The sequence below is a fragment of the Medicago sativa genome, chromosome 5 (genome assembly GCF_051527215.1).
Source record: "Medicago sativa cultivar Bolivia chromosome 5, Bolivia_mono, whole genome shotgun sequence".
Lineage (NCBI taxonomy): Eukaryota > Viridiplantae > Streptophyta > Magnoliopsida > Fabales > Fabaceae > Medicago > Medicago sativa.
In genome coordinates, this window is record NC_140753.1 from 46,946,094 (window position 1) to 47,018,182 (window position 72,089).

Here is a 72,089-nt window from a genome sequence, read left to right on the forward strand (position 1 = left end):
TATAATTGATTGGTGTTGTTTGTACACTTGGATTGATGTCGTTAATCTATGATTGGTGTGATGATTTATCCATGAGGATTTGATATGATATGCATTACCGTGGTATGAATGAATTATGATAGTATTCACATGTTGTTGGTATTTTAGGAGTGATGAGTATGTATATGTGCTATACTTGAAATCCTTGAATGCCGTTTTATGATTATATTTTATTATGTGGAATATTATATAATCCCCGGTGGTCGTTTGGTTGACCGCCTACCCATTTGTATGAATGGTGTAGGCGGCGTGTAGGATTGAGTTCTTATTGCTTGTTAGTACTCGAGGACTAGCTTGGAGCTACCTTTTATCTTTTGTTTGGAGTCTAGTTAGGCTCGATTAAAAGTGTCGGGACATTTGCATTTTCTCGTCATTTATCCGTTGTTGGATTTATTTGATGAGACTATTGTTTTGTATATGAGACTTGAGACATGGTGTTGAGATTTTATTATTCATGTACTTGAGGATTATTACATGTTGCTGAGATATTTATGCATGATGATTTTCGCGAGTTTTATATGAACCGTAATTATGCATGTTTTGAGAAAATGATGACGTGACGTCTTAATCTCTTTTAAATATATGATTTATTCACATTATTTATTGCATTGGAGTTTAAGGGTGTTACATAGCCTAGTTAGCTTATGTGTTAATGTCCTTCACGGAACTGTAGATGTTACTCCCTACCTTCGTGGAGACTCCTGTCTACTAGGATGTTGACTTCGGTTGACCTTTCGCAGATCTTCATCCATAGTCTTCTAAGCTTTCCAATCTTTTTATATGATCCTCTTCATATGTTCCTTCTTCATGATAAGAGTTCTTGCACACTTGAACATATGTTAGTAATCCGATTGTTCTTCAATACTTTGTTATCATCAAAACCCAAGAGAACTTGTATGAATCATTCTTGTTCTAATGATTCGTAATTGCATTAGGTTTAATAATTCTTGAGTTAATCTTCACTCAACTAAAATGATGATTATGTATGATGTTACCCTTAGTTGTTCGATAGTACTTGGCTGCATGTTTGGTCAAAAACACGATTTGTCGGTTTTAAAAATGTTTGTAATTCACCCAAAGTGGTCAAACTTTTCAGTAGATTAAAATTGTTTGTGGAGGCATCCTCTCGGTTCATTGGGTAAAGGTAAATACGAGATGGCTCGACTATAGATCATCCTTCTTGTGCATAGTTATTCACAACTCTATAAAAACATTATTTCAACAAATAAACATATCGCATTGAAAGCTCATAACTTTGTTAGATATACAATTCAACATAGCATGTTTATTCACAAACAAGCACATAAACATCACATTTAAGTAAGTATGATGTTGTTAAAGACATTCCTTCTTGTAAATCGGCCTTTTACGAAAGCTTATGCTCTACAACATGAACAATCTTAATTCCTTTCGAGCTAAGTATCTTAACAGATACAATAACTCGTGTAAACATTGACTCATAAGGTTTTCTATCCATCCCTTAGGCGAAATTCAACAACACTTAGGAATCGTAGATCAAACATTTTTCTAAAATGACTTTCGTCTTAATATTTCAAAAATTTATTTAATTAATCCAACGAACTTAATCGACAAAAGTAACTCTTTTTCATCAAATAATTTCCATTCTAAAAGTATGTCTTCTCAAAACGTTGTCCTAACAATTAGTCAAATAAATTTTTCCAAAACATTTCACTCTCAAGAAATTTTCAAAGTAGCAGAGTTCTTAATATACTTTCAAAGCCAACTACATAACCACAAAATTATTTTTTCACTAAATACACTTTCATAAACATTTCTTGTTTGCAATATTTCTCGAAATACTTTCAAACTTAACTAGTTCAAAGATTTTCGTAGATAACTTTGATGACACTACATAAAACATCATTTTTTCAATGATTGATTATCTTTGAAACACATGAAATAGTAACAAAATAAATTCAATTAAACTAATATGCAATATCAAAAGAATTTTTTTCGAGCAAAAGCAAACTTAGTGCATTTCATTCATAAATAAAGGGTACATAGTAGATGGTACATCATTGAACATATAGGGGCTAGGGTGAGATAAGGATGCTCTAGCAATAGTATGAGCAACCTTATTAGCTTGCCTCTTAACAAACGACACTACATAGTCGGGATTACTAGACAACAGCCTACGGCATTGGGATACAAGATTACCAAACTCACTAATGGGAATAAGCAGGAGATGTAATGGCATCAACCGAGTCTTACAATCTGCTTTCAAACAAAACAAGATGCATTCCGTTTGAGATTGCCGTCTTTATAGATTCTAACAAAGCGATAGATTCAGCTTTCTAGAACGATGGCAAATGAGAGTAAGAATCCTGATTTACCAAGCAAAAGTTGTCCCCGTGAGTTTCTAAAACACATACCATATCCCATAATGGTGTTATTATCAAACATTGCCGCATCTACGTTGCATTTTGTTGTACCTATTGGCGGTTTCACCCAAGAGGAAGTATGTGTCGATTTTGGTCTTGATGTTTTGTTCTTTGCATACAACTCCATTCTTGGAGGGTGTCTTTTGCATGAGAGATGATGAAATTAGGAGATGTATCGCAGCTTCCCATAACTTAGCATTGCGGCTCTTCCAGAGGCTCCATAGGAGCATTGCGGCGAGGTGCCGATGATGAAGCGACAGCTTGCCAAAAAGATTAAATAGTGTAGTGGTGAAGTTATCCGCCGTGAGAAGCAAATTACGGATCAAATTTCCTAAACCAATTTTCTCCCAACAGTCGGCGGCTTTTGAACAAACAAAAAATGTGTGCATATGAGTTTCCGCCAAGAGGTCGCAAGAGACACATGAATCTTCACATGGAATGCCGCGTGTGGTAAGATTTGCTCGAGTAGGCAAACATTGGTGAGCAAGGCGCCAAAGAAATGAGCGGACCCGAGGGGGAATCTTTAAGTTCCAAAGTGATGTCCAATTGTAATTGTCATGTGAAGGTGTGGCTGCAAGCAGAAGGTCCATACAAATACGGTAGGCCGTCTCGACGCAGTAAGAACCATCTATTGAAGCCTTCCGGATGCGAGTATCCTCCATCGTACGAGAATAAAGAGGTGTCGCAAGGATAGCCGAAGCATCGTAGTGGTTAAATATGGATTGCACAGCTCATTTGATTCCAAGAATTCATACCTGGATTTAGGAGATGAGAAACCGTGAGATTCTCATAGTGCGGTGGCGGGATAATGGAAGGCTTCGAGTGAAGGGAGGCCGCGAATCCACGGCATAGTCCGGACATTTATTTTAGTACCGTCTCCAATCTTCCATCTATGCCCCAAGGTAAGTAATGATTGAGTACTCCAAAGACTCCTCCAAGTATAGCTTGGATTATGGCCAAGAGAGGCATCCAAGAAATCCCTTCGCGGGAAATATTTGGCTTTGAGGATACGAGTAAGTAAGGAGGTAGAGTCGGTCATGAGTTTCCAACTTTGCTTACCAAGCATTGAAAGATTGAAAGCTTCCATGTTGCGAAAGCCAAGGCCACCAAGACTTTTGTGAAGAGTGAGTTTGTCCCACCGCATCCAATTTATACCACGTCGACCATTTTTTTTGAGATCCCCAATAAAATGAATTCATCATCCTTTCTAATTCTTCACAAAGGGAGGTGGGGATGAGAAACACACCCATACAATATGAAGGGATTGCTTGTGCTACCGATTTAATTAAAACTTCTTTACCTGCACGGGAGAGTGATCTAGCATTCCAAGATTGACATTTTTTCCAAATGCGGTCCTTTAAATAAGAGAAAATTGCTTTCTTGCTACGTCCCACCATAGAGGGGAGGCCCAAATATTTACCACTACCAATATGACCGGATACACCAAGGAAATTGGAAATAACGGCGCTAGTATCATGAGAAGTATTTGCACTAAAAGCAATAGCAGTATTTCCCATAATTTATCGCTTGACTCGAAGCATTTTCATATCGAATAAGAATATCTTTGAGGCTTTGGGCTTCATCGGTTGTTGTCTTGCAAAAAAGGAAGCTATCATCTCGCGAAAAGTAAGTGGCCGATGACAGCGGCGCCGTGCGGCAAATGTGGCTACCATGAATTTTACCACGCAGTTCATGATTTTTTATGGATGCAGATAGACCTTCGGCACAAAGAATGTATAGGTAAGGTGAGAGAGGACAGCCTTGTCGAAGCCCTCTTTCAGAACAATCGGACCAATACGATCACCATTAAAAATAATATGATACTCCACCGTGGTAATGCACATCATCATCCAAGAGATCCACCGAGTGCGTAAACCCATCTTATGAAGAATTGCTTGAAGATAAGACCAGCTAACACTATCAAAAGCTTTAGAGATATCAAGTTTCGCAGCTACCTCACCAATTTTACCTTTTGTTTTGCAACGCATATAATGTAAAACTTCGAAGGCCGTCAAAGCGTTGTCTATGATGGAACGAGAGTGGACAAAAGCAGCCGTTCTTGCGAGATCCATTTGTTAATTAATGGGCGAAGCCGGTTAGCAAGAGACCTTCGAAAGGATCTTGTATAGGACGTTGCAAAGAGAGATGGGACGGAGGTCCTTCATAGATTCAGGATTATCGCCTTTTGGAGCAAGAACAATATTTGTGTCATTCAGATTTGGTGGGAAGATACCCGAAGCAAGCCAAGAATTAGCAGATGAGAATAGCTCGCTTCCAATTTCGCTCCCGTAATTTTTGATAGAATGCCGGATTTAGACCATCTCGGGCCTCGGCGATTTGTCCGGGTGCATGCTAAAGATCGCCTCTTTGAATTCGGGTTCGGTGAAGGGATGAGTGAGCATACCGTTGTCTTCATCCGATACTCGCGGTTGTACGCAAGCGATGATCGGATGGTGATCACCTGTGAGCCGAAAAGATTGTTGTAAAATAATTACGAACAAGTGAGCAAAGATCATCATGTGCAGCAATCCAGGTTGCTCGATGAGTCGCGCAACTTTTTTATAGTATTTCTCCTTTTTCTCGGGCCGTTGCCGAAGCATGGAAGAATTTACTATTTGTGTCGCCATCTCTAACCGAGAAAACTTTAAGACGCCGCCTCCAATAACTATCTTCTTGCATCAATAAGTTTGCGAGATTTTTGTGCATAGCTTCAATTCGTGGTTCACTCGCATCATCGATGAGGTACGGAGATCTTCAATTTGCGCTCTCGTTTGTTGATAAGCCGCCCGTAGTTAGGAGATATATTTTTGCTCCATGAAGAAATGTCTTCGATGCAAGAATTAAGTTTGGAGATGATGCTTCGAAGATGGGTAGTGGCTCCAATTGTCTTGTACGAGTTTGGATGAGGGTAGGTTCAAGGAGCCAAGCATTATTGAAACGGAAGTCGCAGTGAGGTTGACGCCAAGGAATAGGGTCAAGTTGAAGAAGAAGTGGCGTGTGATCGAAGTGGCAGCCACAAGAGTCCGAAGCGTGGCATTCGGGAATAAGGATTGCCAAGAAGATGTAATTAGAGCACGGCCAAGACGGGCTTCTTTGGAGGAGGCAAGTACTCAATACTTTTGAACCAAGTGAATTGATATCCAATAAGAGGCATATCGAACAAGTTGCGGTCCGTAACAGCGTTTTGAAAGCCTCTAATAAGCCATGAAGGACGTTCAGACCCTCGCTTGTCGGTTGTGGAAAGGTGATCGTTGAAATCACCAATTATGCACCAAGGATCGTTAGAGAGATTGCCGAGATATCGAAGTAAGTCCCAAGACTCTCTTCTTCTCCCCGAGTCCGAGTATCCATAGAACGTTGTGAGTCTCCAGCTACCGATTGTAGGGTCCCGTATTAACAAGTTAATGTAATTTTGAGAGTAATTTATCGTAGAACAATTTATAGAATTGCGCCATAAGACAAGCCTAGGCCGCCGCTTCGACCAATTCGATCAACCGAAAAATGATTGTCAAAACCAATGGTGTAGCATAAATCGATATTTTATTTCCATGAACTAGTGTTTCAATAAGAATTACAATGTCCGGTTTATAGACACGGACCATGTCTTTGATGGATGGAACTCGCCTTAACATTTCCCAAGCCGCGGCGATTCCAAGATATAACATTCATTTCGCTGGCAGGCTCGGAAGCCGTGCTCGCCAATAAAAAGGACTTGACACCTTTGAGACATCCATGGGAGTCGTTGAGTCATTGTCGTTGTTTTCTCGGAATGGTGCGATTTGCGGTTGGAGGTAAAGAAGCAACTAGATGTTTTGCATTGTTTGTGATAGTAGGAATTGATGAGTGCCGGTTTTCGGAATTAATTTGTTGTTCATTATCATTGATGCCCCTTGACCTTTTTGGTTTATTTGAAATAATTGCAGTGAGAATTTTCTTCCCGTAACAACTCGTAATGAATTGTCTCCTTAGCTTTTGTGAATCGCTCGATCATTATTGATCGGGCGGCGCATCAATCGCGGATTCCGTAACAGGTTTGCTAAGTTGGCGAGATTTGCACCGATGATTCCGCATTAACCGTTAAACCTTTGCCGCCGGAAATCAGAATCGTCACCGGTGGTTCTTGCTTTGCCGGCGAGTTGTTCTACGAATTTTTCGACTCTCGCCCGTTCGAACTCCATAGTCTTGTTCCATCATCGGATTCCATGGAATAAAGCTTTTCACAATAATCCTCAATATGACCAAGTAAACCACAAAAGTAGCGTAAATTACCTAGCCGCTCGTACTTGAATCGAATGTAGCCGCATTCACCTCCCGACTTCTTTATCTTTTTTTGACGCTTCGGTGGCTTAGTAACATCCATCGGGACTCGATCTTCATATATGAGCGGAGATAATTCGAGTTGTTCTTGGCGTCATATTCGAGGAATTCGCCAATGAAGTTTGCAATTTCCTTCCCTACTTTTCGACATAAGACCTGTTGAAATGTCGTGCACTTGAACCCAAAACGGCACAAATTGGAGGTTTACTGGCTTGGCACACCATTTTCCGGAAGGACATCAAGGATCAAAAGATGGTTATCGAAATACCATGGACCTTTCTTGAGGATTCTCTGTAGGTCTAGGTGGTGAAAGAATTGAAACGTATATAGACTCGGTTCTACCTCTTGAATTTGGACACCTTTGACAGGGTTCCAAAAGGTTTCAATCTTTTCCATCATCATGTAGGATCGTATTGGCCGGTTAGTGAGGAAGCGGCCAACAAGACGGAGGTGAGGGTCCGTGGTTTGTGCAGGTATGTCATCTCGGTAGGAATTCAAGTTCATCCTCCTCTTCACTCAACGAGAGATGATGAAGGGATGCCATGAGAAACAGATTACAGCGGGGAGGGGATTGAAATGTTACTTCTCACAATGGAGAGAATGAAAGTTACTTCTCACAAAGGTGGAGAGAATATAATATCAAAAGAATTAAAAAGTGTTTGTTATGATTTATTAGAGGTTGAGTCCACCAATGTTCTTTTAAATGTTTGTATTATTTGTTTGGGTTAACCTACATTTTTGTATGGATTTACTAAGTTAGGTTTTATCTCCCCTGGTTTTTTTAGGGGAAATAACTTATAACTTTTTATTGATAATCAAAGTTGAAATTCAAAGTGGTGCAACATTAAAGATATAGGGACTAACTAAGAAAGTAGCCTCTCGAGCTAGAGTGCGAGCGACCTCATTCGCTTGTCTCCGACTAAACTCCACCTTAGTTTTCAAAATAAAGATCACAACTTCCCCGACACTCCTCCACTATTGCTCCAAACTCAGTTATATCATTACTACCTCTATCAAGTAATCTATAACCTTTTTTACATCCAACTCAAAATCAACATTTGAATATTGTAGTTCATGCACCCATCGATAACACGTGAGAGTCCCATAGCTTCTCCAACTTCTATTGAACAAACCAGATTCGACCACATTGTTTTTGCTCTTATAAAGTTTCCAACCTCATCCCTAATGCAAAAATCAAAACCAACATAGTTTAAAACATCTTAAAACGACGCGTCAACGTTGCATTTTAGCCTCCCACGAACCAAGCTTTCTACCACCGAGCCTCGCACAAGCCGCACACCGCTCTTCTCAACCTCTATCGTTGTATATTTGCGCTCGGCCCAATTGATACAACAACCAATCCATCCCGTCGCTTTTTTGTCCGCTTCTCTCCAATTAAATAACACCGCCTCACACGCTCCAAAATGGCCGGGCTATTTCCGTAACATTCTGCCATAACCGAAGATTGCAGCTTTTCCACAAACTCCAAAGTACCGTTGCAAACAATTAAGCTTGAGCATGTGACGGCTCTTGTAACAATGCAATAATGATTTCGGTCGTTGTGTTATTATTTAGCATTATCGAATTCACCTTGCTTAGAAGAAAACCGTCCTCGCCAAACTTTCCTTGCTCGCGGTCTCCCCTAGGTTTTGTTCTTTTGTAATTTTTTTTTCTTTTTTTAATATATTATTATGAGTATGAATGTAGTTGATTCTTGTTACATATGTGTGTCAATCTACCGATATGTCTATTAAACCGTTCGATGTATGTTAGTACTCTTAATTTACTTAAAAAAGTAATATTATATGGATTTTTATTATATAATCGTATAAAATTGTACGAAGTTTTTTTTGGGGAAAATTTTGCAAAGTTAAACTTCAAAATTTGAACATCAAATTAGGGGGAAAAAAACATTTGTAAGTGAAAGAGAGAGAGAAAAATGGTTTTAAGTGTCTTATTAAGTATTGATGCATTTTTCCTTATCATTAATGCAAATAGAATATATTGAATTGTGAGTGATGAAAGTAGTACTATTAATTAGAATTATAATTGAAAAAATAATTAATATTGTATTTAAAAGTTAAATGAGTCAATTTTTTTGGACAATATTATTTTTGGGTCATGCTAACTTGTGCCCTTAGGCACAAATTAATGAGCTTAAAATGAAAAATTAAAATAAATTTTATATTGGAAGTATAATTTTTGCAACTTTTAAGATAAAATGTACAAGCTCCAAGAAAAATCTTCTACATTTACCTTCTCAACTTATGCCGTAACGACGCAAATTAGCATTTTCCATATATTTTTTTTTTTGGAAAATGCTAAATAGTGCCCTTGGGGCATTGGTTAAGATGATAAAAATAGAAACATTGCATTGGAAAATGGTGAAAAGTGAAAATTTTAACTTTTTAAAAGTCAAAACATTGTTGAATTCAAAGTAAATATACTACTTTTGGTTTCCTTAACCATTTCCCCGATAACACCGGTTAACAAGACTTTTTATTTTTTATTTTTATAAGGAATGAAGAGACATGTTATGAAGGAGAGTGATCGTATAACCCACTGATAAAAGCAGGCCATTGGCAGGTGAAATTGGGATCCGGATTCCATAACTTTTTTGCGGGAAAAGTTATGTAACTTTGGTCAATATTGTCCCTTGGTTTAATCTCATGGTTCATAATTCAACACATGTCCCAACCATTTTTTGGTTAAAAAACAAAAATAAAAAGATACTGAGATCCCATTTCAACAAACCTGGTACTTGTATCAGACAGGGATTCACGACCCATTTCTCCCTCCACAAATCTCTGCCTACAGACCACCGTTGACCGCCGTTCCGCCCCTCTCGCCGCGCCATCGTCCTTGTTCACAACTTATTGCTAAAATTCACAGTTTATTACTAAAAATCAATGCTTTCTGATATTTGAAATTACTCCTTTTCATCCTAAATGTCTCAAAAAAATTTCTGTGAAGATGATTCTGGTCCAACACTTAATGAATTCTAAAGATACCAGAGAAGATGCTTCCTTTTTTTATTTCAGCAAGCATGGCTGTTTGTATTTCTTGTGTGTTCCACTTTCATGTAAATCATGTTGTTACTGTGTAATGTAATAGAATCAAAAACGAAAATGACAAGGAAATGTGCAGATCTAAACACCGGCGGAGAGAGGCGCAGATCTAAACACAGGTGGCGAGTGGTGCTACGGCGACGGCAGATTGGAGGACGATGGGTCAAGGTTTGGGACATGGGTGTCGGGTTTGGTCCATATCTCCCAAATCTGATTTGTTTTTGCCTTGTTTGGTTAGAAGAAATAAAGGCAGTGACACTTGGCAAGATCTGGAGCATGGAAATAATCCAATGGTCAGTATTGATGGAAAGTCATGTGACTTTTCCCTCCCAAAAGTTACTGAATCCGGATCCGTGAAATTGGTCCATCCCTCTATAATTCCATTTTTCTACCACCATTCCCAAAGCTTGTATAAAGTCAAGTATCATTTTGCACTTTCTCAAGAGTTGTTAATACTCCCTTCTGGTCCTTATTATAAGAACAATTGATTTTTTTGGCTCATGTATCAATTAATGTATTTTGTTATAAATATGTATCAGATACATCACTTACACAATGAACCTAAAAAGTTAACTTTTACCTGGAGGGATTACTAAATACCAATAGTAACACCTAAAACTAGCCTTCATTTTCGTTTCCATTGCTTCCAAATTCCAAATACGTTTCATTTTTAACTTGCTTAAAGAAATTGCTAAATCACAAAGTTATAAAATACCAATAACAACAAAAAGAAGAATATCCGCCCGAAAATAAGTGAGTAATTTCATATTTTCATCATTCTAAGAAACCCCACTTAATAATATATTTAAGCAAATATTGTAAAATATCCCATCCAATCAACCAACAAATAATAATGGATAAAGCTGAACCAAGGAAAAAAGGATAATGATGAAGCTAAATTCAAATCAAAATTATTGATCCCTACGCTGGTGCGACCAAACAAAATCGTCGCAGAGATTATCGCCCCTATTAAAAATTTCACAGATGTAAAAGAATATTTTTATGATTACAAGCAAAGTACAAGATCTACATCTAATTAATATTCAGAACTATGTATTAAAAAATATATCCAATTTTTACAATAGTCCAATTAATTAGCTTTCCAAAGTAGTAATTTAATCAAATACATAGAGAGAACCTGAAACCGTGACATGACATCCTCTCATGCTGGCAATCCTAGGAGATTCCGTTGCGTCACTATGAAACCAAATAAGGAAGGGATTTGGATTAGATGCTTTGCACGGCATGCAATCACAAATATATCAACCGTTCGATTAAAATTTGACGATCCATATTTCAAAGCCTATTTTGATTTTTTTAGAAATTTGACTTAAAATTTAGATAGTTTGATCTTGACCGTACAATTGAAATGTCACTCACAGCGATATGAAAAATAAAGATGGTTTATTTGTTTTATTTAAGAAAAAATGAATATAAAAAATAAAGTTTAAACATGCCAAAATTGAGAATTAATACGAATCAATATTGGTATAAAACTTGAGGAGGGGAAGACCGAACAATTTAGACGTCGAACTCGCACCGATATGAAAAATAAAGATTGTTTAGTTGTATTATTTAAGAAAAAATAAATATGAAAAATAAAGTTTAAGGGTCCCGCTAATCGGTGTCCCGGGGCACCGAGCATATCATAAAAAGGGAATTATTACCATAAACGGAAATTACTTTTGAATTTATCATAAATTAATTACACAATTTCAATGCATTAACTATTATATAATTTCCTTTTTCATATCCTTAACTAAAGCCCCGGGCACCAGTTAGCATTTCCCAAAGTTGAATAATAAAGATTGTTTAGTTGTATTATTTAAGAAATAATAAATATGAAAGATAAAGTTTAAACATGCCAAAATTGAGAATTAATACAAATTAATATGGAAATCAAACTTGAGGAGAGGAAGATCAAACAATTTAGATGCCGAACTCTCACCGATATGAATAATAAAGATTGTTTAGTTGTATTATTTAAGAAAAAATAAATATGAAAAATAAAGTTTAAACATGCAAAAATTAAGGATTAATACGAATTAATATGGATATCAAACTTTAGGAGAGAAATAAACATACTGATTCAAGAAAATATAATATACATGATTAATTTTTTTTTATTTAGAAAAAGTTTAAATGAGTTAGACTCGAAGGATTTACTACCGGTATAAGAGCATGTCAATTAACTTCTACGTATCACACACCACATTGAAAGTTGAACCCATGACCTTGTATGTTAATTAACTTCTTATAAATTGATTCAAGCCAAATATTCATTAGCAAAAAAATTAAAACAATTTTAGTAGACAATATTTATTTATTTTTTTCATCAAATTAATATATATTTTCTTAAACCTTCAATTTAACTTCTTAATATATATTTAAACCACGTAAAATTTTACCCAAAAAAAAAAACTAATCTATAACACACTCTTAAATGGATTAGTATGAATAAAATTTGTCATAATCAGACTACTTTTTATAACATTTATAATTTTAGAAATTTATTTGAGAGTGTTTTACATAGTTTAGGACGAATTTAATAGTTTACCCAATTTTCTTTTTTGGATAAAATAGTCTAATAGTTACTGTACAATTTTACTTTTAATGTCAATAAATTGAAAAGTCTTGTTCAAATATCAACTCTTACATATAATGATGCTCTTATATAGTTTATCAATTTTTTTTGCCAAGTAACCTATCAATTAGAAATTTTCTTTTCTAAGAAGAATGAGTAGGATGTTTGAAGTTCAAACTTCAATCCTTGCAAATTCAACCCTTGGTCAACAAAAGATATATCTGGTTAAGAATTTGGACAAAATACATCAACTTTTGTGAACTCATATGTCTCTTGTAAATAGAGCCTGGAAAGAGTATTATACTTCCTCCTATCCTTATTATAAGAAGAAAAATAAAAAAACATCAAAACCAATGCAATCATTATACCTTTTTGAATATTTTTATGAATATACCCTCATAAAAAATTACCACGTATTAAATACAGTAATTAGACAAACATTAAATCAAATATATAAAAGTCTTTTAAACAATAACTACACCTTAAAAGTTGTGACATTATTTTTATAAATAAGTCCAAAACCTTTTTTTAATTTTTTTATATACAAAATCAAAGAGATTCCATTGTCTTTACCAACTAAATTAATCTCATGGACAATTTATCAAATTTTTAGGGTCTTGTTATTCAAGTTCCTTGTGCAAAGACCTATTGTATAATCAATGCGTTAAAAGATTAAAAAATGTCTTTTTTGACTTTCACTTTCTTCATTTAGCTTCCTTAACCAGGTGTCTCAAGACTCGTCCAACATTTTCCAATTTTTTAATGTTGGAGAGATGAAGATAGGTTGTGGTAAGACAAATAAATCAGTCAATTTACAGAGAGGAAGAGGATATATGTATGTAGCCATCATATACACTTAAAATAACTTTAAAACTTAATTAATGAATGAACACTGACCTAGGCAAAGCAGAGCTGGCACATTAAACACTCTTTTCTTTTTCCTTTTCCATTTTTTCTCCAAAAAAACATAAAAAGAAAAGCCTTCAATTAAATTAATTAATTATTAAACATTTTTGCGTTAAAACTGAAAATACATCATTTCTTGTCTCTCTGTATACTCTCTCTTTCTATCCTCTTCTCTTCTTTGCTTTCTATGATTCCCACTCGTTTTTCTCCAAACACTTCAAAAAAGTAACATTAGAGAGAGAGAAAAATAAAACAACCTCGCCGCCGGCACGAATCTCGCCGGAAAATGCACTGAGCATTGATTTCTCGCCGGAAAATATATTCGAAAATGAGTGATACAGTGGTGAACGATGAAGTTGTTGAGGTTGTTAGTTCAACGAAGAACAACATTCCTGAGCCGGAGAAGGAAAACAAACCTTCTCCACCGGCGGTGATTGCTGGAAGAAGCCGTTCACAAGGAGGTGGTAGAAGAGTGACACCGACGAGCTTCACGGTGGTTTCCGATGGTAGATCCGTTGTGGAAAGAGTACTTCCAAACGGAGATTTCTACGCCGGAAGTTTCTCCGGCAACGTACCGAATGGATCCGGGAAGTATCTATGGACCGACGGTTGCATGTACGAAGGTGAATGGAAACGTGGAAAAGCTTCGGGGAAAGGGAAATTTTCATGGCCTTCAGGCGCGACTTACGAGGGAGAGTTCAAGTCGGGTCGAATGGAAGGATTCGGAACATTCGTTGGATCCGACGGTGATACATATCGCGGGTCGTGGAGCTCCGATAGAAAACACGGGTTCGGTCAGAAACGTTACGCGAACGGTGATTTATACGAAGGGTGGTGGAAGCGTAACGTTCAAGATGGTCAAGGACGTTACGTTTGGAAGAATGGGAATGAGTATGTTGGTGAATGGCGTAACGGCGTTATATCTGGTAAGGGTTCGTTAGTTTGGGTTAACGGAAACCGTTTGGAGGGTTTGTGGGAGAATGGTGTTCCGAAAGGACAAGGTGTTATGAAGATTCAACATGGTTTTGGTGGGTTTGTTTGGAATGACAATTTTGCCCCTGTGTTGATGAGGAAACGTTCTTCTGTTGATACTACTGTTAGTGGTAGAGGGAGTTTGAATGAGAAGAATTTTCCTAGGATTTGTATTTGGGAATCTGAAGGTGAAGCTGGTGATATTACTTGTGATATTGTTGATAATGTCGAAGCTTCGATGTTTTATCGCGATGGAACGTGTTCCGATCCTGATGAGTTTCGAAAACATCCTTGTTGTTTCTCTTCTGAGGTTAAGAGACCTGGTCAAACTATTTCTAAAGGGCATAAGAATTATGATTTGATGCTTAATTTGCAATTGGGGATTAGGTAAATTAGAGACCCTTGTTTTGTTATTGTTATTGTTATTTTTGTGTTTGAGTTTGTTGTTTAATTAATTTAACTTATCATGTTATGTGTAGATACACGGTTGGGAAGGAAGCGTCGAAGTTACGAGAGCTTAAACCTAGTGATTTTGATCCTAAGGAGAAGTTCTGGACAAGGTTTCCGAGTGAAGGATCCAAGATTACCCCGCCTCATCAAACCGCGGAGTTTCGATGGAAAGATTACTGTCCGGTTGTTTTTAGGTATAACTCTTTTTGTTGTTGAATTTGTATACATGTTTGTTTGTTTTAATGTTGATGTTTTGGTGAGGTGACCTGTGTTGAAATTAATTCGGGTGTTTTGGATGATTTTTGGATTGGAGTTGTTTAGCGTGTTGAAATTGTGTCATGCTTTGATGTTGACTTTATTTTGCTTTGATTCTTCAGACATTTGAGGAAGCTGTTTCAGGTTGATCCTGCTGATTATATGTTGGCTATATGTGGGGATGATGCTCTTAGAGAACTTTCCTCTCCCGGGAAAAGCGGAAGTGTTTTCTACTTGACCCAAGATGACAGATTCATGATTAAGACAGTGAAGAAATCTGAAGTCAAGGTTAGATACATGTGTTGTATAGACTTTTGTTGAATTTTGTGTCTTGTTGAATTTTACACGGGTTTGGGTTTGACGATATAATGCTAAGAACAAAACATACCATGTGGAAAAATGATTATTTATCGTTGTTTTTTTCTTCTTCCAGTCAACTGTTAGTCAAATCGTTAGTAGACCAGACAACTTAGGTTTTGTAAGGAGGTCTGGTCTATCTTTGTCGCTATTCGAATATCCCGGTTAAACGTAGATTCTTACCTTTTATAACGCAAGTTACGCAATTACAAGTCTTTGGCTCGATTGTACTCGCATTGATGATGTGTAATTTCTGACTTCCAACTTTTAGGTGCTTCTTCGGATGCTTCGAAGCTATTACAAACACGTGTCCAAATATGAGAATTCACTGGTGACAAAATTCTTTGGGGTACATTGTGTGAAACCTATTGGAGGCCAAAAGGTATGGATCGATAGATATATTATTGTAGCTGTATGGAACGTTTGTCCCATGTTTCCCTGTGCCTGACTTTTCATTGTTATTGGAAAATCAGATCCGGTTTATTGTGATGGGCAATCTTTTCTGCTCTGAATATCCAATTCATAGACGATTTGATTTGAAAGGATCTTCACATGGTCGTGCAACAGATAAACCTGAGGATGAGATTGATGAAACAACCACCCTCAAAGACCTTGATCTGAACTATGTGTTTCGTGTACAACGAAATTGGTACCAGGATCTTATTAAGTAAGTTTTTGTGTTTGTTATATTTTTTTTCTTTCTTTCTAGGCTGCATCTTACCAGTGAATCGTTATAGAATACGTATCTGACAAGTTATGGTATTGTGTTCCAGACAAATTGAGCGGGATTGTGAGTTCTTGGAAAACGAGAAAATTATGGACTACAGTCTTTTGGTTGGCCTTCATTTTCGTGATGACAACACTTATGACAAAATGGGGTTGTCACCTTTTCTTCTACGCACTGGTATTGATCTAACACTCACTATAGAGCATATGGTTATGGTTTATGTTATGTAAATATTCAAAGCGATATTCTTTCCCCTTTTAGGCAATCAGGATTCTTATCATACTGAGAAGTTCATGCGTGGTTATCGCTTTCTCGAAGCAGAGTTGCAAGATAGGGATCGAGTTAAATCTGGAAGGTTTGTCATGATCTGTTCTAGTTCCTTAAAATTAGTGTAGATGGATATTTTTTAGATTTAATTTATCAAATGGCTGGGTTTTTAAATGACTTGCAACCAAAGCTAAATTGGAAAAAGCTTCAGGGGTGTTTCCTGAATCAGTTGAAATCTTTTATTAATCTCAGTAAAAATGAGAATTGTTTGTAATCTTGAGATATATTAGGGCTTGTGCTGTTGGTTGTTGTGTTATAATACAAATATTATATATTATATTGTTATCTCTTGAAAATATCAGAAAGGAATAAGTTGTAGGCCTGTAACACATGCCGGCTTAAATTCAAATTCTTTATTGGCATTAAAATTGGTTGATAATAATAATTCATGATAATAATTGTAAGTAGTTTGCATTATGTTGGCAAATTAAGTGGGTATAGTTTTGCAGGAAATAGTTGTTTGTGGGACATATGCAAGCTGTGGTCTTAATTCATTAGATTTAATTTGATTTCTAATATATTTTTGGCCTGACAATAAATTCATTGATTGCAATCATGTTTTATTCTTACCTTCTTTGCATTCATGTTCTTTCTGGATTTTTCCCATATACCATAGGCAGACACAACAATTTCAACTTTCTGATACCGTGGTTTGAAGATTCTGAATTTTTACTATTTTGTTACACTCCTACACTATTCAAGATTGTTGATATTTTCTATATGAATTCATATTTGCAAATTTCAGGACATGTATTAATTAGGATTCTTCTTTCTTCAGGAAATCATTAATCAGGCTAGGAGCGAATATGCCAGCAAGAGCAGAACGATTGGCAAGGAGGAGTGATTTTGATCAATACACCAATGGTGGAATCAGCCATTTGAATCCTTATAGCAGCGGGGAGGCTTATGATTGCGTTCTATATTTTGGGGTTATCGATATTTTACAGGACTATGATATCAGCAAAAAGCTTGAGCATGCTTACAAGTCTTTGCAAGTTGACTCTACTTCAATTTCTGCTGTTGATCCAAAGCTATACTCAAAAAGGTTTCGAGATTTTGTTGGAAGAATATTCATTGAAGATTGGTAAGCAGTGACCAGTTAGTACAAAATGAGGATAAAATATCTTCTCCTGAAGGTTAAAAAATGCCATGAATCATGATGATCACAAAAATCCAGGAAAAATATTTGGAAGTTTGAAACCCACTTGCAAAAGAGGGACCTTAGAGTTTACTGTTCATCAGATCACTGTAAGTGGGGCCTCAAAGAATCTCACTTGAGTTGGTGTTGTTTTTTTGGCTGAGTTTTGAAGATACAGCCATGATGATGATTTGCTGGATCAGGGAAAACATGTATATGAAAAAAATGGGATGATGTTCAGACTATTTTGTATTTTTTTGAAATGGGGTGGGACTTATTTAATTTATTGTGGTTACCAATAGGATATGAATATGATGGAAAAAATATAGGAAGAGGGGTGAAGGGAAAATTGTTTCCCTGAGGTTAGATTAAAAATGCTTGGATAGTAGAAAAATAAGAACAATGTACAGTTGTTATACAAAGGGTGGATGGAAAGTTCTTTTTTCAACTAATTATTATATTATTCTTGAGGTATTGTGAATTTGAGATACATTTTTCAAACCATGTAATGAAATTTTTGTCTTGAATGCAAGTAAAGTCTATTATGTATTGAATAAACATAAACAAGTGGGGCTTCTGTACAGTGTTGAAGGAAATTAAAAATGAGGGTCGTTGTGTTAGCTTTTTGCAGTGAAAGTGAGGGTGTTGGACTTGAAAAAGAGTTTATTAGACGACATAAAAAGCAGAGAAAGTAGATGAAATAAAGATGTGTTGGCGTTTCTATATTTGCCTCTGAATATTGTTCACCTTCTTGCTTTCTGTCTCTAGTTTTGTGCCTATAAAATTTTAATACAGTTAAAATTGACTATATATTTTAAATTTTTGGGTTTGCAAGTACATAAAAAACACACCCTAGATTGGTAATCACGTCACGTGGTACCTGATCCGATTGCTCCATTGAATCTTTCTCGGTAGCAATATTATGTCATGTGATTAAAAAGCCTTCTCTATTCTTCATGTATTTTATGTTTAATGATGATATTTTAATAGTAATTCTTAGCAGTAATAGCAGCACTTTGTCACCTATGCCTGTGTATTTTGACCTTGTCTTTTTGAGGATATTGGTGTAATAATGTTTGTAATGTTTGTTTGAGTGGGTAGAGTGGGGACCCATCACGTTTTTCTTTCTCTTTGTAATAGGCTAATTAGCGATGGGTGGATTTCAAGCGTGGCTTCCACGTCCTTTCATCCCACTCACAAATTCACACTAACCTTCTTTCCTCTTGCCGTAAATTCGAAAATATAATCATCTTGTCTTTTACATCATTTTTATATTGAAGCTCTAAATCTTAGTCACGATCAAATATGCCAGATTTGAATCATTGATTGTAGGCTAGAGATTCCCTCAAAAAAAAGATTGTAGGCTAGAGATGTCATGTGTTGCCATGTCACAAATATTTTTACTTGGATATCAATCAATGTGTACAAATTAGATGGACTCTTTTCTCATCCTATAGCCCTATTTTATTTTGAACACACTCATATTTAGATTATTTTTTTGAAGAAACACTCATATTTAGATTATATAATCTGATTACGTTTTTTAACCATATTTTCGATTCCTTCAAAAAACCATATTTTTAATCAGCTTTTTAAGACAACAGTGACATATATTATAAAAATGACAGTTGAAAATAAAAATATAACATAAATGTAAAGTGACATGATACAATTTCTCAATATCTAACATTTTTATTAATTGATCAATAGTTTCGTAATACATTTACATTGAGATAATATACTTATTACAAATAAATTATTAGACGACTAATGCGAAATCTCGTGCTACAAGATGGAGTGGGATGAGTAAAATTTTTGTCGATGATTATTTATACTATCCCTAAAATATGATAGAAACCTTTTTGTATGAAAGGTCAACGGTGTAAAATTGGTATCTTGAACACTACTATGAAGAAATATATAAAAGAGAATGAGAGAATGTGAGATGGAATGAGAACTTGTGAATAATATGTAGCTATTTATAGGGGAAATTTGTGAAGAATGAGTGTATAGAGTGTAATGGTAAAAAAAACACATGTTTAATCAATCAACTAGTGGTTAAAATACATGGTCAAGTGTTAGGTATCCGGTGGTATTGATAGGGTAACTGCCGATGCGATCGGTTATTTTAATATATAGCTATTTAGGAGCAGTTAGCATTTTGTATAATATGCGGTATTTGTGTTGATTAGGAGCGATTAGGCGCTTTATGCGTAATTTGTATTAATTAGGAGCGGTTACAAGTGCTTATGCCCTTAGTTTGTATAAATAAGGCCATTTGGCCACAACAAGAGGAGAATTCAAAATAGTTCAATTAGGAACCTTATTGGTTTTGGGGCAAGTAGAGAAATGTCTCTTCTTTGAGGAGCTTTTGCTCTGGGATTACAGGAGGGATAATCTTCTCGTAATATTTTCTTTTGAATCAATAATACTATTCCTTTTGTTTCTCTTTAATTCGGGTTCCTATCATCAAGATAGTCTCGACCAATCAAGGGACCGACAAAACACAAGCTCAAAGAGTCACCTTGCGTCCAAGCCATTATCCATATTCGAATTGGTTCAAATTGTATAATTCGTCACCATCCTAAAATTGTTCGGATTATATAATTTGAATTGGTCCAAGATTGTTTTAAAACTCGTACATTATAAGGTTTGACTCGTTTCGCATTGTATAATTCGAATCACCCAAGTACATGATTTTCCCGTGGTACACGATGCATAGAAACTTGTATAAATTGGTGTGTTTGATTCATTTATTGTAAAACACAACAACGAACAATGAACACATATCCCGTAGATATGAACACCAAGCTAGCCGTAGTTTACAAGAAGTTGGTCTCGGGCCGATGTCACAATGTTTGGATTGAAGGACCGGCTGGGTCAAATCAATCGTCGACTCAACCACAAAGACAAAAGAATGGTGAATATTGTTGAGTATCGTCGTCCATAGGCGGACTCGTATGGAAGTTTATGGTTCACCCATATGAAGCTTAGGAATGACGTTGACGTGAGAACCATGTTCTCAATATTTGTACCGTATAATGAAGGTGAGAAAAATATAAGAAAGGGGGTTTCACGACTTAAATCAACTTAGTAACTCCATTCTCCACGCACTTTGGTAAGGTAGACACTAATAGGGCTGCCCGTTTGTAGAACTATCGAGAGGGAGAGTGTGCTATGTACTTATAAGACTCATAGATGAGAGAACCTTTAGAAACACCGGGACCCGTACCTTTGGAAATTTAGGAATTCTAATTGAAGTTTATGTTTCAATTACCCCCTTCGAGGGAGTAAGACCCTACATGTAAGGATCACCGTGTGACTAGGAGGTGCAGCTCAACAGGCGGCGGAATAAATCGAAATTGACCGAGATAGTAAGACCCCGCACATAAAAATCACCATGCAACCAACATGTGCGACTTGAAAACCGATTAGGTTATCACGTCCCGACGAACTCATCACTTAGTCTACTTATAATACGAAATGCGACTTCGATTGTTAATTATTCGAACAAATAAATAGAGGGGATTTAAAGAATCCCAATTGTCGCTACCATCCGCAATTAAAACAGTAACTTTGATGTGTTGCAAACATATTAAATTGCAAAACTCTAAACCCTTATCTCTTTATTTATTTTATTGTTCCCAAATAAGTAACGCAATTGTTTAGATGAACCGACAATCCATGTGGATACAATACTCTACTTATCACTTTATTACTTGGTAAACAATTTGGTACACTTGACTAATCCGACCATCGTGTAATCGATTAAACCAAGAAAACCAACATTCTCGGGCAAAATTTGCATGTGGTAATCGATTACCACATACCGGTAATCGATTACCACTTAAAAATTTAGATTCTCGGAACTCGCGAAAGATGAGTAATTTTACCGGTGTATAGAAAGTCAAAAATCAGCTTTTAAAACGCGATTTTTACCAAATAATCACTTCTAAAGCCCTTAATTCAACCCGAACACATTTTAATCTTTCAAAAACAATACCCTAGGTCATCCACTTCATTATAAACACTTAACACACACACACCAAAACATCATTTATGTGTCCAAATTCATGATTTATACTCACTTTTCCAAAACCTCAATAACGCCACATAATCAAAATTAAACCATGAACTTATCACATTGAAATTCATGAGAACAAAAACATTCAATACCCAAAATCATAACAAGAAGGTAGAGCAAAATCAACATCATTTTATCATCAAAATTCATGAACTTTTTTAGCTTAAAATTCAAAAACACGAACTCAACATAATTAAACATGAATTTTCACACAACAACAACATGGTTTCATAAATAATCTCATATCCAAAATAACAACAACAACTAGAGCATGAAATTAATATTAATTCATCACAAGAATCATGAAAGTAGAGAAAAATTATACAACCCACAACTACCCAATTGCTCATAAATCATATATGGTGAAAATAATCTAACCTTCGTACCTCTTAATTTCCAAAGCTAGCCTCCTACAAGCTTGGACCTCCCACTTCCCTTTGATTCTTGAGATTTCCTCCTTTCTCTCTCTAGATCCCCTTTTTCTTCTCTCTTACCTCTTGCTTGCCTCTTTCTTAAAAGTTTGCAAATGATTTTCTAACCCTAATTCATAAAGACTAACACTAAGTTATATCCACTTGTTTTGGGTTTGGTTCATGATGAAAGGTCATCTTACGTTATTCTTAACATGTTTTTCAAATCATTTTCGTAGGTTTTACCAAAGCAATACGGAGGAGTATTAGAGCAATTGCCTATGATTTCAGGACATTTGTAATGTTTTCTATATTTGAGTCCGTAATTATAGTTTTCCCGAAACATAGACATTTTAGGGTGTTTTTGAAGTAATTCACGAAGAAATTATGCAAATCGGCAAAACAAGAACATCCGATATAAAGACTATGTTTCAATTACCTTTAAGGGAGTAAAACCCCCACACTAATAATCCTTACGAAGGTGGCGAATCCTATATGATTAATAACCCTATACCGTAGCGCGTGTATAACCTTAGCGTGGACCAGCAAGTGCAACTCAACATTGGAGGGATAAACCTAAATCAACCGAGATAGTATAGACCTTTTTGCATGTAAGGATCATCGTGCGATCAACATTTTGAATCTTGATAACTAACTAGGTTAGAACGTCCTAACAAGCCTCATTACTTGCATAGTCTACTTAAGATAAATAAACACGACATGAATGTTATTTAAATCCAACAAATAAATATGAGGGATTCGAAGAATCCTAACCGCTGCATACTTTTATGCAACCAAAACAAGTAACTTGCTTTGTTGCAAACAGATAAAAATTGCAATCTCTATCCTTAAACTCTTTTATTTTACTATTTAATAATAAGTAACACAAATTGTTTGGACGAAACGACAATCCTTGTGGATACGATATTATACTTATCACTTTATTACTTGGTAAACAATTTGGTACCCTTGCCTAATCCGACAATCAGCTCACTTAACTCTTAATGAGCTTAGTCTCTATTCTTCTTCATAAAGAAAACACTACACAATTACTTCACTTAAACATCCCTTTTACTCGTATACTTCTATTATCTTAATTCCTCAAAGTTTCTACTAACTTTCACAAAAACATCCTCCACTTCTAAATCACCAAAATATCCTCCACACCTAAATTACGTAAATACCCTTCACTCTTAAATTACCAAAATACGCTTTACTCCTCAATCCGTAATAAAAATCAACTAACCCATCAATTCAAACACATGAAATAAACAATTAAATTCTAAATAATTAAAATAATGAAAAATAAAAAATCGGAATGTTAGAGAGGACACATAGTTGCTGTGAGTTTTCCGAGAAATGAGGGATGCAATATGGCTTTGATGTTTTGAAATTCAGATAATGAATCACCAACAATTATCACATCATCTACATTAACAAGCAAGTACTATGAAGGAAGTAGCAAGTCTTTTTGATAAACAATGAATGATCAGATGTAGATTGAGTATAGTGGTGATTAAGAAGAAGAGAAGTGAACTTCTCATACCACTTTCTACTAGCCTCGCTTAAGTCCATACAATGATTCGACTAGCTTACACACTCGATTTGGTTTGGAAGGAGTGATACCTTCGGGAACAAGCATGTATACATCTTCTTGTAAATCTCCATGTAAAAAAGCATTATTAACAACATCTAATTGATGAATGTGCCAGTGATTGATGGATGCCAAAGCAATGATAGTTTTGACGGTTGTTAGTTTGGCAACCGGAGAGTAAGTGTCAAAGTAATCCAAACCCTCAATCCGATTGTAACCCTTAGCAACTAATCTTGATTTGTATCTCTCTATTGAACCATCTGCATGATATTTGATTTTATAAATCCATCTACAACTAATAGTCTTAACATTGGGAGGTAAATCAACAAGTTTCCATGTTCCGGTTGTTTTTAAGAGCAAGAAGTTCGGCTTGCATTGCCTCGCTTCCAACAACCGAATTTGCTAGCCTCGGCATATGTAGTGGGCTCAGTGTAGGAGTCAATGGACAAAGAATAAGCACAATGAGAAGGTGAAAAATTGGTAAATGACATGCAATGAGAAATAGGATAAGGGACATCGTAAGAAAAGGAAGCAGATGCATCAATCATATTGCAAATGTAATCCCGTAAATGTATAGGTGGAATGGGATTTCTAGATGATCTTATTAAGGTAGGTGGTGGTGGAATAGGTGATATGGAGTGTTCGGTATCGGGATGAGGAGGTTCAATCTCAATGAATGGAGGTGGAAGTTGTAACACCCCATTTTCCCAACATAAAAATTTCATAAATAAATCGTAGTTTCTCAACGTAAACGGAATGTCACATCTCTTTTCATAAAATCTTAAACGGAGTAAATAAATATTAATCCTTTAAAATCCAACAACGTAATATTTAAAACTTCGCAGCGGAATAATTCAACATCAAAAATAATCTTTGGCACAAGGGTCTCAACATAAAATCTCATAAATACTTAGTTCAATAATAATTCATAAAAATCTTCTTAAAGTAATACGTAAGGAACGTAAAAGCAACAACAAATTCCCATCCCGTTATGTATCGTAGCACTTAGGACACACTGGTGAGAGAGTCCACTCACGACCGCGACTAATCTTGGTTACCCGCAAGTTACCCATACGAAGAACAACATTTTCAAGCGAGAAGGGGTAAGATTCACAAACAACAATATTAAACATATAATTCATTAATTACATTTAACAACGTAAACATCATCAAATATCATAACATTAATTATGTAACATCATATCATCATCATAAACAACTCCATAATCAACTTCATAAACCAATTAACGACTCATGGATAACAACTCTTAACAACTTAATGACTTTGACTCGACTATGCAATTTCAACTTCTTAAATCATCTCGACAATTCAAATGCATGTGGTACCAATTCAAAGGGCATCAAGCCCTCAACATATTTGAGTGTAAAATGGCTCCAGGGCATCAAGACCCCAACTTAATTGAGAAAAAGCTGCAGGGCATCAAGCCCTCAACGTGTTTGAGCAAAGGCTCCAGGGCATCAAGCCCTCAACTTTGGATGAGTATGTATGGACTCAACATCTTACAACTTGAAACATCATGAACATCACTTATGACTCCAATAATTTGGACAACATCTTACAACTTTACAACTTAGACCAACATTTACAACTTTACGACATTAATAATCAACAACGGCAGAAATAGCAACATAAGACAACTTGCACATAACAACATCAATAGCAATAACTTGCATGGTATAAACAACCATATCTTCCATAACAACATTTTCCTCATAATATATGTATTTCGGTTTATCCAAAGAACAAATATTCATATTAATTCGACTCACCGTAAGGCAATGCAATTATATACAACTTTCATTACTACCCCAAAGACCAGCTCACGAACTCATTAGATCCTTATAAAAAGTTATTTCTTCCCTAAAAACATCTCTAGGTAGTTAGGATGAAGTTCCTACACTTAGGAAGAAGTTTGGAAACAATTTGGTTAAAGAAAAATGCATTTTTAAAAGTTCCTCGGTCGTGCAAAATCGTAGCCCGATTTTTTCCCATCGTAGTACGATTTTTTTCGTGCCGAAACGCCCCAAAACCTGGTCAAAATCGTAGTCCGATTTCTAAAATCGTAGCCCGATTTCTCGCTCGACGTACAACATCGATTTTTCTAACTTTCACGTTTTCGCGCGTAAAATCCAAATCGTTAACCCGTTTTCGATGCCGTTTTCGCCTACACGCTCCCCGACACTAAGCTCTATCATAACCTACAGAAAAATTCAAGTTTCAACCACCTAAAAAAATCGATTTCCAGAACCTCACATAATCCCTTATTTGCAAAAACGTTTAGACACCAACTTTTAAAACGAAAATCCCAATTTTCATCTACCCAACCCCAAAACTCGGTTCTAATCATTGTACTATGAAAGATTCTAAGGTCCGAACATTGTTTTCTACATCAATTCAACAGGTTTCCATCATCTAATCAACAATTTCTCTCTAAATCGTAATTCTCAAAATCCCACAAACTCTACCTACAACATGTTAAATCTAATTATCGTGGATTATAGACTTAAAATTACCGAATGTTAGTCTCACCCTTACCTTAGAAAGTAGAAATCGCAGCCTCTAGGTCTTCTCCTCTTCTCTTGACTTTTCTCCCTTTTTCACCAAAAACTGATCATACGTTTGTAAAACTTTTCTAAACCTAACTTCTCTTATTTATAACCCCTCATCTAATTTATCTTATTTCTACCACTAGACTCTCCAAATTCACAAAACAACCCCTCAACTTAATATTTATTTTATTTTCAAATCTTATTTTATTAAATAATAAAATAAGTCATAACATCTCACATAAATCATATAAATCACATAAAGCTCATATAAATCACGCCAATCATATAAATATATTCTAAAACACATTAAAATAATTAAATAATCGAAACGGGCGTTACATGTATGTATGTGAACTATTAGCAGAGGGATTACTTGATGGACAAGTATCGATGGAAAATAATCCCGCTTAGTGGTGATGGATGATGAAGAAGTGGGATAAAGTAATATATGTTCATGGAACGACATGTCTAAAGATATGAATTTCTCTAGTGTGAATATCTAACAAAACAAAACCTTTAAAACCAATGGAATAGCCTAGAAACATAGACTTTACGGCTCTAGCAGCTAGTTTAGTTCTATGAGAATGAAGGGAAGTAGAGTAACACAAAGAGCCAAAAACTTTGAATGAATCAATGTCGGTACTTTATTATGAAGAAGTTGATAAGGTGATTTGTTATGAAGTGTAGGAGAAGTGACTCTATTTATAATGAAAGTGGCATGTAAGAGAGCATAAGATCAATAAGAAGTAGGAAGCTAAGATTGATAAAGAAGTGCTCTACCTACATTGAGAATATGCTTACGTTCTCTTTCAACCTTACCATTTTGTTGAGGAGTTTCAACACAAGATTTATGATGCTAGATACCATTAAAAGCATAAAAGGAATTGAGAAAAACTCGGGGCCATTATCACTTATGACAGCCTTAGGAGTGATATGATACCGATTCTCAATAAGAGTAATGAAATTTTTAACATGTTGTGAGACTTCGGATTTACTTTCAAGCAAAACAATCCAGACAAATCTACTATAATTATCAAGGATAGTAAGAAAGTATTTGTGATTGTGAACATATGTAATGGACAAAGGGCCCCAAATGTCAAAGTGTAATAGTTCAAACTTGCTAGAAGCTAAATCGATAGACTATTTGTGAAGGGTAATTGTTTTTGTTTTGCAAAGTGACATATATCACATGCAACTTTATGATCAAAGGTTAATGAAGGATAAAGTTTGGACATATGAGACAATCTCTTATGAGAAACATGACCTAACCTAAAATGCCATAGTGCGAAGATGGAATAATGAGATTTTTATTGGTGGAAACATGATTGACGAGAGAAAGTATTGTGTAAAGGAAAAGTTGAAAAATCTAATACTAATCTATAGAGACTTTCAACCTGATCACCCAAACCAATCATCTTTTGGGAGTGAAGATCCCGTAACAAATACTTGTTATCATGAAAAGTGGCAAATAAGGATGGGAATAGGCTAGGCCGAGCTAGGCTTTGTAAGGCCCGAGCTCGGCTCGCCAATTTTTTTCAAGGCCTTTGAGCCTCGCGGCCCGTCATAGGCTTACTTTTTGGCCTCGAGTCCGGCCTTCGAAAGCCCGATACGGCCTCGCTAGCTCGTTTAAAAGCCTATTTCATATGAACACATTTAAATCGGCAATGTGATCTAAGTGTAAATAGACTAGCAAAGTAATATATCAATTAGATTAAACTCTCTTTTGATAATCAACATGAGTTTTTAGGGAATTTGACTATATATTGGATCATATTTCAATTTTAGTTTATAATAATACATTTAAATATGCAAAAAATTAATTTATACTAATAAGCTTAAATTACCGAAAAAGTTAACACATTTTTATTTTAATTCAAAGTACAAAATATAATATAATAATAAATAATATTATTCATATTTACTTAAATAGGCCGGCCTAATAGGCCTAAGAGGCTTTTTGAATGACCTCGTGGCCTGGCCTATTAAGCTAAATAGGCTTTTCAAAAAGCATAGGCATTCTCTATTTAAGAAAAAGTCCGGCCTCGGCTCGGCTCGTCGTAGGCTAGGTCGTAGGCCCCGTAGGCCGGCTCGACCTATTCCCATCCCTAGTGGCAAAGCTTTGTAATGAGATGCATAGCTTAGAAATGGAAATCAAGTTGAGGTTAAATGAAGGTGAATATAGAACATTGTCAAGATAAAAATGAGGTGTGAAGTGTATGGTGCCAACATATTCAACTAAAACAGATGAGCCATTAGGTAAATTGACAGGTTTAGGTGTAATTTTATGAAATGAAGTGAACCAATGTGGGGAGGACACAATGTGCTCATTAGCACCAGAATCCAACAACCAAATATCAGATTTTGAAGATATAGGATAAGAAAAAATGGAAGAAGATATACTCGAATGAATGGTGGAGATGGAACTTGAAACAGGTGAAGTATGAACATGATTAGCACTAGCATGAGGTGAAACTACGGATGGTGCAGAAGCAAATTCACTTGTTGAAACAAGCTAAGCAGTTGATCATACTTCTCCTAAGAAATGCTAGAATTAGGAGATGAAGAAGCATCATTCCAACTTCTGATTGAGCCTCAATTTCATCGCACTACTTGAGGCATTTACGTAAGATCTATACTTCGAAAGTTTGGTTTTGGATGTCCATGCTTCGATAACAATACTCAATAGTATGATTGTTCTTCCCATAAAAAGAACAATGTCTAGGTGGCTTGAATACATTAAAGTAACCTCTACCCCTCCCTTGAGGCTTGTGTGAATCAACAACATTAATAATTGATAAAGGTTCATCAATTGAGGAAGATAATGAATGATTGTTACTTTCCTCTTGAACAACCAAAGAGTAAAAATTATTGATAGAAGGAAGTGGATCAAGCATAAGCACTTGAGTCTTAATAACGTTGAATTGATTATTTAAACCAGTTAGAAACTCGGATAACTTGATCTTCAAGCCCGAAATTACGAGCTTCTCTCATTGGACGGTGTGAATTCAACTCTTCCCAAAGAGTTTCCAATTCGGTGAAGTAATCCAAAACTCGATTTTGAACCTTGCTTCAAATTGTTGATCTTGGAACGAAGCGTAGCAATGCAAATACGATCTACTTTGGAAAAGCGTTCTTTGAGATCTAACCATGCATCAATGGCGTTTTCATGAAAAACCGAGTTTGTGCGATTTAAGAAGTAACCGAATTGATAATCCATGATTGAATTAGGTGATTGCAACGTTCCTAGGCATTGCGATTCAAATCATCTTCATCTGGAATTTCCATGGATCCATCAATGAACTTTAATTTGGTCTTCGCGCCAAAAGCTCGAAGCGTGGAACGACTCAATGCTTAGAACCATCCAAAGGAGGAGCAACAAGGACTGAATTCTGTCCTTCACTAGGATGAACGTAAAACCGATTCGGTATCGTGTTGATTTTGACGAGGCATGATGAAATGCGAAGCAAACAACGAAAAAGAAGGGAAGAAAAATTGCAAAAGTATGATGCAACAACAAAAAGAAATTCACGAACAAGGAAGAAAACAGCGATGAATCAAAATGAAAACGCGAAGTTTTCTCGCAAAAACGAATAAGTTCCACGAAGATGAGGAAATGGATCGTAACTAACTTTTGTAACAAACTTCCACCATGGAAATGAGAGAAAAGGCTCTAGATACGATGTTATGGAAAACAAAGAGTGAAAAGGATCTCATTTCTCATAGATGTGAATTTATGTACATGAGGTATTTATAAGCAAAATGAAGATTACACTTAGCCTAATCACATGCTAATGAACAAGATTAAACTAACTAAATCTAGTTAACTTGTATCTCAAGTAAACTAGGAGCCATGACTTTATTATGCTCTTCTTTCTCTAATACATCAATCGGCAGTGTTACTTTGTTTTGTTTCCTTTGTTATCATATTCAAAACATAAGATATAAAGTGACAAGTGGAAGACATGAACCCAATAGGAGAAACAAGGAACCCGTTAATTTATTTTAACGCCGCTGTATTTGCAGAGTTTGAACTTGAACTTGAGACATCTGATTGATCTTAAAAAGACACGTTTAATGTTATTAAGTGTTACTTGTTCCCTTCCTCTAATCTACTTTTGTTTCTCCCATTCTATTATATATGTTGAAAAAAGGTTGTGAGATGCGCAGATCATGGGATTTAAATTAAAAATACGGAGTGAAAAAATTCATTTGATACCCTTTTGAATCTTGATTTTGTTTCTTAACTTTTATATTAGCGGTGCAGCTTCGCTTGCCTTCTACTTATGCGTAATTTAATATATGTATATAAAAACTGTTTTTTTTTTTTTAATTTTTTTTTCATTGTTTGTACTTTTGAGCATAAAAGGCAAATATGCCAACCATATTTGATGGTGGAACAAGAAACATTAGTTTGTCAAATATATATTTGACATGATTCACGGCTCTACGAATTTGTCAATATCTCTCTCTGTCAAAAGACACAGTTTTCATTCTTTTTCTAAGTGTTGGCCCATTGCTGTAAGAGATTTGCACACCTAATTAAGTCGAAGTATAATGTGACAATAATATGTAAGACGGGGCGAATGTTACCTTAACTAATAAAACATCTCAATCTCAAAACCCTGTGAGGTTCCTATTGAAGGGGACAACCTACCCCAACTAAATTTTTATTTTTTATTCGTACCTTAACTATTTGTTTTATTATAATAATAAGTATCTACTTCTTTCCTTCAAAAAAAAAAGTATCTACTTCTTAACATTTTCCATTAAAAGTCCACGATTATTTTGTTTTTGAAAGAATTAAAAGTCCACAATTATGTTGCCCAAAATTTTGCAGTATAACACCATATTTTACCTCACCCGGAAAAGGAAGCCAATTACCAAACAATTAATAAAGTTACAATTATGTTGTCTAAGATTTCGGAATATGCCACCATCTTTTATCTTCACCTAAAAATGAGAGACTATACGATTACTATAAAAAAAAAAAGACTACTATATATTATCTTCAATTGAAACCATGTATTTTTGACAAAAAAAAACATATATTATACGCCCATTATCCAGCATATCTCATGCTATTCCAAACTCTCGTGTACCCATTCCTTCAAGGTTTCACAAGAAAAATCATAATATTATCTCCATGTAGTAGTGTAGTTCTAGTCAAAGTATGCTAGGTCTGTAAGTAGAAAAAATACGTAGAGGGAGGGATATCCTTAAGAGGTTTTTTTGTTTGTTTTATTTTAGATACACCAAAATAATAGCATGAGATTGAACCAGTGATGATGATTTGAATAATTTGTGTTTGATCAAGATTGAAAACTTCAACTACACGGAAGGTTGCTTAAAAATATCCAAATCGATGCCGCGATCAAACATTGTTGACATGCCGACTTTCATGAATAAACTTATTATTGATGATGACATGATTGAATTGGATAAGACACAGTGATCTACTATGGATGTTGACTAACGAACATAGAGGTGATAAGATCATGGAGTATGTTCTTTCCATTAACTGTAGTTTATTGTTCTTATATGGTTTCGGTGGTACGGAGAAAACATTTATCAAGGAAACACAGTCTACCGCTTTTAGATCTAAAAGGTTATCTGTTTTGAATGCTTTTTTCAACGGAATTTCAACTTTATTATTACCGGGTGGAAGAATTCCACACTTAGTGCTTATACGTTGTCAAGCGAATTTTTGGGATGAGGCACAAATGATACACCGATATTGTTTTGAAGTAGTTGACTGATCAAATGTTTGACATCATGGAAAAACTATATCCCCGCAATAAGTATAATCCGGTTCGTGAAATATCCTTGCACTATTATAGACACATATTACATTAATCATTAAATATCAAGACATCGTATTGCTGTTTATTTCAATTAATTTATTCATTCTATGAGAAAATTGTATTGTGTTGAGGCTTACTATGAATATGAGATTGGGGGCATCTTGCATACTAGAAAAGTAAGAGGAAATTGCAAATTTTGAAAAAAAAACCGTACTAGAAGAATCACTTTCCAACCAAATTATATGCCAATTATGCTGTGCAGCAAATTTCATTGCTAAAATCAAATCAGTAAGTTCCTCCTTAAAAATAGAAACACCCCCAAGTTACTAGCAAAACAGCCCAAAAAGGTTATAGTCACGAAAAAATTCCTCCACAAGATGCATTCAAATTAATAACAGAACCATCTGTATTACCTTTTAACCAATTAATGGTAGGAGGCTTCCAAATAATAGGAATAATATCCTTAAAGCGTCGATAAGAAGGAGAGATCATAAAATTTTCCAGCACATCATCATAATGCGGTAAACAATTACTTGTAGAAACAGCTCTAGACAAAGCAACCATGGAAGAAATTTTAGCCTTTGTAGAATGAAGGGAAAATGTATCGAAACTATACCTCAAAGCATTCCTTGCTAGCCAAATAGTGTGCATCGTATGGACAATTGCAGGCACAAATACATCATGCATCTGAGAACTGCAAATCAATGGAATACACTCCAAAAGGGATGCCACCGAATCCTAAGAAATGATGCAGTTTTATCCTTGAAACTAGAAGGTTTTAAAAGATTAGGGTCGAGCTCTCTCTTTTAAATAAAACCATAGGATAGTAAATATAGTTTTATGAAAGACGATGTTATATTCTCACATATAAATAGAATAGATATTTACCTATGTGTTATAAGGAAATTCATGGGTCTCAGAAAACCTATTGTCTCACACTCACCGACTTAAGTGTCGGAGCACGTGCAGACACACCACCCCCATTCGTCGGAAGAAGGTCAAGGGCACAATAGAGAAGACTACAACTACTCACAAAGTTTCCTGCTCAAAGGCCATTCAACGCCGTCAAGCCAATATCCGAGAACCGACATGACCAAAATATGATTATTAATTCTTCTCAACCAAAAAAGTCAATTTATTGTAATTTTAGTTTATAAATAAATGTGTTATCACCTCTTGGTTCATTATTTCAACAGGTTTTTTTTCATAGTTCATTATTATTATTATTTCGTTTTTGAGACTTTGTTCCTTCTCTCTCATTTAAAGTTAAAATAAAAAATAAAAAACAATCTTTAAGTGAGCTAATAGATAAACACGACACATTAATCTATCGTAGAGACATTTAACAATAATTTCAATTTAATAAATGGATTTTGAAACACTTAAGTGATTAAAAAACTATTTAGTTGATGTTACCAAATCCTTAGATTTTACTTATAAAGTGGTTCATCAAATTTTCATATATTAAATATAAAGGCAGAAAAATATGGCTCAAATTCATAAATTTGTTTATACTTTGATAATGTTTCTTTCTCTTTATATCATGGTAACCAATGGCAGTAAGTAATTCTTGAAATAATTTTATCATTTTCTTCCTTATGTTAGACACAACGTTACATATTCTTTTAATATCATTATGTTATTATTATTATTTGACTTTGCAGTGGTAAATACCAACGCATATATTCATAGATGCATACATCAAGATAATTGTCCAAGATATATGTGTGAAATTTCTGTGCTTCCGGAGTGCATTAATGGTTTTTGTACATGCGTGTAACTGCAAATTTTTTACTTTAATAATTTCCCTCGCACTTTAATTTATGTTTCTTTTAGCTCTAAATTTCTATCACAAAATCAAAAATGTATTATATATTCTAATAACTTAGTTATAAGATTATAATATATTTTATGTAATAATGTTGGTACCATAATAATTTTCCTTCCACTTTTATTATGTTTCTCTTACAAGTTTGTTGTTTAGTTGCGCTGCACTTTTAGTATTGTACATATAAGATAACAGTTCATCCTACGTTATTTTTACCATATATTTTTAGTCATTTTAGTAGTGATTTGAGTCAATATAGAAGAGTTTTAGAGAATTTGTTCATGGTTTAAGGGTCATTTTGTAATGTTTTCATAGAGTCATGTAATTCTAGCTCTTTCCTAAAGCAAGCAATTCTTAGGTGTTTTGTAAGTATTCTATTGAAAAATTCTATAATTCGGCAAAGTAAAACAGTCATGAAGAATTGGGAAGACATGAAATGAAGATTCAATACAAATTTGGTAACAAACTACCTCTATCATTCGTAGCAAAAATTTTCATAACCAAGGAAAAATTCATCCATATTCCACAATCAATATAATATCAGGTCTTTGTTTCTCCTTGTATTCCAAAATATGCACCTTGTTTAAAATACTTGGATGTTCCAACTATTGATGAAGTCACATATTTACTCCCACTTGCAGATAGTATATTATTAGGTGTGTTCTTACTCTTCTCTTGATATTTTTTCTTCCTATTGTCGTAAGTTGAAATATAGAATCTACAATGTTTTTCTTCTCCTCCCTATATAGGTTCTCATCAATGTGCTGCTCATTTGAAATTCTTGCAGACAATTCTTCATCCATTTTATTTTGTGCGTCTTCATTTTCTTCTAAATTAGCCCATGACTCATAAAAATTTCATATCTTTTTGTATCCTCATCATCATCTAGTTTAGCAAAATAACAATTGAATTTTCAATAGTAAAGACAATGCATAATATATTTGAATCCCAATCTTGTATATATTATGCACCGTTCTTACCAATCGAGTTATGCTCACGGAGATATTTATTTAAAATAACTAATGTCAACAATTGGTAGAGTCTTGAATTTAGTTAATTACCCTTGATTTTTTTTATGGGATTGACTCTATTATATATGTATTATGTAATATTTTTATCAATCCGAACTAATCTCGCAAACATAATGACCGATTTAAATTACTCGGTAATCATTTCCTCAAAAAATAAAAAATAAACATACTCAACAATCATTCTCTCTTGCTACCTTCCAAATGATTCACAATAATATGCTTCGGAGAAAAACCGATATTTGAACATTATTTGACAAGTTTATTTGTGGTATTGATTGTATGCAAAATTGAAAGGATAATGGTGATCGGTCAAGTTGACGAGTCTATGGTAATGATGGGCCACAAGATCGGTTTAAGGTGACTACCGCTAAAGTCACTACAAGAAAATCAGTGATTTGCTACAAAATTAATAGTAGCTAAATCGTAGTTAATTTCTAGTAAAACTCATTTAGCTACTGTTTTGTTGGGAATTAGTTGCCATATCGGCCGTAGCATGGATTGGGCGGCAAATTGTCTAGGAAAATATTTCCTAGCTAATTGGTAACTAATAAAAATAAAATCCTAGCGACTTTCAAACTAATTTGTAGCAATATAGTGTTCAAAAGTTTATGATTCGCAACTATTTCGCTAGGATATTGCTTAGATAGTTTCCTAATAAATTCCTAGCTACATGATCCTAGAAATTTCGTAGTAAACTTCAAGCATTTTAGTTTTTTTATTTTTAATAAATTACAGCGTGTCTTTCCAATAAATTTTTTTTTTTATATTTGTAATCAAAATTTATTACGCTAGATTAAACAAAAGTAATCACATCAAATATATTTTAGAGGTTTCTTTATTGTGGATGATTATAAAAACTAATCACATCAAATATAATCTCAAAACTATATATCTTTAGCATTCATTAAAAGAGCCATCAAGCAGTTTCATAGTATCATTACAAAACCAAAACAACATAAACAACAATCTCATATTCAGATGAACTAGGGACACATTTTTACAACTTTTAAGTACTGATCCATAGGTCTAGTATAATATTTCAAATACATATATATCTTATTGTTTTTGGGATAGACTTCAACCTTCATTTTTTTCCAAGAGACCTGAAAATGGAGCATAATTAAAGTGAGAACACAATATAAAACACAATGTGGCATGACTATATAAACATATATTTTGTGCAATGGGACCCTATAAAACAAACCACACACGTGGCATACACATAGAAAAAAACCGCATAATACAATAAGATAGATGGTTAATCAACATACCCTTCCTACTCGTAGAACCTTGGTATCAATCTCAATCTCCTCCTACCATTACATAAGCCATAGGGAATTAAACAAAAAAAGAACCATGTTTGTGATATCTTCATCGTACAAATTTAATACAAAAAACCAGAAAAGAATATCCTATTCCTTTAGTTATCAATTTGATATCACAGATAACAATAATATAGCATGTAAAAAATTGAGAGGAGTAGTATTACTCATACTTTCGATAGTTAATCGCTTATAATTATTCACTTTCGTTATTTTAGTGAATGATACATTACTCGTAAGCTTAGTGGGGCATTAAGATAGTGTAGTCTCGTGTAGATACTATGTATAAGAAGTTTCAATGAATGATACATGGACTCGGTAAAACATCCATTCTCTCAATTATGTTCGCCTTCACACTTCCTCATTCTCATATTCAATTAGCAAGTGGTGATAAACATCATAGAAACATCATAAACCAAAGTCATCACAAATATGCTAAGCTAATACAAAATCACCCCGACAATTATTTACAGTAACATCGGTAAATATTACATTCAAGATAGATGCTTAAACCTGCAGAATCACAATAAGGTCACTTGGAAAACAGATTGGAAAATAGTATGTTACCTAGCATCCATGTGATCTTCGCCGAGTTCACCTTGCATTGGTGCTTTGTGCATGGATTGAATCGGTGATATGATTGGCTCCAATAATGGCATCAACTCGTGATTGTACAAAAGAACTCGGTGCTTTATCTACGGCTTTTCTTGATAGCTTCTTCGATGTAGCTAAGATGTTGGAAGGACCAAGAACTGCAGATGAAGCCGACACGAACCCACCAAGGTCTAAGCCGCGACCCACAAAAGTCTCGTCTCGTCTTATGGTGACTAAATGTGTCCGCCCACAAGTTAGAATCAACTCACGGATGAGTGGAAAAATCATCTCCATACTTTTCCAAAGATGGCAGTTGTCATATGTCTCCCCGAAAAATATATTTCGGATATAGTGATTAATGTAACCTATGTTCATATTACACAATAACTTTTTAAAATTTATAGTAACTTACAATAAACTTCTTTGAGCGTTGAGAGACATATTCTCCATCTTTTTTTCTTATGAACACGATCATACACATCTCTCTACTACACTTCATGATTTAACTCCTTCTCCTATAACACATTTATTAGAATATAATAAATATCGATGCGTGTGTATATAAAAATGTTACTAACTTACCTTTCTTATTTTGTGTTCACCAAAGTTTATAGAGCCTCCCGTGTGCAACACTCGCATCGTGTAAGGCAGCTCTATTACAACGATTTGCATCGGACTTCTTCTTCCACTCTGGTTTCAACCAAATGTCGACCAAGCCATCCCATACTTCGCCTTCATTCCTTTGGGTGCATGACCCTTGGTGTCAACCAAATTCACCGAGTTAACTTCTCGTAAGGCCATTTTTCTTGCATTTTTTAAATGATCGGGGTAGCGGTCCATGCATGTTCTTTCCCACACGGTTCTTGACATATTACAATCATAATCCGATGTAAACTTATATTTACCCCGTACCATTATAATACAACTATAAATAAACTTTCCTAAAAATAAATTATACAAGGCTAGAAAACATAAATACCGTTAGATCCAATATGAGGTGGTGTTTTAAGTAATTAGTAGGTAGTTAATTAGGTTTAAGTAGATTATTAGTAAGTGGCCCGTTAGGATTAAATAATAAGAGGCCCATTAGAGTTAAATACTAGATACTAGAATGTTCTCTTTATTTGTATATAAAAGGGGAATTCTTAGGAGTTCTAGGATCCGACGATTGAGTTTTTATGTTCAAGGCCGAGTAGGATTCCTCTCTCGAGTTGTGTCGGAGCTTTGCTGCGGGGAGAAGTTAGAGAATCTCTCTTCTACTATTTTACTATTTTCGTTCGTATCAATAAAACCACCCTAGTTTCTTTATTCACTATTTGTTTCTTCTTTTGCCTTATCGTTAGTTCATTGGTAGGATCCTTGAGGTTCCTATCAAATTGGTCCGACCTACCGGATCTTTACATCCACTGTCTTTCCTTTTTTGTCACCCAAAGAATCAAAACCAAATCGAAACCTAAGCCTACACACAAACCCTTTCCATTTGACTAGTAAGCCATATCCAGAAAATTTGACATAACCGAATACCTATTTTTTTCTCAAACAAAGAATCGAACCCCCGCCTTCCTCAAACCACAAAACTAAAAACCTATCTTTTCTCTCCCTAAATTTTATTCAAAACCAAATCGGCCATATCTAGGAATTTTAAATAACTAAATCCTTATATTTCGAAACAACAGAATCCCTATTTTTCTCATCAATATTAACAACCCCAAATATATCCGAACCGCTCCTATTATCCCTCCCCTATATTTTTTTTAAGATTTCTTTCCAAAATAACAACCCTTCTTATCTTTCCTCAAAAATCACAACTCATCGCAATACTTTTTTTTAAGGAAAACAAAACAATTGTATGCCCCAAACAAAACAACATTATGTACACCCTAAACAAAACAGTACCAATTTCGAAACGATTGTTCGAGATGGAATTATCGTACAATTTTGTGAATGAAGGGCTGCCGAGAATTTGTGGGTAAAAACCCCTTTGGGTGGATCATCGATGCAATTGTTTTTCCTTAGGGAAAAAATTCATTCAACCGATAAGATGCAATGGGCATTCATGAGGATGGAAGGTGAAGTAATGCTATGGTTTCAATCTTGGTGTCTAGAGAACCTAGACGCAAATTGGGAAACATTTACTATAGCTTTGATGGAGAGATTTAGGTCTCGAAGAAGACATTGATGCCGGGAAATCCAGAACAGAATTTAGAGTTTTGACGACAACACCGGATAAGGAGAACGAAGAATCAAAGAGTCACTCACCATCGTAGAACCCAAATAATCATGAGTTTAAGGATCAAAGAGAGGAAGTGAAGATCTCGACGTTGGTGGTTTAGGAAACTTGTTTGATCAAGAACATACACCAGCTCTTAAGTATGGAAATCCATAATTGGGAGTCACAGGAGAGCGAGAAAACACAAAATTTGTTCGCCCATTTGCCCGTTCTACAACCACCGCACACCACTCCACCTTCTTTGGTACCACCACCGAAACCGCCGGACGATTATTTGCGAGTTGTGTCCCCACCATCACTACCACCACTAGATGCAAGTTTGAGGGTGGAGCCTCCTCCACAGCCCACGAACAACGATCAAAAGTGAACCTACGGCGAAGGGATCGTCTTCCGCAAAGTCGAAATACGTGCACACCACACAACGCGTTGATATCATGATGTTAGTTGGGAATATTACCCGAAGAAGGAAAGAAAACAAAGGACAATTGAGATAAGAAAGCTAACTCAAAGGGAGACATTGCGGAAAGTGGACGTACATAATTTTGTAGACGGCGCCATCGGTTTAATAAAACTCCAACGACTTGCTTGGGATGGGTCAAAGTTTGCAAAATTGTGGTCTATGCACATATGGGCTGAGTTTCCTTTTCCAAAACCGCCGGACAACAATCTATTGTTTGAAACTAGTTCATCAAAGTCCCAATGGGATCCGGGCGGAAAAAGCTACATGGGAGGAAGAAGTCGATTTAAGGTGTCAAGTTCCTAAGCTCGACTTGAGGACAAGTCCGTTTTTCAAGACGGTGGCGTTGTTAGGATCCAATATGAGGTGGTGTTTTAAGTAATTAGTAGGTAGTTAATTAGGTTTAAGTAGATTATTAGTAAGTGGCCCGTTAGGATTAAATAATAAGAGGCCTATTAGAGTTAAATACTAGATACTAGAATGTTCTCTTTATTTGTATATAAAAGGGGAATTCTTAGGAGTTCTAGGATTCGACAGATTGAGTTTTTATGTTCGGGGCCGCAGTAGGATTCCTCTCGAGTTGTGTCGGAGCTTTGCTCGGGAGAAGTTAGAGAATCTCTCTTCTACTATTTTACTATTTTCGTTCGTATCAATAAAACCACCCTAGTTTCTTTATTCACTATTTGTTTCTTCTTTTGCCTTATCGTTAGTTCATTGGTAGGATCCTTGAGGTTCCTATCAAATACTTACAAGAAATTCCTTAAATAACTCATCTTTCATTTCACTTGGATAATCTTTCCACTTCTCACTGGAGTAGGCATTCTCGTGATCACCCTAGATATAATATCACGGTCACATTGGGGAACAAACCTCCTCCCCGCAAGTGGGAAACAAGTTTGTAAAATATCAAGTGTTAATATCAGCTTTTATCTTTCACTTTCCATAAAGCACTTAAAACTAAAACTCGTTAATGTCATGTGGTACATTAACTTGAAATAATGTACCAAAGTATAAATTCACAATGTAATGATAAACCGAAAGTATAAATTCACAATAAATTGTAGAACTCATGAGCATCTTACGGGTTAGAGACCGCCTCAACGTATATAACTTTTCTCCTATCATGAGATCCTTCGATTGAAGGTACCGAAGTTGAGTTGTTAGTTGGTGGATCGGTAGACCGTGGGAAAGAACCCAAAGTAGCGTTGTTCATCTTCTCACCGTTAGAAACGCCTAAACTTCCCGCCGTACCTTTTGTTGCATTTTTTGTATCAGTTCCTTGCATTTCGAAATGAAAACAATTATATCGCATGGAAATGCCGTGTAGAAATCATATCATTCGCTTGTTTATCAACAATAAAAATTGGGAAACAAGATGAAAGAAATTACTTCAATACCTTTTCTTGAATCATTTGTATCGGTTTCTTGTTGATTTTGTTTCTCCCAAATAAGATGCATCCCTTCATTTTCACTATCATTATATGCATAACATTCATCGAATTATAGAAATCACTATAGAAATCGAATTATTTTAAGCATAATTAGGAAATCCAAAATTAAGAATAGTACTTATGGAAAAAGCATATACAATCAAGAATGATTGTATGAACAGTACCCATGTTCATACAAATGTTTCCCTACCTAAAATGAATTCTCCCTATCACGGTTCTTACACTTAGAACATGGACAAAAATACGACCCAATGAGTCAACAACTCCCGAGTGTCTTTTAGCAACCTTAATGAAATCATCAACTCCATTCTTAAATTCTTCGGTTACTTGGCCATTACGGTCCTTTCTTCGCATCATCCAACTTCGATCGGGTTTCATAATTACAAAGAGAATCAGATCTAATGTGATTATGGGATAACAATCAAGATCATTTGGCTAAACATTCCAGATAAAACGTGCATAACCAATTAAGCATCCTTAAGAGAATATTTACGGAATAAACGTCATACCAGTTCTTGCCGAAGCTTTTTATTTTGCTCAATAACGAATTCCTCTCCTCGGTTACCTTTGAAATTAGTGTTCTTGCTCGAAATAATAAAAAATTCAAATTGAGCACCAATTTTATGGAAAATCGTAACAAATCCAGGTTTTCTAGAACCTATACTTTTGTCGGCAATTTTGTATTATGTCAATCGGTACCTTTTTGTAAAGACACCGAAGTGCGGGGACAAGCAAAATTTGTGGTTCTCTCGCCTTATCCCTGCATTGACAGGTTTTCTACTCTAATATCATAACTTAAGTAGAACAATCATCACCCATGAATCAAGTATACAAAGTGATTATTTGGATCGTATTAGAGGTTGTAGTTTACCTAGCTAGTTAGGAATGTAAACAAATTATATATGTACAGAGATATAGCCAGGATTCTCTCACTCAAAGAGATACAAGGGGTTCTGCTGCGAACTCAAATAAGGAATCGGACTATCAAAATCGAAATTGACGCAGATGGCAAAGCATTCATTGTGCATCATAAGTTCATAACCAATGTTGAACATGTATTTTATATTGACAGCCACATAGCAATGTTTACATTAAAAACACCAATCTTAAAATCTGGACTTCCAAATAAGAAAGTTTCTTTGTTAGCCGTTATGAAATAAACCAAACAGTATTATTTAATAGTAGTAACCAAGCAAGTTCTTTTGACCATTTGGCATAGTGTCTTGCTTACACGTTATATTGTTGAAGATAATATATAAATATGATAGAGTTATGAGCGTAGAAAATGACATTGACTACTAGTTAAATAGTTGAAAATATGCATAACTACTTAGAGTAAGTTTATATGGTTATATTGAATTTAATACTTTTCTCGCTAAGAAATGGAACTAATAACACACATTATAAGCTATAGCAGCGTTGTATAAACTATTATAAGCTATAATCTAATGCTTATGTAAAAGCCATAAGCCGCTATCATAAGCTATAATCTAATGGTTATGTATAAACTATTTCTATGACAAACATTATGTACTTATCTGATACTTATACAATCATCATAACATATCATATTTACACAAGCCGCTTATCGATTATGCTCAAAAATCCTTCGAATCAATCAAATCATGTATACACAAAAATCAATTCAAGCTACATCAAATACATCAAATCATTCTACGTCAATTCATTCTACCGATTCAAGTTGATAAAATCAAAAATCAAAACCTGAAAAGTTTGCTTGAAATTAAGATAAATAGAGACGAGAGGAGCTAAATACCGTAGAATTGTGAAATTTAGAATTGAAAGAGGAGTTTCCGGCGTGGATTACAGTGAGTTTCCGCGGAATCGAATACCGATCCACAAAGGCGTAATCGATTTGGATCGATATGAGATTTTGGTGAATGAGGAGTTTCCGGCGGTGGTGATGGTGAGTTTCCGGCGGTGTGTTTCCGCCGATGGTGAAAGGTTCCGGCGGTGGTGAGATCGTGAAGGTGAGAGAGAGAACCGAGAGAGATCGTGAATGAGAGTGAAACTGAATGAGAGAGAAAGTGACCGAAGAAAGAGAAAGTGAATCTGAAAAAATAATAAAAATTAGTTAAAAAATAATAAAAAAATAAAATGAAATGAAATTTGGTTAAAAAATAATAAAAATTAAATGGTCAGGGTCAAATGGTAGCTAAGAGATTTATTATTAACTACCAATACATTTTATAGCAAGTTTTGGGTAGCAAATCTTGTTTTTTCTTGTAGTGAGTAAGGAGCGTCTACAAACTCCGATGACTCAAACCTTTCACCATCATTCCGTGCATCATTTTGCTTTCAAGAGTCTTGCGCATTTTCTGCACAAACTTCATTCCGATTCTAAACCCGAGCTTCTATAGGGATTGTCATGTTATGCTCCACATTTTGATAATGTTGGTTATCATGTTCTTCAGTGCTCTTCATATTGTTTCCCTGCCCATTTTCATTTTTTTTCAGAGGTTCCCTACCTTTTTTGTTATGAGCATTTACTTGTTTATACATTGTTATCACCATCCATATTCTTATTCCTTCTGCAATTTCTATCATGATGACTAATGATTTTACACATATTGCAATAACATGGTACGTTCTCATAGTCAAATTCCACGAAAAAAGCAAAGCATTTCCTTTCCATTAGCACCTTCCACTTTAAATCACTTGTCAGGTCAATATCAACAAAACCTTAATAGAGTGTCCTAATGTACGATCAAATATAGGCTTACTAGTTACAACATCTGTACATATAGGGCTTCCAACACTAATAGCTATAGCAAACAATATTTTTGGGCGCCAGTACTCTTGTGAAAAATAAAAAAATATGTAACCATAACCAGTGACGGATCCAGTAAATTTTAACATGTGGGGGCAAGATTTTATATGATAAATAGTTATACAGAATTTTTAGCAATAAATTAGTAACATTATTTTTTTGACAAGATTAGTAACATTATTATGATTGAGCAAAATACTTGATATTATAAACATTGTACCGTTATATATTGAAAAAATTAAAAACTCATTAACATCTACAAATTAAAATTGTTATTTATGTGTCTTTATATTTCAAAAGTATGGTAAAAATCATTTAAAATTCCATCTCAAATGCATTTACACATTTGATTTTATAAAACTCATGAAAAAAAAAACTCTTTTTATTGTATAAATTTTATTTAATGAGGACAATCTATTATTTTAAGAAGGGGAGATAACTAAAATATCAAAGATTTAACAAATAATATAAAAAAATTGCTTACATTTGAGACCAAAGAGAGTATAGTTTAAAATTAATTTACAAACACGACATTGCTTTACCTTCAATGTATTAGTTTGGTCATGTGGGGTCAACATACAATTTAAAGTGGGGTCAAAATGCAAAATCATATGCTAGAATTGCTTGAAATAGAAAGCAAGGAGTGGGGTCAAGTGACCCCAATGTGGTACACTTGCATCTGCCTGACCATAACTGAGCTGATGTATTGTGTTGCAAGCTAGAATTAAAGTCCTTAGACCTGGAAAGAAGCTTGAGTCATCTAGTGTTCAAATTCCATGATTCCACAAATCTCACACTTCTAGCAACTTCCTGAATTGAAAAGTGGATTCATAGAATTCCTTTCCTAGAGACGTCACGTCCCATCTTCCTAGTTTCTTCTAGAGTGCTTTTATTACGAACGGCAACAACTGTTAAGGGTGTGGAACTCTTTGGTCAAATGATACGATCATGTAAGTTGTGTTTGCATGCTTCTACTCCCAACAAATACTCTCCTCAGGGATTGTGACTGTAATTCGATCTCCCTTTTACGGTGGTAATTGGCTAGCTGGTATATCACGAACATTATTCGAGACTTGCGTGAATGTTGTGTTTTTGTACTTGGTTTTTGTGCTATCGTTGGTTCATTTTTTTCAGCAAGACAAGGTCGGGGGTTATTGTTTGAACAAAATGTGTTTAACAATGTCTCTTTAAGTTTTGATGATAACAAGGTATTAAAAGTGAAATTGAATATGCTAATATTTGTTCAAGTGTGCACGACCGTAGACTAAAATTTTTAAGTCTCAAAACAATGTATTGGTTCGGAAGAACAAATGAGAGCAAAAGAATTTACAAGAGAAGCTTGGTTGCTAGCTCGAGTCTAAAGACATCGTAGTCCGAAGACCATCGAAACCGATTGTTAGAGTCCGAAGATCACCAGAGTTTGAAGACCATCGTAGTACCGAAGAACCCGAAGTTAGTTATGTTGAATATTTGAAGACACAAATGTGCGTAAGAAATAGAACACTGGAGCAACAAATATTTCGAAGAATTAGAAGGCATTGGATGTTTATCCACCGAAGAAGGTCAAAGAAAGGACAATAGTACAATTGTACAACCACTACTCCACTACTCCAACATTTCCCGTGCATAGTACAAGCTACAACCGTGTCTCTCGCCGGTTAATTCTCCATACAAGGAATGATTTTCAAATTATTCCATCATAGGACATTATCCAAATCAAGCAACAATTCATTGATGATTGATCAAGCTTCAATAATGACTTTTTAATGTGCCGGAACCTCTACAACGTCTCTTTCGTACCTCTATATAAAAGAATGAAGACTTGAAGATTAGTAGAGACTCTACAACATTTAAACTCGTGCTAAAACTCGCTGAAATTGTTGTCCATCAAACACTTAGAATCTCTTAACAACTTTCATATCTTAGAAATTCTAGAGTTTTATAGTCTCGATTTGTTTTGTATTGTGAACACCATCGATTGTATATCAAGTGTTCAAACCAAACTTATTTCTTTGTAATTTGTTTGTTTAGAAGTCTCTTGCTTTTGTGCTTCGAGCATATGAAATTTCTTACTTGTGTGCTTGAGTATTTGATGTCTCTTGCTTCGTGTGTTTGAGCATTTGCAATCGCATTGGATTATAGTGAAATTCTCCTTTGAAGTGCAAGGGGGATTGGACTACTTCCGGATTGCGGAAGGAACCGAATAATTGCTTTGTGTCTTTCTCTTCTCTCTCTCTCTCTCTCTCTCTCTCTCATTTTAATATCCGCTGCTACTAGACTAGAACATTGTTCCGGACTCGAACTCGATAAGACTCGGACTCGAACTTAGTTTAAAAAGAAGAAAAAGCTAACACAATTCAACCTCCCATTCTTGTGTTTTTCTCACCTTTAGTTATAACAAGATTGAAACCATATGATGAAGATTTCTTTAGGTGGTGGGGGTTGGGAGGGATGAGGGAAGAGATGATGAATAGTTTTTCATAATTCTCTCGGAGCAAAAAGCTTTTATATCCTTGTCTTCAATTGGGCCATACCTAAACTTAAATTAATGACTATTACTTTTTCCACCATTCTCTATTCTCACGTGTCCCGCAAAAAAATACAAAAATACCCCCAGTCCGTATTATGAAATCCGAACCAAATTGTTAGCATTTTTGGATTACGAAATGTGAAATGTTACGATCCGTGATTTTTTGTGTTTTCTTTAATGTCAAAGGTCTATGTTGACCGTAATATAACCCTCGCATAAGCTGCAAAAAAATTGCGGGTTATATGAACGGTAACAAATGACCATGACACCACAAACACTCCTAAAAAAACTAATTTTTTTTGAAGAAAACGTAAGAAAAGAGGTGAAGTGAAGAATGAATGAAATTGTTGAAGATCCAAGCCTATTTATAGCCTTAAATCAATCCTAGATCGTAACTACAATCAATTATAACGTGTTCCACCGTCCAACCGTCAAAAAATGCATTAAATCATCCACTAACCGGGCAAACCTTTGGTGAAACGCCACCGTCCAAAAAAAACGGAGGGTTTTCAGATTATATAAATCGAAAATCACAAAAAAAAGGATTATATAATCCGAACAACACTAGAATGTCTATTTGGAGGGTTTTCATGAAAATGACATAGAAAATCATTAAAAAAATGAATAAAAAAAAACAAGTAAGTAGCTTAAAACAACATAAACAACATAATATTCTAGGATGGTGTTCGAATAGGTGCTCTTGAACTCGATCCACTGGCCCGCCAACCGACATATTTCTATCGGCAGGCCAACCGGATCGAGTTCATAAAAACCTTTTTGGATTCAAATTTGCTACATAACGATGAAAGACAAGGTATGTGTTTCAAGAGGATTGTTTTGAGTTGGATCCCGCTGCCTTTCCAACCGAGATATTTATATCGCCAAGGCACCAAGATCTAGCTCATAGCAACCTCTTGGTATTCAAAGAGGAGAGAATTGTTTCGAGTTTTATTTTTTGTGTGTTTTGCAGCAAATAAACCAAGGCAGCAAGATCTATCTATATATTTTTGACAACATGTTGAAGATCTTCATCATGCCGTTAAACAGAGCGCAATCTATTTGCGACAAAGATGAGAAAGATCCTCAACACAATGACAAAATTTTCTATGATTTCTTTGGTGTGTTTGTGTGTTTTACCGAAAATGAAGATGTAAACCGAAACACCTTATTTATATAGGTATTCGAATGTTGTGCACCACGAAACTTGTCGGTGCAATGTGGTTCATACAATAGAATCCTAAGCTGAAGGGAATCATATTATACAATATGAATTGCACTTACACCTTATAAATTGAGTTTAATTCCGATTTTTTTAGCGTTTAAATGAACATCTTTGCCGTAAAGTAACGCTTAATGAAAATTTAGATAATATATATTATTTAAAACATAATAAAAAAACGAATTCAACAACATATAAATAACACGTAATAAAAATAACACGAAACACGTAATAAAAACAACATAAAACATGTAATTAAATAAAACATAACACATCATCACAGGATCATCTAAATTAATGTCTACGTGTGGTGCGTCCATTAGTGCCCCGATCTCTTCGTAGTTCATAGGCCGGATCATACTTTGTTGAATATGTTTAACATACCCGACCAACGAAACACCCAACTCGATCGGCTCTCTAGTACGTATTGACCATAGATCGAGAACATGGTTCTCATGTCGTCGTCGTTCATGAGCTTCATCCCGCTGAACCGCACACTCCCACTCCGAGACGGTCGACGGACGTCGATACTCAACACCATCCACTCTCCGTGTGTCTCTGTAGTTGAGTTCGAGGTTGATTTGATTCACCGACCCTTCAACCCGCGAGGGTGACATCATTGGGAATCCCGAACAGATAGGGTGGTTTCCCCCTCGCCGTATTAAACTACAACTAGCTTCGGTGTTCGAATCAAAGACAATGTTTTCCATTGTTTTTTGTTGTTGTGTGGTTTCGGTTATGAAAATAGGGACACCTATTTATAGAGGTCTCGGGCGTTCGGATCACGAAGCTTGTCGGTGCAATGTGGACTACAGGAAAAAAATCATGATTCAAATTATATAATCCAAAATATCCCTCACCCAACATAAGGTGCGCATTTTCCTTCATTTTTCACCAATATCAAATCAATTCATATTATATAATCCGAAATCCATAGGAGAAACTCGGATTATATAATCCGAACTTAGTCAGCTTTCTTTGGCCGGTGGTCTGCACCACAAACAACACGTTTTCAAAGGTTATTATCAGGCATTATGCTAGTGAAAACCCTTTGAACACGTTTTTTGACTCACCATTATGGGGAGTTACAACCTATGCTCAAGTATTTCCTATAAATAGCCTCCAAAATGCCACAATTTCTCACACCATCACACCCTCTCATCCTCTTCCTTCTATGCACAATGTGTTTTCATCGTTGGCCTTTCATAAAAAGAGGCTACTTTGGAAACTCGGGGATTCTATAAACGGACAATGAGGAAGGCAACGCGCCGCAAAGAAACACGGTTTGTACGGGTGTCGTGTCGATTTGTCCGGGTGCAAGGTTGATCATCAAAGTCTCTTTCGCCCCGGAAACAAACCTAAGCTTTAGGTGTTTGAATATTCTATGTAATAAGCTTTAAGCTTCAACTTTATTGTAAATGTATTAATTATATTAATAAAATGAGATTTTATGTATATTATTGTTGTTCATTTATTTTTGTTTATATTTGCATTTATTTTATGATTTTGACATCTAAATAATGTAAAATAAAGCAAAGTGTATTCAAATTATGGTAAAAGGAATTTTCGGATTATATAATCCAAAAGTTTCGGAAATTGATTTCGGATTTCATAATCCGAATAGTATTTTTGGAATTTTATAGGACGCACGAGAACATAGGAGGGTGAGAAAAGTAATAATCTAATTAAATTGTTCCAAATTGCATTATGATCCATGAGGCTTCTCCACAACCATCTTAATATATAATACGAAGGTTCACAATGCATGCCTAAACCTCGAAAACCCTAAACCTAATTTATATCTCACAATTACCTTTATGTCCTCCCCGCCTTTTTGGAGGGTTTTGAAAAATATTTATGAAAAAATTCTCTCCAAAGATTCGAACCCATGACATATTGGTTACTTCAAAGCATTTAGACCACCAAACCACTTACTGTTTTTGTGATATGCTTTGGCTTCCACTACATGATATCCAACATTAAACTCCCTTTTCTAAAAACCAATTAATTCTTTTTCCTTTCTTTCCAAACGGTTTTGAACCCTTTTTTCTCCTTCGCAATCTAAACCCAAAAGTTTGTGATTTTCAACCATTTTTTCCCTTCATACGGTAACTTTTTTCCAAAAATTTGTTCATTGTTTAAACATGTCGACAACTAATGATATAGTCAATCTAATGCTTATATATAAAAATCAAAATAAATCATCTCTTTTACTTTATCTATGTCATTTCTTTTTTTTCAACTTCAATACACCATTTTTTTTCATTGTTCCATCTCCCTCTCTCTCACTTCTCTCGTTCACTATCACCATTCATTATCCACACCATCAGTGCAGTAACCAAACAATCATCACTAACCAACTGTCACCATCGTCACCGTTAACAAACCATCGTCGCAGCCAACTTTTATCACGTCATTACCATCACCGCCATGACAATGACTCCGTCGCCGCAGTCCCCTCGATCCTCTCTAGCGATCTCATCCTTGATGTACTTTCGTTTCTTCCTATAAGATCTTTTCTTCGATTCAGGTATGTAAGTAAGTGTTGGAAAACCCTAATTTCCGACCCCACCTTTGTGAAATTGCATCACTCGTAAATCACAATCACAAACACGAAATTCACTATTCGCACTTTGCAGGTTAAAGAATTCAGGTGGTGGTTGCGGTTATGAAAACAGACCAATGTCTCTTCGCTGCTATCATTTATGGTATTAGATGATTCTTTATCTTTTATGGTATTAGATGATTTGCTTTGTGAAATTGAGAGTAACCGAATCATTGAGGAATTAAATAACTTCGAATTATGTTGTCGTAGGAAAGAAACTAATAGAAGGTATGTATGTTCTCTCTAATCTATTTCTCTAATCATGGTTGTGTGATATCCGGTGTTCATTCTTTTGCAAATAAATTTCTGTAGCATCTAATTCAGTTAACTATCTATTTTGATTGCGTCTTCTTTGGTTTTTTCAATTTTCAAACTTCCTTGAGATGGACTAGACATGAGAATGTTGTGATTGTTAATCTTTTATTGTTTATTTGATAAAATTTTGTCTACACATTTTGCGTATGGGGAACAATTGTTTCATTGTGCTTATAAAAAAGTTGTTTCATTGTGATTATAGTAGAACGTGCTAAAACTACTATTACTTAATTCATATATTCCATTTGATTGTTACTGAACTTTTTTTTAATTCTTACCTTTTGATGTTCTAAACTTTTTTTTTTAATTTGTAGGTTTTAATGAAGGTGCACACAGTTATAGTTACTTGAATCTGAAGAGAAAAAGAGCACGAGTGTTGAAAGGTCCACATTTAGTTACACTCGGTATCACCACTTCGTATCTCGTTAAGTATAACTAATTTCCTAAATCTCCGTGAAGTGGTAACTCGACAATATATTTTCTCTGCAACATACTCTATTATAAGATTGGAAAAAAGCATCGTATTAAAACCTTACACGCAACTCATTGTATCTACAAAATGCATGCAATCAGCTCAACTTATGTTTTAAAGTTTGGTGACCGTTAAACCATAGTAGTTACAACACACATAATATTTTCTCGCTAAACTTTGTCACTTAATGCCTTGAACAGACGCTATTTGACATCTTAGTATAGTAAATTGCCGACCGGTCTCTATAATGTTATCATTCCGAGCAACCTTCTATGAACAATGTACCTTATTATAATCTCATTGCTTATGACATTATTACCATCAATCATAACTTCATATCCGTTACGTATAGCTAATATTCTAATTTTTCAAGAAGCAAGAACTGATGCAATTATTCACCGCAAGATAATCTAAGAAACCATGTTATCTTATCCATCGCTGCATCTAATATCTTAAATTGCGATGACTCGTTAAACCAAGATTGCAAGCTTACAAGGCATAAAATGCATTCAAATAAACTTTGCCTTTTTTCTCCCGGAAAGGAAATTTTTGACATCTACCTATAGTCAATTCATAACCGATCTCAAGTTAGTTATTATTCAAATCATAATTCTATGTTTCCCTATGTAGCGGCGAGTATCCAAAATGATTAAGATATTCGTTTCGAACAACTATTCGAAAACTAATCTTTGTGGACAAACTACCATATATTTAATGTCAGTTTCAACAAATGAAACACCCGTATTTGTTAGTATATGGTGGAGATGGTTCTCATATTTTAGATTGCGGCGAATTTTTGAATCATTCAAATCATTCTAAATACAATGTTGTTTACAAGGAAATTTTTCGTAATGTACCAACATGATTTGTTCCCTTTTTTTAAGTTGTATTATTATTTTTAACATTGTATTTACTTAAATAGATTATGAATTAACAGTATAATTGAATATTTTGTTTGCCATCAATATGACCCGTGCGGCAAAGACGGTGCAAGGTCTAGTTTAGACAATAAGGACATACCGAACACTCAACAATACTTTTTGAACACACATTTTTGACGGCGACACCGCATTATTTTTTTTAAATTTTTGTTATGAAAAAAAAATCTCTTTTTAAATATAGAGGATGGTTTTTGTCATGCAAAATTTGGAAATAAATGTCGTATTTGGTCATTTGTATGAAACTATGTAATTAGTATTTGGTCATTTGTATGAAAATATCGGTGGTAAATTGCTAATTGAGTTATCGGTAGGTATTTTTTAGTGTAATATTTTATTTTAAAATTAAAAGCGTTAAGTAACCGGCCGTGAAAGCCCGTAGCCCGCAAAGGGCCGGGCTTGGACAAATATTTTATAGCCCGTTTATCTTCCGGGCCTTTTTGGCCTGGCCCGCAAATGCCCAAGCCCGTCATGGACCGGCCCGTCCCGGCCGGGTAGCCCGTTTTGACAGAATAGATCTGAAGTGAAACATAGATTTGTTTTGCATTGGTTATAATCCTATTTCATTCCTTGTTGTGGCAGTCGTCATCAATCCAAGAAGAGGTCCATCAATCAAAATTCAAATGCACACCACAAAAATACAGAAAAGATGTATACACTTGAGTAGAAGACAAAGGAATGTCGTAATTCAAAGAATAAGGTCTTTTCGGATGGAGTAATGATATTTTGACAACCATTTCACGACAACTTTTGTGACAACCTTACTTTCCTTATTTCTCATTGGTCAAAAACAATAGAGAGAAAAAGGAAGAGAGAGGATAAGTGCACCATGTGAGTATGAGAGAGAAAGTTGTACAAAAGTTGTCATAAAATGGTTGTACAAATATCATTTCTCTTCCGGATGAGTACAAAGAAACACCACTTTAGGACCTAACTATTTTTATTTTTAAGCCAACAGAAACAATGATCCACACATTATTCAAACGCCCTCATGTGATGTTTAGGTTTTTAGTTGAAATTATGTGGTTCAAATGTCCAAATGCGTCCCATATGTGGCCAATAATGTTGACTTGCATGTGGTAGATGGTTGTTTTGAATTGCGTATCTTCAAATGCTTTGGAGATTTTTGAAAGGGTCAAATCCAAAGCATTATCGTTGGCCAACCTCACATGCTAGATTTTTTTTTTTGTTGCATGTACTTGCTAGATATAATCTTACAAAGCAACTTTTGATGTGGTCCTTGTTTAGAAAGATGTTGTTCATACTTCACTCAATGGTGTGAAACACCAGTAATTTACCTATATAACTTCATCGGTAGTTAATTGCCGATGAATTTTTAACCGACGGCAGCTTAACTGTCGACGGACATTTACGTCTTTTACTCGTGTTTTTCAACCAAACCTAAAGTGTCAACAACAATCTTCCCTTGTTTATGGTTGAGAACTACGGGCTAATAACTCACCCCCCTAAAAATACAATGAGCCAAAAATGAGCTTGTATCATTTAGAATTTGAAACTTGACCCTGACTTGCCCTCAATACATTTAACCCAAGAATTATAAAGCTGAAACATAACTATACTTTCCTCCGCATCATTATACAATAATATTAAGATATACTATCGTAAAAAAAAATTAAGTACTACCAACCCCCTTTCCAAGAAATCAACCCTAGTTTTCTCCATCAATGTTCTCTCTTCCATTTTCTTCATTAATGGGGTGTTTTGGATCAATTTTTGATCCGAAATCATTCATCTTCATCATTTCCTCTCAATTTCAATCCAAATAACCGATTTTCACAAGGATCTAGATTTTTTCCTTCATGAGTCCGAAAGCGACCAGAGATGAAAGCGACCTTTCTTCAAAACATGATAAACCGAGTTAGAGTCTCTAGGTATTACGTCATCCTCCGATGCTTCAAATTTCTTCGTAGTCTTGATTCCATCGGATGCTTCTTATCAAAGTGCATATTCTGATCAAAGTGTTTACTATATGGTTGACCATTCTTCACATTTTGTTCCAAGTTACAATAGCTTCTCCTTTGCTTCGTATGCTTTCATATGCGTCCGTAGTCTTGATATTTCGTAACCAAAATGTGACTTTGAGAGTCGAATTTAGTTTTATGGTCCCGCATACTTGAACACACAATAAGATGTCCAATTGTTCTTTCCTATTTTGTTATCATCAAAACTTCAGAGCGATTTGTTCAAACCCCATTTTGGTTCAAAAACCGCCGCTAACATCCCGCAATCAAAACCAGGTTACTAGTTCACTACTTTTTTGTGAAACCATACTTAACTTGCAAAAACTCCCCCATTTACCGCATTTATTTATTTTTTCAATATTATTTTCTATTTAAAATAAGTAACGCTAGTTGTTGGAACAAAATGAGTTTAAAAAATGCCTCTTAAGTTTTGATGATAACAAGGTATTAAAAGTTCAATTGAATATAGGCTAAAGTTTATTATGTCTTAATCAAAGTATTGGTTCTAAAAGAACAAATTGAAGAGCAAAGATTTTCAAGAGAAGCTTTGTTGCGAGTCGACTACGATGACTACTCGTAAGCCGGACCTCGACTCTGGAAGCCGACTCTAGAAAGTCGAAGAACATAGGAGCAGAAGCATTGGATATTAAGCTTTGATAGTTCGAAGATCAAGCACAATGATTCCGAAAGTCTCAAGGTCAATGGATGTCAATTTCATTAAAGGACAATGAAAGACAATGTGTACGAGTACGACCACTACCTCCAACATTCTCATGTGCATTGTACGAAGCTACAACCGTGTCTCCATTGGAAAAGAACGGTTAATTCCATATCAAGGAAATGATTTAAAATCATTTCTCCATAAGACATTAACCAAATCAAGCAACAAATCAATGTGATGAATCAAGCTTCTCAAATGACTATTTGATGCAATCGACACTTTTCAACGTCTCTTTTCTACCTCTATATAAAGGATTGAAGATTTGAAGACCAATAAGACTCTACAATATTTTTACTAGTGCCAAAACTCTGTCGAAATCATTAAGCATCAAACACTTAGAATTTCTTATTAACTTTCATATCTTAGAAATTCTTAATTTAGAGTCTCAGACAGTGTTGTATTTTGTGAACACCTTTGATTGTATATCAAGTGTTCAATCAAACAATATTCTTTGTAATCTTTGTTTGTTAGAATTCTCTTGCTTGTGTGCTTCGAGCAATTGTAATCTTGTGTGATTATAGTGAAAAATCTCTTGTAAGTGACAAGGGGACCGGACTACTTCCAGATTGTGGAAGGAATCAAGATAAATTGCTTGTGTCTATTTCTTCTCTCTCTCTCTCTCTCTCTCTCTCTCTCTCTCTCTCTCTCTCTCTCTCTCTCCCCCCTCTCTCTCTCTCTAGCTCTTTTATATCCGCTGCACTTAACTCTAAACATTGCCTCGGAGTTCGAACTCTATCAAAAGATAAACTTTGGACTTGATTAAAATCTAAGAAAAAGCTAACACAATTCAACCCCCTTCTTGTTTTTTTTCTTTCTCACCTTCGTTAGTTTCCTAGTTGGAACAACAATTCATGTGGTTACAATACTCACTTATCACTTTTCTACTTGATAATGATTTGGTACATTTTTCAAAATTGTCCAACAAAGCATACAACCGATTGGACTAACGCCGATAAAGTATGTGATTTGAAAGTGAATATACATGTATCATCAATAGGAGTAAATGGGTATCACTCGGTTTCACATTGTAAAACGACTAAAATGATGTTGAACGCTTTGGAATCTCTCTACGAGGGTATCGAAGATGTCGAACAATCAAAGATAATACACCTACTCAATAATATGAGGTATTTCTTATGGAAGAAGGTGAAACCATCTCTTCCAAGCAAACGAGATTTACTCATACTATTAATAAGCTAGAAAACCTGGGTAAGATTATCTCACACCAAGATTGCACTAATAAGGTTTTACGATGTATGTGATAAATATTTGGCAAGTGTACCAAAAATATATCGAAGTAATAAAATTTATAAGTTCGTATCCACAGGACCGTTTCAATTTCTACTCGGCAAAGACGTTAAAATTAAGGATGTATTAAATTTATAGGGTTGCCCTAGGCGATTGAGTTGATAGCATAAAAATAATAAATGGCAAGTAAATAAACCGGTTGGAAGATTATATGAAAAACAGATGATTAAGCTTTCGAATCCTCTATTGGTCTCTCGTGGTAGCTAAATTCTCTAAGTTCTCAATGTAAATTCAGCCTTTACGACAAATTAACTTATTAGCTTTGATCAATCTCTTGACTCAAAACCCTTTCCTAAGTTATAACCCTATTAATCTCTTAACTAGATTGAATAACTGTGGAAGCAAAGTCGAACGTTAATTTATATGTCATAACCCTCAATTTCCTATCTCTAGGTTCCTAGTGTTGAGTTAATCACAATTACTATGTCCGGTTCAATAGCTAGGGTTAGTAGTCAATTGAAACCTAAATTCAATTCAAACAATCGATAGAAGCTAGTGTTAATAGTCATGCACACGATATTAAGAAAAGCATTAAGCAAGAATAATTATGAATAAAAACTGAATTATATTGATAACAATAGAGTCAAAAGCTACATGGATTCACAGATACAATAGATTCATCTTGGCTTAATCAAAGGAAATTAGCTAAACATGATTAAAGGAACAAACAACAAAGTAAAAGAAATAAACCGATCGAATTGCATCATTGCCGGCTTTGCTCTTTTTAATCAATACTGCTGTTGTATTCCAATTCCCATGTGCTTCTCTCCTTCTCCTGTCTCGTGAAGCTCTTCTTCCTCCAAAACGTGGTCCACTGTGCGGCTCTTCCCAAAATTTGTGAATAATAATCATGCCAAAGTGTGATGCTTTTTATATAGGTTTATGTAACCTAGTTGTCACGTTTTCTTGCTCCAAAAGCTTGTTTCCTTTCTTTCTCCACAAGCTAAGCATGTCATGTTTCTTTTCTTTTTGCTCCAAGCCCATTTACTTGCTAAACTTTATATTCACACCACCTAATTCAAGCAAAACACTTGTTCATGTGTCATTAATTCATACGTGGTTGCAACTTAATTAAACCATCGTGGCACGTTTCGTGGTTCATCGTGCCACGAAATTTCCCGAACGCATCAGTGAACTCTACATCCTTGCAACGTGCCACGATTAGAGCAAACGTGGCACGATTCTTCACATTTTTTCCTCTTTTTCTCAATTTCTTCCTTTGGGCTCTTGTTCCTTGTTTTAATCTGATTTCACCATGAATTACAAGTAATTGACTCTCTAAATGCTATAAAAATATCATAAAAAGACTCTAAAAATGTGGAATGACGGACCGTCATCACAACCCCCAACTTGAACCATTCCTTGTCCTCAAGGAATCTACTTGCAATATTGACAATCGACAATAAAATAACAATTACTGATCAAGCGATAGTACCCAAAAGTTCAACACCTTACTAGCTAAAGATGAGCTAGTTTGACTTGTTAGCAACCACCAATTCACAACTCCACGCAACAATATGAAAAGGGTTCACACACAGTCGACATGCAATCTACATATTACCATAAGCTTGAAAAGTTTCTAAACGTCAATCGAATCAATGTCAATGCACACTTTGAGGTCTTTAAAGGGTTATAACGAGGCTTAGGTGAAGGTGGGATAATATTTGGATAAGTAGGCTATACAAAATTTGAGTTAGGCATTCCTACGGAAGTTAAGCACAAAATTCAATCCATCATTCATTCACCTTATGGAACAACAATTATTGCAAAGGTACTAGAGAATACTTGTAACTATTGGGACAATCGAGTTTAAAGTTACTCGATTTTCAATGTGTTGTCCCTTTTTCATTCTATTTTTTTTTCTTTCTCTTTTTTTTTTTGATACACCATTTTTGAGTGTATATACACCAATTTTTAATGTATTTTTCATGATAATGTTCCTTCTTTGTTCTCTAGTACCTCCACCCCCAACTTAGTTGGTTGCAAATTCCAATAACAACCCTAAACTTAATATTTAGCAACATTCTACAATGCCTAACTCAGAAAAACAATATGGGACAAGTCCTAAAAGTCTCTAAGCTTGTAATGCAGTTTGTTACCGAACAAAAAGATCTAAACCTACCGGCTCAATTTGGCTAAAGAAAGGATAATTATTCAAATATAAACAGGGTAGGCTTCAAAAAGGCTCACAGGACCAAGCACTTTTGCCTCGGTGTACTAATGACAAAGATCAATCGACAAGTAGAGAAACAATGCAAGTTCTAGAAATGTAAAAGCATGGAACATTCTATATAAGTAAATTGAAAAAAATAAAATTTGGCCATGAACCTTACGGTTATGATATCTCGGGAGTTGTGACTACCTATCTTTAATCGCCGTACACTTCGCCTTTGAAACACAAGTCACTCCTCCTTTTGAACTTTTGGAATACCACTTGAACAAGCATTTGTTACTAAACCGGAAAAAAGTCAATAAAACAAACAAATTCATCAATAATAAACAAGTGCAAATTCAATACATAACATGGGGTACAACTGAGTTATTCAAACACACCGACAATTTTCTCGACTCAACAATAGAAATAAAATACCGAAAATAAAGACATAATAAAAAGGATGGGTTGCCTCCCACCAAGTGCTTTCTTTTACGTCATTGAGCTTCGACGCTTCAACCACCGTTAGGGTGGCAAATATGTTAGAAAGAACACATCATCCTTCTTCTTCCTCTTGTTTGGTAGGAATTCCATGAATTTGTAACAAAGAAGTAGATGCTCCTATGCGCTCACGGTTAAACCTTTGGAATTTAAGCTCTCCCACCTTAGAGAAGGATATGCATCCATTTGCACACGAGTGATTTCCTTAACCTCTCGTTTGTTCGTACTTCGGGAAAATGTCGCACTCCTCACTTTTGGATTTTCTTCCACCACAACCTTGTGACACTTAGTCTCCATCCGAACCAACTTCCTCTCGAGACTCATGTGCTTTCTCAACAAGATCACCACACCGAACATCAAACTTCTCAAATGAAACTTGATTGGACACCAAGAAATCATCTAAAATATTTTGCGCTGAGTATGGTAATCGATGTTGATCACCTCTTTCTTCCCTTCACAATTACTACCTGGTTGATTCGCCTCATAATGACCACAACTCGAGATTTTGTTGTCCAAAATTCTGATCTTAAAAGATAGCATATATCTTTCATACCGCAACTTAGCAATCTCTTCTGTGTCATAGAGGAGTACCCCGTCTATCAAAGCCGCAAAACTTGGATAAACTCTTTAGTAGCAAAGCACAAAGAAATAGAAGTGAAGAGCATAAATAATAATTTTTTTATATATAAACAAAAAATATAAATGACGAAATCCTAAATAATAACGAAATTACCAAGTTGAAATGATTCAACGGTCCCCGGCAACGGCGCCAAAAACTTGATAAATATTTGGCAAGTGTACCAAAAATATATCGAAGTAATAAAATTTATAAGTTCGTATCCACAGGACCGTTTCAATTTCTACTCGGCAAAGACGTTAAAATTAAGGATGTATTAAATTTATAGGGTTTCCCTAGGCAGTTGAGTTGATTGCATAAAAATAATAAATGGCAAGTAAATAAACTGGTTGGAAGATTATATGAAAAACAGATGATTAAGCTTTCGAATCCTCTATTGGTCTCTGTGGTAGCTAAATTCTCTAAGTTCTCAATGTAAATTCAGCCTTTACGACAAATTAACTTATTAGCTTTGATCAATCTCTTGACTCAAAACCCTTTCCTAAGTTATAACTCTATTAATCTCTTAACTAGATTGAATAACTGTGGAAGCAAAGTCGAACGTTAATTTATATGTCATAACCCTCAATTTCCTATCTCTAGGTTCCTAGTGTTGAGTTAATCACAATTACTATGTCCGGTTCAATAGCTAGGGTTAGTAGTCAATTGAAACCTAAATTCAATTCAAACAATCGATAGAAGCTAGTGTTAATAGTCATACACACGATATTAAGAAAAGCATTAAGCAAGAATAATTATGAATAAAAAATGAATTATATTGATAACAATAGAGTCAAAAGCTACATGGATTCACAGATACAATAGATTCATCTTGGCTTAATCAAAGGAAATTAGCTAAACATGATTAAAGGAACAAACAACAAAGTAAAAGAAATAAACCGATCGAATTGCATCGTTGCCGGCTTTGCTCTTTTTAATCTATACTGCTGTTGTATTCCAATTCCCATGTGCTTCTCTCCTTCTCCTGTCTCGTGAAGCTCTTCTTCCTCCAAAACGTGGTCCACTGTGCGGCTCTTCCCAAAATTTGTGAATAATAATCATGCCAAAGTGTGATGCTTTTTATATAGGTTTATGTAACCTAGTTGTCACGTTTTCTTGCTCCAAAAGCTTGTTTCCTTTCTTTCTCCACAAGCTAAGCATGTCATGTTTCTTTTCTTTTTGCTCCAAGCCCATTTACTTGCTAAACTTTATATTCACACCACCTAATTCAAGCAAAACACTTGTTCATGTGTCATTAATTCATACGTGGCAGCAACTTAATTAAACCATCGTGGCACGTTTCGTGGTTCATCGTGCCACGAAATTTCCGTAACGCATCAGTGAACTCTACATCCTTGCAACGTGCCACGATTAGAGCAAACATGGCACGCTTCTTCACATTTTTTCCTCTTTTTCTCAATTTCTTCCTTTGGGCTCTTGTTCCCGTTTTAATCTGATTTCACCATGAATTACAAGTAATTGACTCTCTAAATGCTATAAAAATATCATAAAAAGACTCTAAAAATGTGGAATGACGGATCGTCATCGGTATGACTAGGGAATGGCAACAAAATGTTATCGCCATTAAAAAGTCTCAAAATCACAAAAATCTTGGTATCACCACCTTATTTGGGAAGCTCAAGGAACATGAGCATGAAATCAAAAGGTTAAAAAATAGGGAGGAAAGTTTGAAGAAAAGTGATAAGAATTCCACCGCGTTAAAATCCTCCTCGTCCATGGAAATCTATTTGGTTTAAGAGGATATTGACTCCAGTGAAGATTCACCCAATGACGAAGAAATGGGTATATTTGTGAGATGATACAATCGCTATATTAAAAAAAAAGGATTGAAACATAGTGATAATTTTGATTAACTTTAGGAAGGATTTACTTAAGGGAAGAGAATCATGAAAAGAGGAGAAAGTCCTTAACTACAACGGCTGTGGAAAGGCCAATCACTTAAGGAATGAATGTCTGGAATCAGCCAAAGCTAAGGGTAAATCCAACTCCTTTGGGAAATCAAGAGGAATAAGAGCACAATATTATGTGTCATTGTTGTGGAAGATTTGGTCATACCACACTTCATCGCCAGGTTGAAGTTCCTAAAGGGTAATGATGTAGGTTCCCAGAATGTAATACCCTCAAAAGTTTTATTAAATTTAGTGATTTTAAAATAGTTAGCATATGCATATGTAGTAGTGAAAGCTTACAAGAATTTTACTTAGACTCTTAGTATAAATAAAATAAAATAAAATACTATAGTAACTAGTATTAGAGGCAAGTTATATATATATATGCTCTAATTTTATTATCTATACTATATATAAAGAAAACTTCTTTCAGCATTTTTGGCCTGAATTTTTCCTTTTCAAAAATACTCTCAATTTTCAATACAAATAACACATGTAACAAATAGATAAGAATAAATTTAAATATCAAAATAAAAGTGTAACATACACAAATGTCCACTTTTTTCCTTTATCATTTAAAAAGTATAACAAACTAGATGAGTGTATTTATACTTAATTTTTCATTATCTCAATTATACCCTTAAACAACAATTTTTTATATAATAAATATTGGTGTTGGTGTCATTAAAATAATAAGAATTTAAATTATATTTTTTTGTTATATTGTTGATTTCATTGAAATAGATAATCATGATTAGTTTGATTTGTTATAATTTGAAAGAAAAAACATTTATATTTTTACTTTTTTCCTCAAAAAAATATATTACATTTTACTTTTAATCAAAATTAAAATTTCATAAAAAATACCGTTCATACTTTTCAAACGTTAGCGTAATAAAAAGAGCAGAAAAGACGGGAACGCTAAATATATATGCATTTATCACTTTTATACAGATGAAAGTGAATGGTCTTGGTAAAACAGAAGCTTCCAAAGAAGCCCAAAACCCAATTAGTTGCTAAAAGGCCATTAATAAACAAGAAAACAACAGAATAAGAGAGGAAGAGCAGGCAATTAGAAGGCAGAAGAAAAAAAGAGGGTATGATGGATAGTTAGAAAGGGAAACGAAGGGAATAGAATAAGCAATGGATAATAATAATTCCATTAGTGAAAGTTAACATTTGATGGGATTATGTGCTTATTCTATTATTGTTTCTAATGGAATTATTATTATTCATTGCTTATTCTATTATCGTTGAAGTATTTACATAATCCAATATAGTTTTTCGAACTAGTTTCATAAAACCACGCTTTCTATAAACTTTCAAAACTTAGGGGATAATATTTTAACCCCCAGTAGATTCTCAATGTGATCGTCATATTAGCTAACATTGAGGACTTCTACGGTGAGAGTTTACAAATAACTTTGATTGTGATTTCACTTTGATACGCAGAGATTGTAAACTATCTTAATGCTCAAGAAACATTTGACACTTAAGAAACTTTAAGATTGAAAGTTTGTAAGAATTTAATTTGACAGCTTATACAGGAGATAATAATAGAGTTGTTGTTTGAAGAAGTGTCATCACATTAATCGTCATTGAGAAGCTTTAACCAGTTTTGAAATACTTTGACTACAATGAATAATTTTGTTGAATAGTACTAGAGGGATCCTTTGTTTATTTGAGAATGATCTGTTGCAATTTCTTTGCCTTTAAATAACGTTATTTGTTTACGCACGGTAAGAAGAAAACAAACAATATGATAAGAACTTGAAAGCGACGTTTCTTCAAAAGATGACAACACTTGTTAGAGTCTCTCGTACAGTAAACTGTTGATGTGCCCATCAAATGTTAACTTTCTCTGAGTGTGCTTCCATCAGAGTATGTTTTACATCATAATTTGTTTCCTCGCATTCTACTCCGGCTTCATGCAACTTTTGACCAAAGCTTTGACTTTCTGTTGACCTTTCTTTAGATCATAATCGAAGTTTCCAACGCTTCTCTTGAGTACTAAATGCATTCCTTTGCATTCACATCTTTGTGTTTAATAATCAATAAGTTGACTTCAAAGTCATAATTTAATTATATGGTCCTGCACAATTGAACACATATTAAAGTACCCAATTGTTCTTTCATACATTGTTATCTTAAAAACTTTAGAGACATTGTTCTAAAACCCAATTTGGTTCAACAATATGTTGTTTTCTCAACTTTTGAATTGTATTGATGTAAACCATATTATTATAAGAAGTGAATGTTGTTAAACTATTTCATATTTTTTACAAAGGCTTTGATTTGATTTGTAAACTCATTATGACAAATGATTTATTACATGTGACATTGATCCAGATCGTTGTTTTTGGAAAACACTTTTAAAAAGAATAAATTTACTTTTATTTTAGATTATTGAGGATGTTGACTATTTCTATCCATGTTTATTATTTGTATAAAAATAAAAATAGTGAACTCTCACTAATAAAAATTAGGCTAAACTGCACTTTAAGCTCCCTAAGTTTCAAAATGTTACGATTTTAGCCCCTTATTGAAAAAATGAAAATTTTGCCCCTCTATATTTAAGGAAATATGCTCTTTTGACCTTCTAACATTTTGGAAATATGCTCTTTTAACCCTCTATCTTTAGGGAAATAAGCTATTTTGACCCTTTATCTTTACAAAGTGTTGCAATTTTGGTCCCCTGTTTTGGGGCACGTGGCGTCTTCTCATTGGCTTTGCATTGTTTTGTATAATAGAGGGGCAAACATTTTACTTTTTTAAATATGGGTCAAAATCGCAACATTTTGAAACTTAGGGGACGAAAAGTGCAGTTTAGCCTAAAAATTAAGGTTTTATGGTAATACTCTTTAGTACCTTATTTCATTTCATTACAAAAATCTTAGAGTACAAAGCCATAATTTTAAGGTCGGTAACATTACAAAATGAACGATAAATAAATAAATGATATTTATTTGGTGCAAGCACAAAATGGACATGAAAAATTATGGAATATTCTAACATGTGATATAGTGAACAAAATATTTGCAAGAACTCTTCATTCCCTACATGACATTTGTATACCCTTTTAGGGCTTATATCAAGGCAAGAAATGGCTTCACAACATTATAAGTACACAACCGTTGTTAATGCACTTATAAAAAAAGGGAGAAAAGATGGATATCTCTGGACAATCAGCATCAGTTTCACATTTAGTTAGTGCTGCAATAATAAAAATGAAATTTACGAAAACAAAAACGAGATAAAATTTGTGTATGAACCAAAATAAAAATGTAAAGAAGGAAAATTTAAAGGGATCAAAATATGGATTACCGTCAATCTTGTTTACAACAAAAAATAGGAAAATAAATAAAATCATAAGATAAAAAAACTTAAGAGTCTTAGCCATATTGTTTTCTCTTTTATGCAATAAATAGAATATGATTTGATGTATTATGTAGATCAATGTGTTGTGTTTGTTTCTTCTCCATATTTATTAATTGTCTCTTAAGTAGACTAATGTGTTTGTTTGAAAGGGGAAATGTTTTTTAATTAACCTTTCAACCTTTCATGATAGAAAGGGGAAATGTTGATTTAAAAATAATAGGACCATTATAAAGTAATATTTATAAATACTACACAAATGATGTAGCAACGTCGTTATTTCCATGTTGAAATTGTAGAGATTTTATCGAAATCATTTAATCAGAGATGAAGTATGAAATCACTCCTCTCATATATAAAGACTTGAGTATGATAGCCCTCATATATATGGATTCCACTGAAACATCTAACTGACTCCTCAACATGACTTGGATCATTCACCCCATATTAGTACATTGTGTGTGTGCATGTGCGCGAGTGCGTATGTATAGTCCAACATCTTATTGCTCCTTTGCAAACATCACCAGAGTTTAACCCTGACCTTGCTACTAAACATATGAGTCAAATGACCAAGTTTTTTTTCCAAAAGATACGTGGGTATTCTAATTGATTTATTCATCTCATTTTATGAGATTTGGTTTGTTATGCCTTACTTCACATGAGCAGACTCATCCTCACTTATTCTGTTTTTCATTAGAATAAACTATTTCTTTAAGTAGAAACAATCATAGAAAAAGCACTCATTAGATTGCAACTCATTGTCATCTTTTTGATAGAAATAACTTAATTCTTTGAATAATGCTGCTTATCCCGAATTTCAATTTCACGAGTATCCCGACCGTGTTATCCATACTGCCGTTTTTGTTGACTTTCATTTTTGTTACCCCACTACCCGTTTTTGGTGGGAATGCATGAATTGTGATTGGTTTAAAATAGCATCGGGACAAATTCTTGATGAATAGCATCGGGACAAATACCATTACTGTAATTCTTTTTGTAGATATGGTCATGGAAAGATCAATCCATTGATTGCAATTAATTGTCTTTTTATTTTTAAGTCTAGAGTATTGAATTATTATTATTATTATTATTATTATTATTATTATTATTATTATTATTATTATTATTATTATTATTATTATTATTATTATTATTATTATTATTTGTCATGTTGACTACCTTTACACTTCAACACATGGTTAGTTGACAAATTGTTCCAAGCCCAAAAGATAGACTTAAAAATGGAAACAATCTTAGAATCGCTCCAAGATTTGGTATCGCTTTTTCACGAATTGCCTTCCTCCCTTTTCCTTTTGTGAATCAGGGTAGTTGGTATTAGGTTGCATTTTTGTATGATTTACTGGGTTTGTTTGTGACTATCTTGTTGTAGTTCCTCTGTGCTCTCTGTTTCTCAATCCTCCTTCCTCCTTTTTGGCTTTTTCTGTTAGTTTGTTACGCCTCCATCCTTCCAATTTTCTGTTACTTATTTTCTCTTTTCTAACCCTTTTCAATCATGAGCTCTCGTCCTGGTAAAGAAATCATGCATGATACCCAGATTTCTCTGACCCGGAACCCAGGCAATGATGTGCAGCGTCCCTTCAAAATTCAGAAGATTTAAATTCCTCATATGGAATCAATCCTCCATTATCCTGAGTATCACAACCCTCATGGCATTGGTTCTAGCAGTGGAGTGCGCAATATGAGCCCACAAGTCTTGCAACAAAAGAAAAGCAACAACATCAACAATCCCCTAACTCTTATGGGAAACAACAACAATCACCCAAACCCAGCCATGAGGAACCTTTCTTTAACTACCAAGAAAGTCATATTCAAGAAAGTGTCAAATCCTGCCTGAAAAGTGTGATAGGAAGGTTCTTGTCCAACAAAGTTATCCCTTTACAATAGATACATAGTTCTTTGCTAGGCATTTGGTGCAACCCACTGGGTTCAAGTTAACTGAATTAGAAGGTAAATATTATCAAATAGCTATGGACAGAGATGAAGATATTCACGTAATTCTGAAATGGGGTCCCTGGATTGTTAGGAATGTTTGGTTTGTTGTGCATTCTTGGTACAGAAAGATTTCTCTCAAAGATCTAAACTTTACACATGTCCCTCTTTGTATTCAATTATGGGGGCTTCCTATTCATTGCAAATCTGCATGTATGGGTAAAGCTCTTGGTGAACAATTAAGAGAAGTTAATGATTCAAGTTTATGAATTGCCGGATAAGGCTAGCTTTGTCAAGATTAAAGTTATGTTTGATGTTAGCAATCACATAAGGGCAAAGATGTTCATTAGCAACGAGGTAGATGATATTAATTGGATTGACTTCAAGTTTGAGAACCTCCCAATGTTTTGCTTTCGGTGCGGATTAGTGGGCTCACCGAAGACAACTGCTTTGAAAAATAGGAGGCATGAGGGGATTCGGGCATGGAGAGTGTTAATCCTAGAGGAGCATGGCTTCGCTCAAACAACTAGGGAAAAAGGATTGTTGGAAGAAAAGAAAAAACTTTCAAAAGTAACCCCATGAATTCTCTAAGTGGGAGTCAATTTAGCCTATCCCAAAAGGGCTAATTGACATGATGGCAAAGCTCAAAGTGAAACCAGAGCCGCGAGGTGGATGCTTCACTCGGCCATGAATGCAATGATACGGGCAACCAACAGATACCCGGCACCGAGACAAGATTAACTATGCAAAAAAACCCAAATTTGAAAAGGAAGTCTACAACAACTACATGAACTTTTTTCAATTCGATGTATCTAGAGATGGTGATATGAAAATGGCAAGCCTTGATGACAAGGTCGGTCAAGGAATATAAAGGTGTTAACTTGGAACTGTAGAGGGTTGGGCAACCCTAATGCGATTTGAGCTTACAAAAGGCTTTTTAGGTCAAAGTGTCCAGATGTGGTTTTTCTTATGGAAACAAAGCTCAAATATTATGATCCTAAAGTCTCTAGTAAGTTGTGTCTTGGTCACCTTCGAATCACTTCATTGTGAGCCGTAATACCGAAGATGGAGGTAGGTCCGGTGGTTCGGCCTTGATATGTCATGCTGATGTAAAACTTCACATTACTAATCATAATAAAATGTTGATTGAATTTTATGTTTTGGAATGCCTTAATAATGACAAGTGGTATGCTACGGTCTGTATGGTTATCATTCTCAAAGTCAAAAGTATCGCACTTGTGAAACCGTTATTAACCTCTATAATAGTAATCATAATGAAAAATGACTTTTATTTGGTGATTTTAATTTGTATCTTAATAGTTCGAAAAATTAGGGGGTAAGACTGTGGACTATAAGCTATGTGGCCTTTTTCAATGCATTCTAAATCAATGCAATCTTTTTAAATTGGGTTACCATGGTAATAAGTACACTTGGGCTAATAACCAGGAGAGTGTTCACAAAATTAAAGAAAGACTTGACAGATATTGTGCTAATTCTTTATGGACTAACTACTTTCCTTGATATACTAACTATCATTTGTTAAGATTTACTTCGACCACTCTCCTATCCTCCTTGAGTTTTGGGATAAGCATGCTTGCGGATCTAACCGTATTTTTAAACGGAGATTCCTATATTTGAATAGTTGTGGAGCCATGACAAAGACTACTTCAAAGCTGTGCAAAATATCCGGTCTATGACTAATGGTGACAAGGTGTTTATAAAATCCAATATGTGATTCACTAGCTAAATAATTAGTGGTCACAATAAGTTTGGAGATATCCCTCGTAGAATTAGACTATTGCGGGAGAGGTTGGGAAAGGTGAAGGACAAGATCCCTAACACCGACATTATCGGGCATATCAAGGATACATAAAATAATCTCACATAAACAATGTTGCAGGAGGAAGTTTGGTGGGCTTAGAGGGCTAAGACTCAATGACTCAAATATGGGGATAACAATACAAAAAATTTCCATTTAATGCCACCAAAGAAAGGAGAAGGACACCATTTATTCCATTACTAATAATCGGGGAGTATGAAATTCTAGCGCACTTGTTTTAAATGTTACGTCGTATGTTTTAACATTTGCAATGTTCGAGTTAATGTTTCAACATCGAGCGATAAAACGAAATAAAACAAGAAAAATAAAGGACAGAAAATAAAGAACATAGTGAGTTTGCGGCCCGGTTCGGCACGACACGCTTACATCCGGGGGCTACCAAGCCGGGAAGGAAATCCACTAGTGTAGTCCTTATTCAATAGCTCTCGGCAAACTCCTCGTTTACACTATATGACCTAGGACCTACCCGTCTAGACTTCAACCTAGGAACTCCTAGATCCGAGATCCCATCTCACTATCCTAATGGTCGATCAACGCCCCGGTGACCTATCGGACCTCAAACACAACAAGATAGAAGTTACCTTCCAACACAAACAACCAAACCTTGTTTCACAACTTCGGTTTGATGCACAAGAGTATCAATACTCACAAACTCAGTCCTAAACAAGTATCTAAACTGACACAAGAAAGGTACACAATATAGATTCTAGACTTGCATCACAAACGATACAAGAACGAGAATACATGAAGACTCAAACCCTAAAAATCTAAACTTTTTAGTATGACGGCTTGAATGAACAATTAGGTCTTGATGTCTTCCTTTTATACCGAAGCGGCTTGGGCTAAATAAATCATTGGGCTTCATTAAACTTGCAGATCGGTTCGGCAAACCCGCAAAACGAATCATAAACAAATCTGGAAAGTCCTAATACGTCGGAACCTTTTTAGGAACATTCCAAATATTAACAAATATTTCCTAAAATAAAATATCTATTTTAGAAATATTCCACAAACTGATTCTTATAAGATATGCGCGTTACTTGGTCGGTAAGTAAAGGAAATATAGTTTCCTTATTCGATAAAACACGCGCGTACGGAATAGGCATGGACCCAGGCACACCGAACCGTGCCGGGATGTTGGAACATTGTATCCAACATCTTACGTAGTCGCCTAACCACATGCCGGAACGTTGGTTCCAACTTACAGAGCAAAGGATATTTGTTTTAGCAATAATGCATCCAACACAAATACCCAACAATCTCCCCTTTGGCAAATTTTTGGCTAAAACAAATCAAGGCCAATACTTATGAAATAGAGGGATACAAAAATACCATTCCTCCAAGAGCATGAGCATACACCAATGAAGAAACAACTAGCACACGAATCCAAAGAGACACCATAGATACACTTCCTCAAGTCATCACGAACACATATTCAAAAAGAAGAAGTAGCAGGTAGTATCACTCTAGAAAAAGAAAAAGTGTGCATACATAGAATACCTCACGAGATCTTCAATCACGGCTTAAGCTAGCAGAGGTATTACACCGGATCGAGACATGCGACGGCGGATCGGATCGGTAGCACGATCTCCGAGCTAAGGAAAAATAAATTCCCGAGCTACAACTAGGGAACCTAAGTTCTTGTACAAGAGATGAAGAGAGAACCAATTTCTCTCAAGAGCAGTGGAAAACTAAGTTCCAATGCTACATTCGAGGAAACATGAGTTCCCACACGAAGTAGAGAGATGCAAGTGTTGAAACAAAAATCTTTTTGATGAATGTTTTAATGATAACAAACCTTATGGAATAAACACTAAGTTTTATGAATGGTGATCTACTGATGTTTGCAATTGAGTCTTTTCACGAAGTTGACAAGAAAGAAGTCTCTTACAAGTGCATGTATATACTCATTGAAAGAATACCAAAACAGTAGTATCACAATCTCAAAGAAGATATAAGAAGAATATTGTTTGAATCAAATGAGTGTTGATTGAAGATTGAACAAGAAGATGAATTTTATGATCAATTGACTAATCCTCATCACCACATGGTTTTCAACAAAGCCTTAAAGATTCGAGGAATAAAGGGTTAATATTTGAAAGGAATGATCTTCAAATAGCTTCTAAAAGAGTTTAAGGAAAAGGCACGAAGTTTCATTCAAGAGAATGATTGAATGTACCTTCATGATTACATGCATGCCTAAAACTAAAACATCTCAAAGATACTCAATGGAGAAGAAACATTGAGATAAATCACTTCATCAACAAACTAATTCAAGGTTAATTAACCGAGAATGTATTGTCATCTCATATAGAAGAGAACATTAACAACTCGATGAAAGAATGTTCTCATGATGAGGATTCATATTACACTTGAAATTATTCTCATCATTTCATCAAAATGATTGGAATCAACTTTGAAGAGAAACCAATTCATGAATAAATTATTTATCAAGTCATTCATTAATGATATTGATATTAAAGAAGAAAATTCATGATCATACGTTTGGATATCATAAAAGACTTATGATGATCCAAGAATCTTACATCACTATTCAAGATATGATTTGAAGAATAGAAATCAATCAAAGGAATTTTGACTTTGAGAAAGGTTTCTCATGTTCCTACAAATATCATTCTTGTCATACAAAGTGAAGAAAACATCCTCATTTGATGTTTTAAAAGGTAACAAAAATATTACAATCATTATTTTGTTATTCACTAATGTGTTTTGTGAGAATGTTTCAGTGAGAATGTTCGGGAGAACGTTCGGTCACCGTTCACAAAGCAAATAAATAATTTTCATCAAAAGACAAGTCATCAAAATGGAAAGCATGACATAAATCCAATACAAGAATTTGTCTTGGGCCTTAATGATTTTTGATCCATTTGAAGCAAAGCCCATTAAGGAATATGTCTCCAAAGTTACTACCATATGACATCATCAAAGACATCATCTTATGACATCATGCAATGACATCAAGATGACATCATCATAAGTGGCCTCCAAGCTTCTACAATCAAGAGAACAGCTGGTTGCACTTTTACAACTCATTACGGCTAGCAAAAGCGTGTTAAAAATTTCTCAAGTCTATTCTGCATGCGAGAGAACGTTACGAGAACGTTACGCAAGTGCAAAATTTCATGCTTTCTCTCCAAGCAACTAAAGGAAGCACATTCTACATAGAAAAACGTGTCCCAACAGCTCTTTTATGCAAAGTGGGCAGCAAGTCTCTCATTCCTATAAATAGAGGAAGGCTATGAAGGTTAAAAGCAAGAGTTTTGATAAAAGCTTTGATATCTCTCTCTCAAAGCTAAAGAAATCAATCTCTTCATCAATCTCTTTCAACAAACACAAAGCAAACTCCATAGTCTTTCACTATATTTATCATCTCTATCTCATTCATTGAGAACATCTTTTTGAGTTTGTATTTGTAAAAGGATAGTTTGTTTGAGAGACAAAGATCCAAACAACATCCTACATATTTTTGTTTGAGACGCTAGATCCAAACAACATCTTTCTTATTCTTGTTTGAGACATTAGATCCAAAAAATCATCCTACAAAGTGATAACCTAGATCTCAAGTCTATTGGGCTTAATAGTTTGAGATAGGAAAGTTCCAACCTTTCTTGTGTTATCAAGAATTGTAGAAGCTCGCTGAGGTTGATAATACGGGTGTACCGGACCGATCTGGTGTGATCAAGACCTTATAGTGTTGGTTAGAAGTTTCTACCAACTGTATACTATAGTGGATAATCTCAAACGAAGTGTGGGGACCGGAAGTAGTCGGGTTTGGTGAACCAGGATAACTCTCTGTGTTATTCTTCTTTCTCTCTCTCTCTCTTTCTCTTTTATTTTTACACCATATATACACACACACACTATCACTTCTAACTAACTTTCCAGAGTTCTCTGGTCCTTCTATTGTTTTATTTATTCCGGTCATATA

At 34.9% G+C, this 72,089-nt stretch overlaps 1 protein-coding gene, 1 long non-coding RNA gene and 2 pseudogenes across 2 annotated transcripts; 2 read left to right on the plus strand and 2 right to left on the minus strand.

Annotated features, from left to right (window-relative positions):
* The first annotated feature begins 13,462 nt into the window (after positions 1-13,462).
* LOC146922484 (phosphatidylinositol 4-phosphate 5-kinase 1-like) lies at positions 13,463-17,994 on the plus strand. Its single transcript, XM_085715390.1, has 8 exons — positions 13,463-14,675; positions 14,768-14,932; positions 15,116-15,281; positions 15,622-15,732; positions 15,824-16,017; positions 16,124-16,254; positions 16,339-16,432; positions 17,183-17,994. The coding sequence occupies exons 1-8, from the start codon at positions 13,645-13,647 to the stop codon at positions 17,490-17,492; spliced, it is 2,202 nt and encodes a 733-aa protein (XP_085571516.1). The 5' UTR covers positions 13,463-13,644; the 3' UTR covers positions 17,493-17,994.
* A 10,269-nt stretch (positions 17,995-28,263) lies between these two features.
* On the minus strand, positions 28,264-29,095 carry LOC146922485 (uncharacterized; annotated as a pseudogene).
* A 4,312-nt stretch (positions 29,096-33,407) lies between these two features.
* On the plus strand, positions 33,408-34,632 carry LOC146922486 (uncharacterized). The gene is made up of 3 exons (XR_015012482.1): positions 33,408-33,561; positions 33,667-34,486; positions 34,618-34,632. It is a non-coding gene; the product is annotated as an uncharacterized LOC146922486 (long non-coding RNA).
* Positions 34,633-36,746: 2,114 nt separating this feature from the next.
* On the minus strand, positions 36,747-41,293 carry LOC146922487 (uncharacterized; annotated as a pseudogene).
* Between the last annotated feature and the right edge of the window lie 30,796 nt (positions 41,294-72,089).

Bases quoted from the DNA above. Each gene is read 5' to 3' on its own strand.
- LOC146922484 (XM_085715390.1), top strand. From the start codon at position 13,645: ATGAGTGATACAGTGGTGAACGATGAAGTTGTTGAGGTTGTTAGTTCA. The intron at 15,282-15,621 runs GTTAGATACATG...TCCAACTTTTAG, and splicing joins TGAAGAAATCTGAAGTCAAG to GTGCTTCTTCGGATGCTTCG. The intron at 16,433-17,182 runs GTTTGTCATGAT...TTCTTTCTTCAG, and splicing joins GATCGAGTTAAATCTGGAAG to GAAATCATTAATCAGGCTAG.